The 72089-nt window shown below is 37.3% G+C and overlaps 1 protein-coding gene across 1 annotated transcript; it reads left to right on the forward strand.

Moving 5' to 3' along the window:
- The first annotated feature begins 28230 nt into the window (after positions 1-28230).
- On the forward strand, positions 28231-28797 carry LOC147608116 (uncharacterized). The gene has a single exon (XM_086789881.1). The coding sequence runs from the start codon at positions 28289-28291 to the stop codon at positions 28703-28705; it is 417 nt and encodes a 138-aa protein (XP_086646007.1). The 5' UTR covers positions 28231-28288; the 3' UTR covers positions 28706-28797.
- The last annotated feature ends 43292 nt before the right edge of the window (positions 28798-72089 follow it).

Below are 72089 nucleotides of genomic sequence, written 5' to 3' on the forward strand. Positions count from 1 at the left end.
TTATATTTTCCTGACCCAACCGGAGAGACGACAGCATAAGTGTTTTTTGCAGGGCAGTATGTCCACGCCTCTTGTGACCGACATGCAACGCTGAGGCAAAACCTCTCATTGGCCATGATTCTGATAAAGTTGAAAGTGGTGCATGGTGTCATTCTATATCATTCAACGCCTCGGAAGTTCAGACTCTCATGCCAAATCTACAGACTCCTTAGTTGCTTTATTCCTAAGGAGAAGATAATAGCTCCCTTGGTAGTAAGTGAACCTTTGTATCAAGGCATGGCTATGGCCCAGTACTGCCGTCTTATGTGTCTCCCGAGGAGATTTTGATTTCTGGAGCCGATCTGCTCTATGTACATATTGAAACTTTTATATAAATAAAGAAATGTTTTCTGGAGAAAAAATCCCTGCTGTATAAGTGATTGTTTATGGACGAACTGAGATAAAGAAATAAAGAAATGTTTTCTGGAGAAAAAATCCCTGCTGTATAAGTGATTATTTATGGACGAACTGAGATAAAGAAAAATCTATTATCAGACATATTTCATAGATCTCCAATAAGATCATTTATCTTGTTTAAGAAATTGTTTTCAGAATCCCTTAAGTCTTAGGATCTCGTGGATGATATCAACATTAAAATTTAATAATATATCATTTTTGGCAGAATCGTGAGACGAGGAGACCGTGGCCGTCAGCCAGACCCTCTTTCTAAAGATGATGAGCTTGACCCTAACGTTCACAAGGCTCTTCATTATGCTATGGAGAAGAATTGTTATAGATGTTATAACCCTACCACTCATGAGATGCGAGTAATAAGTAGAGATTTTTCCTTTGACGAGATGAGTAGCTAGTATGCACGAGTAGTGAAGGCAACAGAAGATGTAGATATAAGAAGTGTTGATGTTGCACCACATGTAGAGCAACAATCACAAGTGCTTAGTGGACCTTGAGAGTCCTCTAGAAATGGATCCAATGTTAGTCCATGGTCAGTCAGGTTGAGGATAGATATAGGTACACATGTATCATGCAAAGGAAAGGAAAAGATAGATCAACCTTTTGTGCTTGATCAATCAACAAATCACTCATATGTGGATGGTGACTCTAGCATCTCTAAGCAGAGCCTTGATGAGGACTATGGCATTCTATCTGTGGTCGCTCCTAGTGTAAGGAGAACGAGGGCTATTTTGAGGACATTGGCAGTGATCCAGGTGTACGTAGGTCTATGAGGGTTAGTTACCCTATTGACAAGTTGAGATATGATGGATATATATCCCATCATTACGCTTACATGGTTAAAGCAATCCAGGACTTGGAGCCCACTTCTTTTGAGTAGGCACTTGGAAATAAGAAATGAAAAGATGCCATGAATGAGGAGATGGTAGTATCGGATGCAAATGTTACATGGGAGTTAGTGCCTTTTCCTAAGGAAAAGAAGGCAATTAGATGTAAGTGGCTATATAAGGTCAAGCATAATGATGATGGTTCAGTAAGAAGGTATAAGGCAAGATTGGTTGCCGAGGGCTACGCACAGAATTATGGCATTGACTATGAGGAGACATTTAGCTTGGTTGCAAGAATGGAAACCATGAGAGCTATCATTATTATGGCTGTAGCAAAGTGTTGGTCTTTACATCAGATGGATGTAAAGAATGCCTTCTTGTATGGTGATTTGCAATAAGAAGTATGCATGATGTAGCCACTGGGTTATGAGAGTGATGCACACCTAGATTTTGTGTGCAAGCTACACAAAGCCTTGTATGGCTTGAAGCAGGCACCCAAAGCATGGTCAAACAAGATTGGGGAGTATCTTGTTACCTTTGGATTTTAGATATCCAATGCAAATTTTTCACTTTATAGATAGATAGTTATCCAATGCAAATTTTTCACTTTACCTTTGGATTTTAGATATCCAATGCAAATTTTTCACTTTATAGATAGAGGGATCATGGTATTAGTTATCTATGTGGATGACTTGATTGATAGTGATGCCAACATACATAATGTCAGGAGGATTTTGAAGTAGAAGTTTGAGATGAAGGATTTGGGTGAGCTCTAGTATTTCTTGGACATAGAGTGGTGAGATAACCTCATGGGATTTTGTTATTGTAGAGGCAATATGTATTGGACATGTTGTGCAAGTATGGGATGATAGGCTGTAAGCCTATTTCAGTGCCATTGGAGCATAACACAAAGCTTTCCACAGATACAAGTGATCTTTTGGAGGAGCCCACTATGTACATGCATATAGTGGGTAGGGTAGATTGATCTACATGACCATTACTAGGCTTGGACTTATGAGTCAATTTATGTAGGCCCCTAGGAATCCACACTTGGATGGAGCTAGATGGATTCTTGGGTCCATAAAGTCCATAATTAATTATGAACTTTTCTATGAGGCTAGTATAGAAATACAGCTACATGGGTACACAGATGCTGATTAGATTGGCAGTGTTGTAGAGAGGAGATCTACTGGTGGTTTAATATTCTCATTTGGGAGTGATGTTGTGAGTTGGAGTAGTAAAAACCAGCCACAACAGTTGCCTTGTCAAGTACAAAGGCAGAGTAGAGTGTTGCTACTATGGCAGCTTGTGAGGTAGATCGGATTCAGAACTTACTTGGTGATATGGGTGAGCATGTGGATAGGATAGTTGTCATTTATTGTGACAAAATGAGTAGCATACAGTTGGCTAGTAACACAATATACCATGCTAGAATAGAGCAAATTGAGATGCACTATCACTTTGTAAGGAAGAAGGTTTTAGAAGGTGATGTAGATCTGGTATATCTTAGCATAAAGGATTAGGTGGCTGATATCTTCATGAAGGCATCAGGAACAGAGAAGCTCCATAAGTTTAGGAGCTTACTTGGAGTGTAGTGTGTGGAGTTGGGCTCACGAGAGAGTGTTCAGATATCAAGCTCAACTAGTGTTACGAGATGGACATTAATGACCCCCCGCCTGGGTGATAGCTTGCGCACTTATGTCACTGGCATGGTTTGTGAGATTATGGTTGATATGCTGCCAGTGGACAATAGGTTGTGTAACAGCCACTTTGGAGTACTAGAGTTATGGTATAGTTATAGTGCCAACTCATATAGTCAGGTTCACACCATAGAATGACCATTTATATGTTATTATAGGAGAGTACTTTCCCTTTATGTATGTACTCTTAACTTTTAGTTATATGGTTATAGAGAAGAGAAAACAATAGAAGAAAATTCAACCATCCATCTCTCTTATGTCTCGCACACTCTTGTGTGTGTGTTTTCTTGCAAGGAACTCAAGCTCTCTCTCTCTCCCCTACATTCTCTTTATGAGGGCATGTGTGAGCAGGCATGCCCCTATATATGGTAGTGAGTAGTCTTATCCTCATTCTCTCTATGGCTGGGTGGTGACTTTTTGGAGCTCCTCTCCTCTGTGTAGTCATAGTAACTATAGTGCGTGGATGAGGAGTGACCATAGCGTCACATTGGTATTAGAGCCAAGGTCGTCCGTGTGAACCAGGGCCGGCGGGTCCACTCTAAGGTTTGAGAACCAATCAATTGCAACTTTAGGCTTATCTCTTATCTTCTGTAAAAATAAATTTGCTAAGTGTGGAGGAGAAGGAAACCATGAGGAAGCCATAGCCAAGATAGGGGGAAAAGCTCTCTCTTGCGCGTAGTGATTTTTGTCCTTCTCTTGTTCTCATTGTGTGCTCTTGCTCTCGTCGCCATGGCCATAGCTTTCTCTTGCTCTTGCTCTTGCTCTTGATTTTTCTCTCATTGCGTGCTCTTTCTCTTTCTCACATAGCCATTGCTTGGTAATGCTCTATCTCTCTTGTTGTAGTGCAAAAACAACAAAAAAACAGTAGCAAATAGTAAACAACAAATAGCAAAACAACACACAACAAATAACAAATAGCAACAACTTTGCTGTGCTGTGTGAATAGCAGCACGTAATAGCGCACCCATGCCACCTATGTACCCCCACAACCGCCGTGGTCGTCTCATGTTAAAACCCTAAGATCTCTCTAGATAATTGTTATGCATAAAACATGCATAAAACAGGCATAAACTCAACCACCCAACCACCCCCGAGCCCAAGGAATGCACACATGAATAATGAATGAAATACATCATACCTCTACCTTGATGTCCCATACCATCAAGAGGTATAACACAATCCAATAGCATATAGCTATAGTGTGAAATGGTAGGTGAGTAGATATGAACCTCTACAAAGAGAGCATAACATAGCCTTGGCCTCATGGAGCCCAAACCTCCCAGCCCCCAAGCTCCCTTGAGTGTGCCCCATGCCCCTATTATATAGGAGGGTCCTCAAGTGACTCTTGACTTTCCATTCCTCATGTGTGACCCTTGGATGCCTGACCCTAACCTTAAACCTTAAGGTTAGTCCTAACCCATGCTCCACTAGAGCTTGTTCCCATGCTCCCATGCTCACAAGCCTAATGTGGGTTAGCCTCCTAGTATATGCACACGTAATGTGTATATAATATAGCACACATAATGTACATATAACATACTTCCCCTCTCTCAAAACATTGCACTCTTGCAATGAAAAGAAGGAGAACTGCGCTGAACAATCTCAACCGACTCCCAAGTCGAATTCTCAATTTCCCTATCTTTCCACCTTATTTTAACCTCAGGGATTAGTCAACTACAAAGTTTCCTTTCCCTGAATTCAAGTACCTTATCAGGTTCATGTGGAACATAGGATAATTCATCGACTTCAACGAGTTCTTGAGGAGTAACTGTGTCATCCTCACCTCCCAGTTTCCCTTTCAATCTATCGATATGAAAGACTGGATGAACTCTAACAATTGGAGGTAGTTTTAGTTCATACGCAACCGTGCCAATCCGATATATAACTCGAACTGGACCACAATATCTAGGAGATAAATTCGAGCATTTTTCCATTGACAAAGTCTGAAAATCTTTAAGAACATTAAAATAAACCAACGCTCCTGGTTCAAAAGACCGAGATGAGCGTCTCCTATCAGCATAAAACCGTGCCCTATCATGAGCACTCCTGATAGAATCCCGAGCTTCGGTCAGGATTTCCTACATATCTCGCAAGAAATCCCTCGATGCATCAAGCTCGATGTCCTTAAGACTGACATCAATAGGTGCCCTAAGTTGATTCCCATACATAAGTATGCACGGACTAAAATAATAGCCGTAAATTTAGAACTGTTATAGGCAAATTCCATCATTGGAAGATATTTCCCAATATGATGATTTTCTAGAGACATATGCACAAAGCATATACACTATAATCTGATTCATACACTCTGTTTGCCCATCAGACTACTGCGGATGATCAGAACAATTCACATTCAAAGTAACTTCCTCGTTGTAAACCTTTCGGAATAAAGTATGAAAACATGGCATTATAACAGCAGAAACCAGGGATTCATCGGCGCCCCGACATACCCACATCTGCATATGGAATACTCAACGTCTCGAGTTACCCATATCAACATAGAAAGTCATCAACGTCTCGATGAGTCACATATGTCTATCCGTAAACCTATCAGGTTGATTGTGTAAATCACCTAAAGTACGGAACTAAAGAAAGAAATGCCAACAAAGGAAGAATCCAAATTTCCTTATCCGAATACAACAAGATAAACTTGTTTGAACTGTAAAGAAAGAGATTTCAACAAGTGAAAATGCCGATGAGATTACCCTCATCAAAACATGCAGGCTATAGATAAAAGAAATTTATCTAGAGAATGCCCACACTATAACTTCTAGTGAATTTAGAAAATAAGATTGTCTTTGAATGTTGAGGTCAACATGCTAAGTGATGTAAGCAAAGCAACAATCTTGAGCCCAAATTATCCCATAAGATAATATATGTGAGGGATCCCTAGCGTCCCATTCCACCATGATACCACCCATACATACCTTAACAATTTGAAACTCCCTAGTATGCCGTCTAGGAAAATATGAATAAAATCCTGTGTAAAAGGAATAAGATGGCCTTATCCAGACTTTCACATACTAAACCTGTCTCTATATACTTGAGACTACATCAAGGAATAACTCCTTCTGAGTACATCATTAGAAAAGAAATTGAATTATTGGCGCCTTTCTAATGATAACTACCCAAAACACCATAAAGTTAGGGTAGAAAAATAACTCACCTAGATATATAAGCAACTAGGTATCCGAGTTGGAATATATATAAGAGTATAAGAAATATACTCCAAAATTACGTGCAAAAAACGAAGGCAAATGCTACCTTCAAAGCACATGCAATTATTCAAAAGATCAAAAGATCCTTATAAAACCATGGATAAAAGCATAGAAGCTCCTTCAATCCAAAAATAACATAGTTGATCATAAAAATCAATGCATACCATCTAATGGACATTTAATCATGCCAAAAGAAGCATTAAAATTGGTGGCCAACTCATCAATCCGGAGTATATGAACATTGTGTTGTTCAAATAAAACTCCAAAGTAAGAAAGTGAAACACATGTGTGTAGCACTCAATAAAAAACCCCTAGACACAAGTGATCTAGGCAGAACCTGATGAGTCCATATAAAACTTGGAAAACATCCAATAAAAATCCACCACAACAAACCGATCAACTAACTCATGATAGAGGCTTCAAAAATTAAGCACAAACCACACTTAAAAAAGTACAAAATAAATTATCATGGAAAAGTGTCAAAGGTGAAACACACTTTGAACGTAAATTATAGCCATCAAAAGAAATTAAGGAACACGTCCAAAAAGAATGGCTAAACAATGGTAAAAAATCATGAATACATCGTTTAGAATTAATCCAAACATAAATATCCATTAATACGAGATATAATCGTATTAATAATATGTGAATAACACGCATCTATCTAATGTCAGTACGAGAAAACATACTTCAACATTAAATAACCCTCGAAAATATTAAATTCTCAAGAAAAAGAATTATCATGATTTTTTTCTAATTTTCCCTAATTTATAGGGTCTCAAAATATAATAATTTTGAATTCCACCAAACCTATCTCATGGCATTCCAAACCTATATTTTTCCAGAAAATTTTTAGCAATTAAATTTACCAAAATACCATTGATATTTAAAAAATATCAATTTTTAGGATTTCCAAATATAATATCTAGAATATTCCTAATTTTCCTTGAGAATCCCATCGTTCACGAAATTTCCAATTCCGCCCGACAATTCTCAAATCCAATGAAAATTTTTAATTTTAATGGATTTTTCTAATTTTCTGGGTCAAAAAATATAATTTTAAAGGAATTTGAATGGTCACGGGTGCCCGAATGGACACACCACATGCCAAACACCAACCCCACATTTTTCCAAAATTTAAAATAACCTTTGTCTAATTTTTCACTAATTTTCAGGAATTTTTTGAAATTTTTAATCAACCCCGAACGCATTTAGAATACGAACGGTCAAAAAATTTCGGAATTCCAACGGTTTTCCCGGAATACGGAAAGCCAAAAGTTTTGGGAAAATGAAAAGACAAAAAAAAATTGGAATGTGAAAGGTCAAAGGTTTCCGAAATACGGAAGGTCAAAAGTTTTTCCGGAATTCGGAAAGCCAAAAGGTTTCGGGAAAACGGAAAGCCAAAGGTTTTCCGGAAGATGAAAAGCCAAAAATTTTCAGAAAGAAACTTTCAGGAAATTTTCAGAGATTTTTATCTCAAATTTCACATTTTCTGGCTTTTTTTCCAAGCTTTTCCAAATGAAATATTTTGAAAAATATATCTTTTTCTAAAGAAAAGTTTTTTTCCTCAAAAAAAATTATAAAGCTTTTAACTTAAAGCTTTTAAAAAAAATTTATAGAGGGGGGGGGGCGACTTTTGGCCGCCGGCTGCTGCGCAGCCCCCCGCCGGCTGCTGCGTGCAAAAACCAGAGAGGAGGAGGTAGCATTATCCTCTCCTCTCTCTTCTCTTCTCTCTATCCTCTTCATACCCACTCCAACATCTCCCTCTCTTCTCTACTCCTCTGTTAATCAAAGATTAACTAAATCCATGATTAAGTTTTTAATTAAACATATCTTAATCATAATTATCATTAATTATGATTAATGTTTAAAAAAAATCATTTTAAAGAGATTTTCTCACGGAAAAGAGAAGGAAAAATCAGATTTGAGAGACGGAGAGAGTCCCACGCACACGGGAGAGCAATTCATGCATCAAGACACTGTCCCCTACTGAATTTTAAGTAGAAATTGACAGAAATTTGATCGCATTCCCGCGGAAAAAAACCCGCAAAAATGTATAAAAATACATTTTAATCATAAAAATGCTCAAAAAATTCCTAAAAAATTAGAAAAAAATTTCTAAAAATTCTAGAAATTCAGGGAATCCATCCTACAAAAATATCCACCATAAACTTTATGGTATTTTTGTAAAAAATTCCATTAATGCTCAATTTTAACCATAAAAAATATGGAAAAATAGCATTAACTCACGGTATTCCCCCGCAACGTCGATTCGTCCATTGAATTGTAGTTACACACATTCCAATCACCATATCGATGATCCACGTGTAATTCATCAACACAAATCAACAAAAGATAACATTTTATTAGTAAATATTAAAATTTACTAAAAAAAATCAACAATTAAATAGAGATTGCTCTGATACCACTGTTAAAACCCTAAGATCTCTCTAGATAATTGTTATGCATAAAACATGCATAAAACAGGCATAAACTCAACCACCCAACCACCCCCGAGCCCAAGGAATGTACACATGAATAATGAATAAAATACATCATACCTCTACCTTGATGTCCCATACCATCAAGAGGTATAACACAATCCAATAGCATATAGCTATAGTGTGAAATGGTAGGTGAGTAGATATGAACCTCTACAAAGAGAGCATAACATAGCCTTGGCCTCATGGAGCCCAAACCTCCCAGCCCCCAAGCTCCCTTGAGTGTGCCCCATGCCCCTATTATATAGGAGGGCCCTCAAGTGACTCTTGACTTTCCATTCCTCATGTGTGACCCTTGGATGCCTGACCCTAACCTTAAACCTTAAGGTTAGTCCTAACCCATGCTCCACTAGAGCTTGTTCCCATGCTCCCATGCTCACAAGCCTAATGTGGGTTAGCCTCCTAGTATATGCACACGTAATGTGTATATAATATAGCACACATAATGTACATATAACATCTCACTAGTAGAGAAGAGCATGCCTTATCACTATTGGGCCGAAGTAGTTAAGACTACAGTGTACATTACAAGACCCCCACAGTAGCAATGCATGGTATGAATCCAAAGGAGAAGTATTTTGGTAGAAAAACCAGATTTATCACACTTGAAAGTGTTTGGATGCATTGCATATGTACATGTTCCTGATGAGCTATGCACTAAATTGGATTCAAAGGCTGAAAATTATATTTTCATTGGTTATTCCCTTAAGAAAAAGGGATGTAGATGTTATTACCCTATCACATGTGAGAAAAGGGTGAGAAGGAATGTTGTGTTTGATGAGATGAGCAATTGGTATGCTGATAAAAAGACTCTATTAGGGCTGGTGCACAAGAGCATGTGGTTACAAAGAATTCAAGGTAGAAATCACATACATTGAGTGGACCAGGAGAGTCCTCTAATAGTGGGTTTGTTTATAGACCATGGATAGACCATGGACTGGCAGGCTACATCAAAATACCAGTTCTGCAATTTAGTTAGAGCATCAGATAAAGGCAAAGAGAAGGTCAATGAGCCCCTTGGTATGCCTAACATTTTAGGAGGGCATTCATTTGTTAATGGAGTCTAGTGGCTCTTAGCAAAGCCTAGATGAAGAATTTGGGATTCCAACAATTAGGACACCTAGTGTAAGGAGGGCCAAGGTAGCCGCAAAGGACACTTAGGAAAGATCCACACAAGTCAGGTAGGGTGAGAAACCCAGCTCAAAGATCGATGTGTGATGGTTATGTAGCTCACCATTATGCATAAATGGTAAAGGTTGTGTAGGATGATGAACCCATACTTTTTGAGGATGCCATTGGGAATGCACATTGGGATACAGCCATGGATCAGAAAATGGTTGTGTTAGATACAAATTAGACATGGGAATTGGTGCCTTTGCTTGAAGGTAAAAAGGCCATTGGATGTAAGTGGGTATATAAAGTGCAACACGACTCAAATGGAAGCATTAGTAGGTATAAAGCTAGATTGGTTGCCAATGGTTATACTAAGACCTATAGCATTGATTATGAGGAGACATTCAACCCCATTCCCAAAATGGAAATTGTGAGAGCTAGATACGTCAAAAGGTTGGGTTTTACATCAGGTTATGTAAATCCCTTTATGCCTTGAAGTAGGCACCAAATTCATGGCATGAAAAAATTATAGAGTATCTTTTCACCATTGGCTTTCATGTGGCAGATGTAGATCATTCACTGCCCTGCCATATGTGCATAAGAGTGATAAGGGAATGTGATCATCACTATCTATGTGGATGTCTTGATTGTTGGGGGTGACAATGAAGAGGACGTTGAGCATGTGAAGGGTCTTCTCATAAGAAGTTTGACATGAAGGATTTGGGTGAACTGACGTATTCTCTTGGCATTATTGAGGTCATGAGGATGCTTGAGGGCATATGGCTATCACAGTGATAGTATACATTGGACATGTTGTCCAAGTATGGTTTGACTAGCTGTAAGCTCCACTCGATCAGAATGGCAAGCTAAGTATAGATGCATGTGAGATTTTGGAGAATGCCACTATCTACATAAAGATAGTGTGTAGCTTAATGTACATGACGATCAACATGCTAGATTTGAACTACACAATTGGGTTGGAGAGATAGTTTATGCAAGTTCCTCGGAAGCCTCATTTGGATGGTGTGAGGTGCACACTACATTACGTGATTTCCACAGTGAATTATGGTCTCTTCTATGAGATTGATGTGGAGTTACAGGTGTATGGATACATTGATGTAGATTGGACTAGTAGCATCTTGGATAGGAGATATACTAGCGGATTCATGTTTCCTTTTGGGAGTGTTGTTGTTACATGGAGCAGCAAGAAGCAGCTGATAGTTGTAGGTGTATGGATACACTCATGCAGATTGGGCTGGTAGCGCATCTTGGATAGGAGATCTACTAGCAAATTCATGTTTCCTTTTGGGAGTGCTGTTGTTACATGGAGCAACAAGAAACAATCGATAGTTGCCATTTCAAGTACAGAGGCAGAGTACAGGGGTGCTGCGAGGATGGCAGCATGTGAGTTAGCTTGGCTACCAAGTTACTTGGAGATTTAGGGCTGCATGTGGATAGGCAGGTTGCCATCTATTGTGACAGCCTTAGTAGCATATAGTTGCTCAAAACCATAACAGTAAAAATACAATTTATTTATTTTTAAGCTTATTTGGCTATAGAGTTGGAGGAGTATAAGAACCTCCCAAGGTTTCTCTATGGGGAGTCCATGGGAGGTGTAGTTGCTCTACTCATCCATAGAAGGGAACCCATGAATTGGAACGCAGCGGTTCTTGTGGCACCCATGTGTAAGGTGTGATATTAGGCACATCATCATGCCAAACTTAATGATTGATCTATTGTTACATCAAAATTAACTGTTAACAATGGCTACAATGTTGTCCAAGGCAGATAGCTAAGGAGTCAAAAATACATCCACTTATCAAAAGTATTTTGATAAAGTTGACCTCTGCCTTCCCTACATGAAAGATAGTGCCCACCAAGAATGTGATCGAGGCCGCGACTCTCTCTCTCTCTCTCTCACACACACACACACACACACACACACACGCACGCACACGCACCCCAAACCCCACATGCCCACATACCACACCCACACACCCCCACATGAAGAGAGAATGAATATCATTGTTGATTTACTTAGTGTGAAGATCTAGCAAATGATGCAAGTGACATCACACACACACACACACACACACACAGAGCCAATGTCAGTGAGAGTCTCTCTCTCTCTCTCTCTCCCCTACAAGATAAAATTAAGTAGACAGTTTTGAATTGATCTGTTACAACAATATCTAGTTCAACTTGAATTATCTTTGACCTGAATGCCAGCCGATCTCCGCCGACTCTGCTAAAATTTCTTGTGTTGCTACACTAGCATCTTGGCAAAGGCATCGCTACTGAAGGCGATAGTCTTGGGAACAGCAGATTAAGTACTATAAATATTGGGAGAAAAATAAGCCTACCTGCAAAGCAACCAACACACAAGGGACGTTGCTAGATGACATGATTGTATGGGTTTCTCTTTGAGTATACAATTGATCTTCTTAGCATACTGTAACTTCCAGGCGTGTCCCTCCCTTGAGAATCTCAAATGCCTTTCATCAAAAACCTCAATGGACAAGGGGTCCAAGCCTCCCCCTAAATGCATACAGTAACTTCCAACCTTGAGACCTTTTTCTTTCAAGAAAAAGAGGTATAAGAGAGACTTCCTTAAAAGGGACTTCTCATATAATAAAGCTATAAATTTCTCTCCCAGCTGCTCAGTTTTTAGCCTCTCTTGGTTTCAGTCGCTCGGTGTTTTATCTGCCTCCTTATGTTGTGGATGGAGGAGCTTCTCCTCCCTATTTTAGATAAGTAGTGTTGTTATGGTTTTAAGTAGGGGGGTCATCCTCAACTTTTAGTGATAAAAAACACAATACTCTAAATATATTTCAACAACGTATTTCTAAATATATTTCCAATAGCAATCCCATAGCAAGAGATGCAATACAAGAAAGGACCACAACTACCCAAAATTAGGACAAATGGTCCAATCTTTCACATATACAAGTATATTGCTCTATATCAAGGAATCGAACTACCCAATAAAGGACTACTAGTCTAAGATAAAGCGCATAGTAGCTCCAAACCCTAGGTAAGTCAACTAAAGCAGGCACAAATAGCATACAAATGAAAATTAGGGATAAACACTACCCAATGAAGGACAAGTTATCCAATCCATGCATAGTACTTTATACGCTAAGCACAAGATGAGGTGCCCATATCAAGGATCCAAACAAGCTGAGGTGCCCATATCAAGGACCCAAACAACCCAGCAATAGGACTAATGGTCCAAATCTACAAAGAAATACCAAGATTTTCTCAAGAATAACACTTACCCAAGCTGCCTAAGTAAGGGCTGCCTATCCACAAGACTTAACACTGCTAGTTTAGCACTCTCGCTGGAATAGTGACAAAACACCTTTATATTGAAAATATTGGGGGAGGGGAGCGAGCATGAGCTCTTGTAAGAACACACACACTCACACGGCAATGGAGAAGACACCCACAGAGATGGAAGGATGAAATCTCTTCTTCTTCTTCTTCTCTACTCAAAAAAGGTCTAGAAAAAGAAAATTGAAAACCAACATAATGTGAACATGCTAAATAGGTGACCTTGCAAGATAAGTATGCTATAACTCAGTGTGGGTGGACTAGGTAGGTGTAGGAGTCTCTGCTGGCAAAGATCTATCGTGTCGGCTACCAAATGTGCCAGTGATGTAAATGTGGAATAGTCACCCAAGCACGTCATGAGTGTCAGCTCAGGTTGAGCTTGATATCTCAACACTCCCCCTTAAGCTCAACTCTCAACTCCATCTCCAAGACTCCAAGCATGTTGCAAAATCTACAAAGCTTCTAAGCTCCCAAGGCCTTGATGAAAATGTCAACAATATCGCCTGCCAAGACTTTCTCTCTGATGAAGTGATAGTGGACCTCTATGTGTTTGGTCCACATAAGAAACACAGGGTTGAGTTTTGTTCGACCATTTGTAAGTGAGTATGAAAGCCAATGCTCAAAATGTGGACCCTCATTGTTCTCTATTATCATCATTCTCTCAAGCTTCTTAGATCTATTATCACTCTCTTGTATTGAGCTAGTTCATGCTCTTAATCCTTGAGCACACACCCTTGTAAGAGCATTTGAATGAATAGATGTTCTCTTGCTTTGCCTCTTCTCTATTTCTTTTGCTGATGGTGTGCATGTATGCTTTGTGCTTGCGAGCTTGTGCATGTTAATGGAGAGCTAGATGTGTGAATGCATTTCTTCCTCATTTTGTGCATGCTTAAGCACTAAAATTGCACGATTAACAAGGACAATAGATTAAGACACCAAGCATAGAGATCAGATAGCCTTGTGGCTACTCCCTTCCGTTCATTCATTAGAGTGCGGAAGTAAGAGGGAAATAATCATTGCCCTATTCTCTTCTATTCAACATATGCTCCACCCTCACCCGTTGCTTCCATGCGTTAGCCAGGTCATCCCACTAATTCCTTATGTATACATGAGTAGGTTTTGGTGGATTTATCCCCTACACATGACTCTCTACTACCCCAACTTCTTCAGGTTAGCCATAGCAACCCCCATATCCTAGTAGGTACCTTCTTATGTCTATTATTTGGGCATAGACAATAAATCATGACAAAATGCATAAGAGTTGAGCCTTCTTATCTTTTAAAAGAAATTATGAAATGTCCTTGCTAGGTCCCATAGGTCATGTCTCACTAGTCCCTTGAAGATTCTAATATATCATCATCTCTCTCTCTCTCTCTCTCATGCAATCACATGCACGATGAAACATGGCACCCTTCTTATTGTGAGCGGTTGGTCATCTTGTAAGATTCCTCCCCCAACCCCCTTTTTGATGTCCAGTATCTTCCCCTGTATTCAATCCCTCTTCAGAAATATAAAGACCTTATTTCTAACTGTTTTAACCTAGAGAGAGAAAATATTCTAGAGAGAGAATACTCAGATTTTTAATATTTTTAGATAGAAAATTATCTCATCTTATTAAAATAAGTTCTCCTGAAACAGAAATTCAAAAAGAACTTTTCAATGTGCAATTAGAATTTATTGGAAATGGGTATAAAGGACCTTAGCCTAAGGGTCTAGATTTTCAGAAATTTTTGGATTATGGTCCAATTAAGGTTCCTATGGGCCAATAGCATCAATCCATGTGTAGGGAGGAGATAAATCCTATTTGTAAAAGAAGATACCCAAAAATGAGTAAATGCTCACATAAGATGAAGAGTTGAAAATGTACAAGGTTTATTAGTAAAAAACTATGAGTAATATCAAAAAAATGAGATAAATTGAGTATCCAAAAATGAGTAAATGCTCACATAAGATGAAGAGTTGAAAATGTACAAGGTTTATTAGTAAAAAACTATGAGTAATATCAAAAAAATGAGATAAATTGAGTATCCAAAAATGAGTAAATGCTCACATAAGATGAAGAGTTGAAAATGTACAAGGTTTATTAGTAAAAAACTATGAGTAATATCAAAAAAATGAGATAAATTGAGTATCCAAAAATGAGTAAATGCTCACATAAGATGAAGAGTTGAAAATGTACAAGGTTTATTAGTAAAAAACAATGAGCAATATTAAAAATATGAGATATTTTGGGTATAATCATTCCATTTTGACACATATGTAAGGAAGGGGAGTTCTTTAAAGGAGGTGCATATTTCACATGCTTGAATGAGTTTTAAACTCAAAAATAATGTGATATTTTTATCTCTCCTCTCTCTTGAACCAAACCAAATCAAAATGGAACCAAACCGGATCAAAAAGTAACCAAACTAGGTCCAAATCTAGTCTAAATTCAACCAAACTGACTTGGAAAATTCTAGAATCTGTTTGTTTGGTTAGGAGCTCAATTTTTCCTATAAATAGAAGCCTCCCCTTGTTGAAAAAAATATAGTGTCTTATGCTTTGTTACCCTACTCCACCTAAGCCAAGAACTATGAATTCTTTAATAATTCACTAGTTTTTGACACTTCTCTCTTTCTTCAATTCCCATTGGTGGCTCCATCAACATACTAAACCAATTGATTGGTTGGGGGCCTCTACCGTGAATAAAGAATCAAGCAAATTGTAAGGTTAGTATGGTGAATTTTGATCTTTTTTATAATTTCTCAATGTTTCTCTCTTCTCAACCCCTCTCAAGCTTGAGAAGCTTAATTGGTATGGTTTTTGAATGCTATTGAAGTTAATTGATTAATGATAGTAAAGAATTACATAAATTTCCATTTATGTTTAGTTCTAATGGTTTTTTCTCTCTCTCACTTAAGAAATAGTCATACTCTTCATGACCCATTCTTAATCCAAAGGAAGCTTTTCATAAAGCTTTTCCCTAATCCAAGATTAATCTATGCTTAAGAATAAATTAATGGTTTTTTTTATCTATGCTTTTAGTTTATGATTATTCTTGAATTAATCCATTAAGGGTTAATGATCCTATTAGGGATCATTCTAATCATTCCCTTAAAGATAAGCCTTATCTTTTAAAATAATTGAGATTTATTAGTTATAGTAGCGGAGCTATGGCAAAATTTTATAAAAATTTACACATAAAATAATTTCATTCAAAGCATGAAAAGAGGATTTCCTACCATATTCTAAGAATTATCATCTTAGATTAATTGAAAGAATTTCATAGTAATCATGGGAAAATTGATTTTTTATATTATGTAAATATTTTATTATAAAAGTGTTACTTTTAGCATAATTGAAATTCATGCATAGAGGTATGCATAAAAGATGAATATTTTATTATAAAAGTGTTACTTTTCGCATAATTGAATTTCATGCATAGAGGTATGCATAAGAGATGAATATTTTATTATAAAAGAGTTACTTTTAGCATAATTAAAATTCATGCATAGAGGTATGCATAAGAGATGAATATTTTATTATAAAAGAGTTACTTTTAGCATAATTGAATTTCATGCATAGAGGTATGCATAAGAGATGAGTTAGGATGTGATAAGATGAGTTAAGAAGTGATAGGATGTGTATGGGATGAGGTAAGAAGTGTATGTGATGGGATAAGATGTATATGGGTTGTAATAGGGTGAGAATATGGGTGTAAATGTGGATGTGTATGTATGGATGTATGCATGTAGATGTGAGTGTGAATGTGGATGTATGGATGTAAATGAGGATGTCGATGTAGATGCATGGTTGGGATGTGGATGTATGCATGTAGATGTGAATGTAAGCATATAGATGTGGATGTATGGATGTGAATGTGCATGTAGATGTGGATGTAGATGTGGATGTATGGATGTGAATGTGCATGTAGATGTGGATGTATGGATGAGGATGCATGAATGTGCATGTAGATGTGGATGTGAAAATAGATGCATGGATGTAGATGTGGATGTATGGATGTGGATATATGTATGGATGTGGATGTGGATATATGTATGGATGTTAATATATGAGATGTGATGTGAAGGAATCTGAAGTGATGAGATGGAAAATGATGTGATGGGATGAGTACACATATAACTGGAATGTGGAATAAGCAATGTGGATTGATGAGGGATAATGTGGAAAAATGAGAGTTAATATAGAAACTGTATTTTGTGACTGTTTGTAAATGCTGTTTGTAAATGACTGTTTTATGTCAAGAATGCTGGGGAAGCATTTTGACCATCTTGTGATTAAGGTCGTGGAGACCTAACTGATAAAGTTGCAACTGCTGAGACGGAGAGTCAATGGAGGACGTCTTGCGTAGCAAGGTCGGCCGAGGTCTTGACCAGCCTCGGTGCGATTAAAATGGTGAGCTTCCGGTACGGTAGATGAGGGGCCAAGGAAGCGGCCTATGAGTGAAGCGCTAGGTCACCTGCGAAGGATCCTAGAGGATGCTGACCATACGGTGCTCGGGCTCTGGGTCGCCCAGGATACCCACGCGTGCGTCGAGGAAGATATTAGAACAAGGAGTAAGAGTTGTTTTCTGAAACCGGGAATGGATCTGGTTGACTGACCTTGCTGGTCCTCAACGGATGAGTCCATGGCTCTTTATATGGATTTGTTGGTTAATCTTGCTAATCTTCAATGAGAGTCCATCTTGATAAGTGATTATATTGCCGAGTATTATGGGCTAGGAACTAGGAAACAGCCCCTGAGTGGACAGGTGGTGAGCGTCCTAGCTGCCAATGATGCCATAGATACTCTGATGAAGGAATGATGGGAAATTAAGAATCAACCGAATAACTTGGAAGATGGTGATCAGTGATACTATGGTTTTTATTAAAGGATTGTTTTTAAAACTGGTTGAATCTATGAAAAAGGCAATTTCATATTGGGTGTGTGAGTGGTGTGACTAGTTTTATTTTTGCATGAACATCCGGCTAGGGGGCCTGGGAACTGTTTTCCCTGGTACCCGGAACAAAAATCAAATTCTAAATTGTATCTCATCACTACAGTGGTTGGGCGGCTAGCTAACCCATGGGATTGGATGGGGTTAGGCTGGACTGATGGATCCGTAAATCGAGACTCAACTTTTGTTATTACGATAGATAAAGTACATCCCGGACAGTAATTGTTCTATGGATAGGAATCAATGGCTGTGCCTCTTGAATGGGGAAAAAAGCGTTGATCCCAATGATCCAAGTGCAAGTTTCTTCCTTGATCTGATCAAGTATCTTGAAGATGCAATTGGATCAGCTTGATCAAAAATGATCTTGACTACGTTAGAGTAAAAAGTTTTTTTTTCTTGGTGGAATCGCCCGTGTTTTTCGGGTAAAGAAAGTTTTTCCGGGTTCGGTTTTGAAACAACCGTCGGATTAGTCTCTTGTCCGGATATCCGTGGGCGAGGCCCCGAATGTGGGACCCCTGTCCCGCGCGAGAAGTGCTACTTCCGCTGCTAGTACCCCGAATCTGTTGCTCGATGGGAACAGGGGGATCTTACAGTTGGTATCAGAGCCAATTGGCTAATAAAGATCAACTGAGAAGACAATTATATCAAAAATTTATCAAGAAACACAAAAAAGTTATAATTGTGATATAATTCATACAATTTGATATTCAAACTGAAATTCGTAATTTGGTAATTGGGTCTTCAGATGGAAGTACCACAATTATATAGAATCCCTGACTTGCTTGAGGCCTAGACATGATGGTATTTACCTTATAATTCCAAGGGCCATGACTACCGTATATACCGAGAGTATAACTGCAGCTCTTTACTGACAGTATATACGAGTAAATCTAAGACTTGAAATTATAAGCGTTAATGCTATCCAGATGATGATTTCAAATGTGGTTGATATAATTTTTAATTCTGTTTGAGAATTAATGAATTGATTTGGATTCTGATTGAAAATACTAATTGAAAAATGATGATTTCTGAAATTTAGTTGAAATATAATGAAACCACAATGAGGAGGAATGGGACGAGTCCCTGTGATGATTTTCATAACTAGAATGATGATAATGAATTCAGTAAATCACTATGAGATTAGTGGGTTGTGCTGTCAAATTGTTACTCTTAACACTTGATCGGTAGATCAAGTTAAGGGATGACAAATTGAGAACTTGCTTGACTGAAATTCCCGTGGAGGAATGTTCAGAAGGAAATTTTTCGGTCTAATGGACCATTATCATGTTAAAGATATGAATGATAAGATCTGAATGAATTGTTATTTAATTATGAGTTCTATATAAGGGACCAGGAGTTCCACCTGTTTTAAGGATTCAGAACAATGAGTTCAGAAGTAAAAATCGGTGTTTTGGATACCAAGGTTTTGGTCTTCATTCGAGTACGGCCCAAAAGAAGTTCTTTATCTATTGGGGAGTTTAAGAAGTTATCCCCCAGATATTGTGAGCCTTATCTGAATTCAAAGAAAGTAAGTGACTTAGCTTACGAGATTCTTTTATCTCCTCATCTCAAAGTTCTTAATGCCTCCTATAGAAATATGTGCCAAAACCAAATCATAGAAAGATGGTAAAACTTCAGTGGCAAGATACCATTGGCTTCTAGGTTACGCTAGCTCCTTCCTTTATATAAGTCGTAACTTTTACTTGTCGCTCACAGTAATCTTACTTCCATCGATCTCCCTTCTTCTTAATCTCCTTCATGGCTTGGCAACAGGAATTAGTTTTATCCATGATGATTTCTCACCTTCAAGACACAAGCGAGTCTGTGAAGGAGTTTATAGAACAGTATGAGCGCTCACTTTTCCCTCACTTGGGAACTTCTGTAGCTCAGACCAAATGGCGGACCTATCAAAACATAACTAGGATAACACCCTGGGGTCAGCAGCACTTTCGTAACAATGTCCGCTTGGCCATGGTTATTGAAGATTTGGATTTAGGTCCCCGATACTACTGCGTCATGAGATCAAGACATCTTGGGTTTTCTGAGCGGGTCTTCTTACTGGCGTGTTTTCTTCCTCATCAGAAGATATGCCTTTACCGTGTTTTTGGCTTGCCTCTCAGAGGTCCTTTTGTTAGATCGCCTCATACCACTGAGATAGGTGCGGCAATAACCAACAGAATTATTCCCATAGATGAGTTACCCTATACTTGTGCAGCTTGTGAGTGCTGCTTTTGTGACCATATGAGTGATGGACGGGCTTATGAAAGTGTAAAGAGTTCTTCTATCTTTACTGTATAAGTTCCAAGAATGAATAAAGTTTAAATCTTGTTCTTGTCTTGAATCTTACTCTCTTTGAGACTTTTCTTGGTGGTTAATCTTTATTCGTGCATCTTGCGAAATTATCCCAAGTTGCGAGATGAGGACATCTCGCGTTTTTTAAGTGGGGTAGAATGTAAGATTCCTCCCCCAACCCCCTTTTTGATGTCCAGTATCTTCCCCTATATTCAATCCCTCTTTAGAAATATAAAGACCTTGTTTCTCACTGTTTTAACCTAGAGAGAGAAAATATTCTAGAGAGAGAATATTCAGATTTTTAATATTTTTAGATAGAAAATTATCTCATCTTATTAAAATAAGTTCCCCTGAAACAAAAATTCAAAAAGAACTTTCTAATGTGCAATTAGAATTTATTGGAAATGGGTATAAAGGACCTTAGCCTAAGGGTCTAGATTTTCAAAAAATTTTGGATTATGGTCCAATTAAGGTTCCTATAGGCCAATAGCATCAATCCATGTGTAGGGAGAAGATAAATCCTATTTGTAAAAGAAGATACCCAAAAATGAGTAAATGCTCACATAAGATGAAGAGTTGAAAATGTACAAGGTTTATTAGTAAAAAACTATGAGACTAACCTTCAGTAGTTTGTCAATCTCTTTCTTTACTTGTTTGGCATAATTTGGGTTCATTTTGTATCTACTCTTCTTGATTGGGGTTGCATACTCTTTCAAGTTAATCTTATGCTGGTAGAAACCTGGATCAATCCCCTTCATGTTAGAATAGTTCCGGGAAAACACATCTTTATAGGAATTTAAGAATTCCAGGAGTCCCCCCTTGAATTTTTGATTCAACTTGCTACTAATTCTGACTGTCTTGGGTTGCTGATTATCCCCTAGGTTCACCTCTTTGAGCTTATCTTCTTGAACTCTGATGATTATACCTAGCTACTACATCCATCACAAGGAATCAATGAATGGCAATGGGACCGGATCTGATATAGTGGAAACATTCAACTTGTGGTAGTCCATACAAACCCTCAGCTTCCCATTCTTTTTCAAAACAATGACTATTGGTGATAGCCATTCCGCCCTATCCACAAAATAAATGAATATAAAAAAAAATGAGATAAATTGAGTATCCAAAAATGAGTAAATGCTCACATAAGATGAAGAGTTGAAAATGTACAAGGTTTATTAGTAAAAAACTGAGTAATATCAAAAAAATGAGATAAATTGAGTATCCAAAAATGAGTAAATGCTCACATAAGATGAAGAGTTGAAAATGTACAAGGTTTATTAGTAAAAAACTATGAGTAATATCAAAAAAATGAGATAAATTGAGTATCCAAAAATGAGTAAATGCTCACATAAGATGAAGAGTTGAAAATGTACAAGGTTTATTAGTAAAAAACTATGAGCAATATTAAAAATATGAGATATTTTGGATATAATCATTCCATTTTGACACATATGTAAGGAAGGGGAGTTCTTTAAAGGAGGTGCATATTTCACATGCTTGAATGAGTTTTAAACTCAAAAATAATGTGATATTTTTATCTCTCCTCTCTCTTGAACCAAACCAAATCAAAATGGAACCAAACCGGATCAAAAAGTAACCAAACTAGGTCCAAATCTAGTCTAAATTCAACCAAACTGACTTGGAAAATTCTAGAATCAGTTTGTTTGGTTAGGAGCTCAATTTTTCCTATAAATAGAAGCCTCCCCTTGTTGAAACAAATATAGTGTCTTATGCTTTGTTACTCTACTCCACCTAAGCCAAGAACTGTGAATTCTTTAATAATTCACTAGTTTTTGACACTTCTCTCTTTCTTCAATTCCCATTGGTGGCTCCATCAACATACTAAACCAATTGATTGGTTGGGGGCCTCTACCGTGAATAAAAAATCAAGCAAATTGTAAGGTAAGTATGGTGAATTTTGATCTTTTTTATAATTTCTCAATGTTTCTCTCTTCTCAACCCCTCTCAAGCTTGAGAAGCTTAATTGGTATGGTTTTTGAATGCTATTGAAGTTAATTGATTAAAGATAATAAAGAATTACATAAATTTCCATTTATGTTTAGTTCTAATGGTTTTCTCTCTCTCACACTTAAGAAATAGTCATACTCATCATGACCCATTCTTAATCCAAAGGAAGCTTTTCATAAAGCTTTTTTCTAATCCAAGATTAATCTATGCTTAAGAATAAATTAATGGTTTTTTTTATCTATGCTTTTAGTTTATGATTATTTTTGAATTAATCCATTAAGGGTTAATGATCCTATTAGGGATCATTCTAATCATTCCCTTAAAGATAAGCCTTATCTTTTAAAATAATTGAGATTTATTAGTTATAGTAGCGGAGCTATGGCAAAATTTTATAAAAATTTACACATAAAATAATTTCATTCAAAGCATGAAAAGAGGATTTCCTACCATATTCTAAGAATTATCATCCTAGATTAATTGAAAGAATTTCATAGTAATCATGGGAAAATTGATTTTTTATATTATGTAAATATTTTATTATAAAAGTGTTACTTTTAGCATAATTGAAATTCATGCATAGAGGTATGCATAAAAGATGAATATTTTATTATAAAAGTGTTACTTTTAGCATAATTGAATTTCATGCATAGAGGTATGCATAAGAGATGAATATTTTATTATAAAAGAGTTACTTTTAACATAATCAAAATTCATGCATAGAGGTATGCATAAGAGATGAATATTTTATTATAAAAGAGTTACTTTTAGCATAATTGAATTTCATGCATAGAGGTATGCATAAGAGATGAGTTAGGATGTGATAAGATGAGTTAAGAAGTGATAGGATGTGTATGGGATGAGGTAAGAAGTGTATGTGATGGGATAAGATGTATATGGGTTGTAATAGGGTGAGAATATGGGTGTAAATGTGGATGTGTATGTATGGATGTATGCATGTAGATGTGAGTGTGAATGTGGATGTATGGATGTAAATGAGGATGTAGATGTAGATGTAGATGCATGGATGGGATGTGGATGTATGCATGTAGATATGAATGTAAGCATATAGATGTGGATGTATGGATGTGAATGTGCATGTAGATGTGGATGTAGATGTGGATGTATGGATGTGAATGTGCATGTAGATGTGGATGTATGGATGAGGATGCATGAATATGCATGTAGATGTGGATGTGAAAATAGATGCATGGATGTAGATGTGGATGTATGGATGTGGATATATGTATGGATGTGAATATATGAGATGTGATGTAAAGGAATCTGAAGTGATGAGATGGAAAATGATGTGATGGGATGAGTACACATATAACTAGAATGTGGAATAAGCAATGTGGATTGATGAGGGATAATGTGGAAAAATGAGAGTTAATATAGAAATTGTATTTTGTGATTGTTTGTAAATGCTGTTTGTAAATGACTGTTTTATGTCAAGAATGCTGGGGAAGCATTTTGACCATCTTGTGATTAAGGTCGTGGAGACCTAACTGATAAAGTTGCAACTGCTGAGACGGAGAGTCAATGGAGGACGTCTCGCGTAGCAAGGTCGGCCGAGGTCTTGACCAACCTCGGTGCGATTAAAATGGTGAGCTTCCGGTACGGTAGATGAGGGGCCAAGGAAGCGGCCTATGAGTGAAGCGCTAGGTCACCTGCGAAGGATCCTAGAGGGTGCTGACCATACGGTGCTCGGGCTCTGGGTCGCCCAGGATACCCACGCGTGCGTCGAGGAAGATATTGGAACAAGGAGTAAGAGTTGTTTTCTGAAACCGGGAATGGATCTGGTTGACTGACCTTGCTGGTCCTCAACGGATGAGTCCATGGCTCTTTATATGGATTTGTTGGTTGATCTTGCTGATCTTCAATGAGAGTCCATCTTGATAAGTGATTATATTGCCGAGTATTATGGGCTAGGAACTAGGAAACAGCCCCTGAGTGGACAGGTGGTGAGCGTCCTAGCTGCCAATGATGCCATAGATACTCTGATGAAGGAATGATGGGAAATTAAGAATCAACCGGATAACTTGGAAGATGGTGATCAGTGATACTATGGTTTTTATTAAAGGATTGTTTTTAAAACTGGTTGAATCTATGAAAAAGGCAATTTCATATTGGGTGTGTGAGTGGTGTGACTAGTTTTATTTTTACATGAACTGGTTGAATCTATGAAAAAGGCAATTTCATATTGGGTGTGTGAGTGGTGTGACTAGTTTTATTTTTACATGAACATCCGGCTAGGGGGCCTGGGAACTCTTTTCCCTGGTACCCGGAACAAAAATCAAATTCTAAATTGGATCTCATCACTACAATGGTTGGGCGGCTGGCTAACCCATGGGATTGGATGGGGTTAGGCTGCCCTAATGGATCTGTAAATCGAGACTCAACTTTTGTTATTACGATAGATAAAGTAAATCCCGGACAGTAATTGTTCTATGGATAGGAATCAACGGTTGTGCCTCTTGAATGGGGAAAAAAGCGTTGATCCCAATGATCCAAGTGCAAGTTTCTTTCTTGATCTGATCAAGTATCTTGAAGATGCAATTGGATCAGCTTGATCAAAAATGATCTTGACTACGTTAGAGTAAAAAGTTTTTTTTTCTTGGTGGAATCGCCCGTATTTTTCGGGTAAAGAAAGTTTTTCCGGGTTCGGTTTTGAAACAACCGTCGGATTAGTCTCTTGTCCGGATATCCGTGGGCGAGGCCCCGAATGTGGGATCCTTGTCCCGCACGAGAAGTGCTACTTCCGCTGCTAGTACCCCGAATCTGTTGCTCGGTGGGAACAAGGGGATCTTACACATCTTGCTATGCCATGAAGTTCATGTTGATGATGTGGGCAATGATCTTCGTGTGTAATTGTATGCATGCAAGTGCCTTGAAGGTCCTACACAAGACTAGTTCATGGGCCAATGTCACACACTAAAAAACCCCTTTCTTCATATACATACAAAAAGTTAAAAAATAAAATATACATAAGAACCCCTTTCTTCCAATATACACATATATATTTGCTCCAATCTTAAGTGCCATATACTTATGATATGTCAATAAGAGAGTTAGTCAAATGCATTTTTTCCCCCACTAGGTCTTTTCCTTTGACATATCTAGGTTTCAAACCCTAAATTACTATAGAATGTACTTTTTTTCTCTCTAATTTATTCTTTTCACTTTAATTCTTCCTTATGTATTTAACTTCCCATCTCCATCTCCAAAATGTCAAGGGACTAGCTTCTAGCTGCTAACCCTTCATCTCTACTATCCCTAATATTCATAAATTCTTCACATGTGCGATGCCTAGTGTCCCTCCCATTAACCCAACAATTCAAAGACCTGTGTCCCTTCCCTGCTGCGACCCCGTCTTAGGCTACACCTCCAATCTCTACCATTGTCGCCAATGCCCTTAAGGTATATACACGTCCGACCTTCTTGCTTTTTGTTGCTTAGTAGGAATTTGTAATATTGGTGAAGCTCTGCTCCCTACTACACCCACTTGCCAAAATTTTCCTATGGCCTCTACATCAGCTTCTACACCCTCTACTACCTCTACAGAAGGACGACCATCGAATTGGCAAGGGGGGAGTCTTAACTGCACACCCTGATTTGCCATTTAATATCATTAAAACCCCTTTTTTTTCCCCTTAAAATCTTGTCCTTTGTAATGTAATGGTTAATGGGCTCTAAACAAGTTCCAGCTTGTATCAAAAAGGCAATCTAACTAGTTGGAACTGATCTAGCCAAGAAGCAATAGGGTTTACTTATAAAAAGGTGCCCTAAAGGCCTTGGGCAGTCGGTTAATGTGAAACAAAGAGCACTTGTATAAAAGCCATTGGCTCATTCTCTAATCTATGCAATAGCAAAGCTCCCTTGAGCTCAAGCTCTTATCTCTCCTCTCTTCCATCTTCTTGCTCTCATGTATGTGTGTGTAGCTTCATAGCTTGTATGCTCTTACTTGTGAGTGTGTACGTGTGGCGATTGTGTGAGCTTGTAGTGATGGGGCTTTGGAGAAAGAGAACTTGAACCCACACACTAGCAAAGAGGAGAAGTCATGGACGTTGCTACCTCCCTACTATCTCTCATGGGATCTATGACCACTTCCTCTTAGTCATACACACACATGTGCATACACTCTCCAAACAAGAAGAAGCATGTGTGATGAAAAGTCCATTAAGAGAAATTAGTCAAATTTAAGGGTTTTTTGATGGTTTTAAGATTTTTTTAGAAATATTAAGCTACTCATAATGCTTGCTAACACTCATAATGCTTGCCCTAGTCGGGTCATGAGATTGATCTTCAATCCACAACTATTAGAGTGGCATCCCCGCTCTTTATGAGATTGGAGAGGAGAGGCTACTTCAGTATGCCACAACCTACCCCTTTTGAGCTCCTTTTACAACTCTACAAAGTGAAGATCAACAAAGAAGATTAAATGCTACCCATACAATGATCTGAATTCAGCTCTCAAATAGTTTGACACTTGGTCATAATTGGCTTTGTTGTGCAGCCTTCTAAAGACTAGTCTCATGTACGCTACAACAAGACTTAGTTCAACCATCAGCAACTCTTCAGGAAACCAACTAGCGATCATTGAACCATGATACTAGAGTTGATCTAAACCTTTAGATTGTGATCACACAAACACACTCAACCTCTTTGTTGCACGTACAAGCATGATTTTCTTCTTTTAATATTTTAGATATTCTTTTTGTAACTCTGCCTATTCACCTAAAGCTCACACATAGCGGCCTAGCCCACTCACCCCACCATCATCCACTACCAAGATTATCAAATTAATATTTTAATCTAACCCATCCACTATCATGATGAAAGTACTACTTTAATCTAGCCCATCCACACACATGATTAAAGCCTTGTTGTCATGTAAATTGGAGTATAGAGAGTAGAGACTCAGATTGTTGTCTAGTCTCTATTGATGAGTACATATTGAAGGATGTGTCTAGCTAGAACCACTAGGGCCTTAAGGGCAAGCAATAGCGATCGTCAGCTAATGTGGACATGTGGGCACCCATGGCTGTATATGGTCTATGACATGAATCCTCCCCTTTCCTCTTCTTCCTCAAATCTGGGGGCTATAGTGCATAGAACCTATGTTCCACTTGCCATAACTAACAAGTAAGCTTTTTGTAAACTTCCTTCTTTATACTTAAATATTTCTAGAGTAATGAGCGGTATTCAAGCTCATAATTACTTTGCAAGGAGGTAGATGTGTTTATATACACTCAATGCCCACTTCTCATCATGAATGTTTGTGCCATCGATGATTAGGAGATTCAATGTTTCACTATATTTTGTAATCAAGCATGATTCTAGATTTTGAAATTAGTCTTCCTTTGGTCATAAAGATCACTTGATGTCAAACAATGTCAGTATCAGAAAACAACGGTCAAAATTTACGTCAAAAAGCTCGAACATTTCTATGTCATTTGATAGTAATTCATCAAAATAAATTTAAAACTTTTAGGATTTTAAGACTCTTTATATTTTCCCAAATGGGTTTTCTCCTCGTGTTTCCTAACCGGTCAACGGACAAGTTGAGACATTTTTCTCGCACACACACAGTGCATGATTGAGGCAGAAGTTTTAGCAAGTGGCCACACCATCAAGCCAAACACTAGGTGCACGCGTGAGTATGACATGTACAAAATTTTCAATTGATAAAAGCTACATTAGAGCAGAAATGTTGAAATGGTCCATTCAAAGTAAGTGTGAAAAGCGCCTAAAGGCTTGTTCTCTCTCTCAATGAGTCTCATGGTGCACGCGTGAGTATGACATGTACAAAATTTTCAATTGATAAAAGGTACATTAGAGCAGAAATGTTGAAATGGTCCATTCAAAAGTAAGTGTGAAAAGCGCCTAAAGGCTTGTTCTCTCCCTCTCTCAATGAGTCTCTCAAAGGTCCTTCTATTTTCTCAGACTCATGGTCGTAGCAGAGGGAGTAGCGAGCTCTCAGATCTCATCAACAGGTAGGCAGTTACGAGGCAAATCAGAGAAGGACAAGGAGTTACTGCGCAAGAGGGGCCCTGGCTTTCCAATTAGTCGCGCCTTCGCGCTTGCTTGTTGCTCGCTTGGAAGAAAGTGCGGGCGCCTCTTCACATTCTGGGCGGCCGGGCTCCCTACAGAGAAGCCTGGCAAGGGCTACCGGGACAAGACTACCAAGGACACCACTAGCTATGGAAGGCTGTGCAAGGTGGCTGCACAACCCTCCTCCTCCTCCTCCTCCTGCTCCCCCGACCTCATCGCCGATTGCATTGAGTATCTCAAGAAGTCATCCGCTCCTGAAGTAGCACCCGTGCCAACGCACCGCCCTCTCCTTCCATCGCCACACGCTTCATAATGGTCTGCATCTCTTATGCAAATTGTTATATGCTTGTAAAGGGGTCATATAGTGCTCATATGTTGTGCTAAACACTTTTTTTCTTTTTGTCATACTGGCATAAATCTTTTAAAAAAGTATGTGTGTGCATGCAAGAGAGCTAGTGAGAGATTGAGTATGTGAGACAGAATGAGCGAGTGTGAGAATGAGCGAGTTCTACGAGCTTGTGCGGTTGCGGCAAAGTGCTCTTCACGCACATCCGACGAGAATCGATGGCAAATCAGTGACACACGAGGTAAGTGACATACCACGCCCTTTGTTCTTTGTTGCAAGGCAACCCTTGTTATAGTAGACACTTCGCCTCCACCCGGCTTTGTTGCGTTTTCCCCAATGACACGTTGTGATTGCAATCTATGCTTCCTGTGTGGGGTTGCAAGTCAACATAACTGTGTGAAAGGCTTGCTCTAATGCACACTGCTAATAGTCAAGCAACGCTGGTATTGGGAACATGACCCCCAACACCAAAAATGACACATGTTAGATTAGCAAGAGCATGTAGTATAGAGCCTTAAAAAAATACCATCCTAACAGTTATTTTATAGAAGAAGAAGATGGTAGCGAGTATCATCACCAGAACCATCTACCACTTCTGAAGTACCTGGTCAGCCCAATGATGTTTTAGCAAGTAATAGCAGTCGCTTATCAAAGAAAATAATAGCCCTATGCTAGAAAGCACACCAAAAGTTTAGAAGAATTTAATTCAATCATAATCAAATCCCAAGATGAGATGAGTTCAAATAGATCATTTCAACAAAATCTGTTGCTATGTGGCACTTATTTTCCTAAAAAGGAGCTAAAAGAAGTGCGTAGCATAGAAGATGAGTGCTACATGCCTAATCTTAACCCTGCTAATACTAAGGATAAAGAACCTAGGACACGTGCACTCCCAAGAGGAACCTAATTTTGCACCAAACTAGGTAATGGCATTGCTCCCATCAAGATGATGGAGGTAAGTCAAATGCAAGCACAAGAAAATAATAAGCAAGTAGTGTCATTGCATACTTTTAGTACTTCCATAAGCCCATTGGACTATGTTCAACTAGTAAGGGTTGTGTCAATCAAAAACTTATCATAATAAAAAATCTTTAAGTCATTCTCAGGTGACCAATTTGACGAGCTTAATGATGACATAGCTCCAAAAAGCGAGCTATGGTGCTCAAAGGGCAAGAAGAAGTTTTGATACAATAGAGCAAGGATCAACTAAAACTAGATATTAAAAAAATGTAAAAAAATATCGAAGCTATAGGAAGAAGTCAAGTTGCGTTCCACCTAATTTCAAGAGCTTCAATTGGGAAATTGTAAGGTATTCTTGCAAAATCCTAGGTGAGAGCACAACTTATGTGAGTCATACGATAGACCTAAATAAATAAAGAAGATTGATCTAGCAAAACTAAGCAAAAAACCACAACCAATTCGGATTGCCATGGATACAGCTCTAGAGGAAGAGAAAGAACTTGTGGAGGCACTCAAGGAATATTGGGATGTTTTTGCATGGAAGGCAGTGCTTCTAGAAATCGGCCAACACACCTTCCTATCAAGGAATGGTACTGACTTAACCAACTAGACAAAGGCCTTATGCTTATGACTAGGACTTTGTGAAAAATACCAAAGGGGGCTTGATAAGCTGATAGATGCATGTTGCATCTTTGAAATCAAACATATAGAGTGGGTCTCTCCCATTGCAGTTGTACCTTTTAAAAAAGGCAAACTTTGTGTTTGTGTGAACTTGAAAGAAGTCAGTGCAACTATAATTAGAGATCATTACCCTCTCTCTCACTGATCATGTGCTTGAAGGAGTGGCTGGTAAAGATGCATATAGCTTTTTAGATAGCCTTTTAGGCTATAACCAAGTGTTTATACACCTTGCAAATCAACACAAGAAGCATTTGCTTCCAACTAGGGGGTGTTTGCTTATAAAATCATGCCTTTTGACTTGACAAATGCTCCTTTCAAAGATTGACATGTCGTGCTTTTAAGTCGTACTTGAGAATTTTTTTGGAAATCTTCATGGAGGATGGTCTATGCATACACTCAACACAAAAGAGGTGACCATATTTCCTGCTTAAAATTGCATTGTATCAAGTTTTCCTTAATCTTGAAAAATGTAAATTTATGTTGAGGCCAAGTTGAGGCAAGGAAATATCCTAGGACGTATTATGTTGAGAAATGGCATTACAAAAAACTTTAACAACATAAAGATTGTTGTCCATTTGCTGCATCCAATCAACGCTGAAGGGGTTCAAATATTCATGGTACATTGTGGATATTACCATTGGTTCATCTACATGTATGTAAAGATTACAAAACCTCTATATGGGCTCTTGAGAATCTTTATTTGGACTCAGGATTGTGAGGAGGCATATACAAAGTTGAAAGACACATTGGTATTTGCACCCATTTTATAAGCTCTGCAATGGAAGGTAATGCGCATAAATATGCCTTAGTATTTACAATTGACTGTCTTTTGGTTCAACACGGTGAGAGGAATATGGAGTTCCCTATTTCCTATGTTAGTCACCTTAGTGACACTAAACGCAACTATACAACTAAAAGAGAAAGGGTGGTTTATGCTATCAAGAAATTTTGTCATTATCTTTTGGTGAGTCACTTTCTATTTTTTGTTGACCACCATCAATCACATCCTTACCTTATGAACAAACCTATGAAAGTAGGCATATTACTAGGTGGTTTGTACTATTTCAAGAGTTTAATTCTATGGCAGTTGTTTGTCAGGGTATGATGCATCAACAAGCTGATCATCTTTTGTGTATATCAATTAGAGAACCTCTTGACATGCCCGATGGAAAGTTATTTCAAATCGGTGTTATTCCTAAATAGATGAGCATATTATTAGATATTTTACTTTAGGAAAGCCCATTTTAAACTTTCTTGTATAAGAAACGAGAGACATTATACTAAGTGCCTCATATCAAATGATATCACGTCAATTATATACAAAAGGGATAGATGGAGTACTTTGACTCTGGCTTAATGAAGAGATGGACAGAAGTACAATGATGCTCTACAATCCGTTCATATAGGCATTGCACGTAGACACTTCTTTGCAAAAAGAAAAAGAAGAAGAGCAATGTGGCCAGGCTTTTGGTGGCCTACATTATTCACAAATGCCAACAATTATGTAGCAAAGAGCACCAAGTGTAGACACTACAAAACTACTAAGGAAGCCACATTATTTTATGTTGGTATTGCCCCAAAATGGAGTAATCCTTTAATTGAATATCTCGCCAATGGGCATACAATGCTTTGTTACTAAAAAGCAAAGCATTTTGTACTTTTTATTGTATGTGATGTATACTTTGACTTGCTCGACCGTAATGTGCCGTAGTCCATATCAAATGTGCATGTATTCTCTGTTGCTTATGTGATGCACATCATCTATTCTCTCTCTCTCTCTCTCTCTCTATATATATATATATATATATATATATATATATATATATATATATATATATATTATGCACATTGCTTATTCTAAATCTGTCTCCATTTCCTCTTTCTTGTGGTAGCACAAAAGTCTATCTAACCTCATTATATATTCTCTCTCTCTCTCTCTCTCTCTCTCTCTCTCTCTCTCTCTCTCTCTCTCTAACTCTGTAAGATCCCCACCCCCTTTGCGGTGCCCCCTCCGAGGGTGCTAGTGGTGGAAGCGACGCTAGCCTCTCACGCGGGGCAGGGATCCACACTTGGGGCCTCACCCACGGATGTCCAGACAAGAGACTAGCCTGGCGGTTCCTCCGAAACCAAACCCGAAAAAACTTCCCTCACCCGAAAGGCACGGGCGATTCCACCAAGAAAATCATCTAGCGAGAGAATTGATCTAACGAGTTAAAGTCTTAGATAACCAAACTGATTTGACTGAACCCGAAAGTCACATGGTAGGATCAAGGAAGAGACTTGCAATTGATCCATAGAATCACTACTTTTTTCCCCCTTTAGCAAGGCACAGCTGCCGGCCCGCTGATTGCCTCCTATAGAACAAGGGTCTTTCTAGGACTTAATCTAACTAACGTAACTTAATCGTAACTATTTGTATCCCAGGAATCCCCTGATCCAGCCTAATCAGTTAGCCAACCGCCTAAGCACTATATTGGTGGGATTCCTTTATAAAACTTTATTTATGTTTTGCCCGGGTACCGAGGAAAAGAGTTCCCAGGCCCCTAGCTGGCTCTTCAAGCAAAATTTAAAGTAGTCATACCACTTACACATCCAATATGAAATTTTCATTTTAACAAATTCGGCTATCTTTAAAACAATCTTTCAATGAAATCATAGTATTACTGATCATGATCCTCCAAAACATTGAGTCCATTGATTCACAGGGATTTATCATCTAGACTCTCTGTCGTTGAAGACCAGTTGGTCAACCAATGAGATCTAATATCAAAATTCAGTTCACAAAAGTAATTCCTTTCAGTTCATCCGTATCTTCCTTGACGTACGCATGGGTGTCCTAGCAACCGCGAGCCCATGCACATCACCTAGTCAGAACCCTCTAGGATCCTACTTAGGTGTCCTAGCACTTCACTCAGGGACTGCTTCGTCGGTCCTCGCCCATCGTACTGGAAGCGCACCATTTTAACTATACCGAGGCTGGTAAAGACCTTAGCAGGCTTTGCCGCGAGAGCGATGACCCTCGACGACTCCTCGCCAGTTGTTGTAAACGAGTCTCTTCTTAGTTAATCATCACAAATCAAATTCTTCCTCCAACATTCTGGTGTAAAACAATCCTTTTAAAAAACAGAGATTCTATGCAAGTAGAATTCCCGGTTTGAGTTTGATTCCACAAAACCCTTTTCTCATAATCCAGATTTTCTTAATGAGAATCATTGATCCCTCATCAAAGGATAATCTACCCATCATTTGACTGAATTTCTAACTTGATTCTTGGTGATTTTGGTTAAGGAAAAACTACGCTAATCCAACGGTAGTCTATTCTTTGTGTCAATATTTGGAATTGGTCTTGAGGTTTTTGCTTGATTCAGATTCGAGAGATTCAGATTCGAGAGATGGGCAAGTAGTTTACTGGTCGCTATTCTCACACTCGTGGTCTAACCAAAATTATTCGGTTTACTTCTAACTTTGATTCTCACACTCGTGGTCAACCAAAATTATTCGATTTACTTCTAACTTTGATTCCTAAGGATTTTCTTCAGATAAAAATCTACAGAACTTCTAAAAGTAAGAAAAATTCTAACTTTATGAATTTCATTCCTTCCTAACCACAATAGATTAAGAAATAGTTCTTTACAAGAATATCAGGATTTTATAAAAATACTCTTCTTTCACTGATCTAATTATGGGTATATAACAATTTGTTTATTTATCCACATAAAAATATCCTTCCCACCAATTTAATCATTAATATACCTTATTTTTTTAGGTGGACTTATGGTAAAAATTCCTCTTTTGTTATCAAAACTAATTTAAACCTATTTTGTACTTAAAATATCATGAAAATTTATCTTTTTAATTAAATAAAATATTCATTTTTTTAATATGCCAAAAATTCTTCTTTTTTCTTAATTAAATAATTATACATAAATACAAAAAGTATTCTTTCACGAATATGGTCAAAATCATTCATTTTACTTAAAATTTCTAAACCTACAACATGGTAGGAGTTCCTCTTTTAGTATTATGCATAAAAATAAGATATATATTTTTTTCTAAAAAAATTATTACTGATAATTTTTAGATTTTTTAAAAGAATAAAAGCTTGTAATGAAAATATGATAGCACTTCTACTTTTAAGCATAAGTTTAAATAATAAATTTAAATTATTATTTTAATTATGATTATCCCACTAGATTAAGCTAATTTCAACATTCCTCTTTTTCCAATTTCTTAGGATAATCCATTTCTCATTTAGAATGAGTTAAAGTAGTTTTTTAACTACTCATAAACAATCTAAAAGAATTAACCATTATTTTAATAGCACAAAATCATGAAAATATCATTTTCTTAATCTGTAGCTCATCAAGCCTAGAGTTTAGTTTTGAAATAAGATATTATCTTTGAGAAACATTCTTTTGTTAAATAATTAGCCATAGAGATGACTATTCTTTTTGAGAGAGAGATTTACTTAAAGAAAGCATTACAAATAAGCATAAAGATTAACTTAATTCTAATTAAATATTTAAAATCTTAGAAAAAGCTTGATTTTAATTAAAATAATAATTTTGAAAGCTTCTCAAGCTTGAGAGAGGTTGAGAAGAAGAAATTATTGAGATAATTAAAAAAAATTATAAAAATTAATCTTACCACTAAGATTGGCTTGATTCTTCCCTTAGTAGTGAAGCCCCCAACCAATCAATTGGTTAGCAAGAGGAGAAGAGAACTCCAAGAGTTGTTGAAGAGAGAGAGAAGCTCCAAGCTCCCCACCACAAGAAGAGGAAAATTAAGAGATAATAGAAAATATGATTATTTTAATATAATACTAGCATGGTGTAGCTCAAAGATGAGAATACAAAGGAATGAGGATTTATTTATAGATGTGGGAGGCCTCTAACTAAGTCCAACTAGGTTCTAGAGCTTTCCAGCTTCAGTTTGACTCAATTTGGACAAGAATTGGACTAGTTTGGCTCCATTTTTTATCTAGTTTGTTCCACGAGAGAGGAGAGAGAAAAATATCACATTTTAAGTAGTCATGAAGAAAAAGGTGCCTCATTGATGTGGCATTCTCTCCTTATACACTGAGGTGTCAAAAACGTAACATTTTCTCTAAATATCTTATTTTTTTACTATTATCTCTTATTTTATAACCAATAAATCTTGTACTCAGTCAACTTTTCATCTTATGTGAGCATTTACTCATTTTTGGATATTTTCTTTTATTCTTTGGATTTATCTCATCTCAACACTTGGACTAATCCTATTGGCCAATGGGAAACTTAATTGAACTATAATCCAAAATTTTTAAAAATCTGGACCCTTAGGCTGTGGTCTTTAATACATATTTCTAATTGATTCCTAATACACATTAGAGAATTTATTTTGAAATTTGTTTCAAGGAATTATATTTTAGACATTAGGAGAATTTTTATATCAAAAAATATCTACAGGGGATTGAGGTAAAAGCTTATTTATTATATAGGCTAATGAGGAATCTTACATCGTCTCCCACTTGAAAAATGCGAGATTGGGGGTAATCTTTTACCAACTTTTCTTCTTTCTCCCAAGTGGCGTCTTCTAGAGGGAAGAACTTTCACTTGACTAAAAACTCTCTGAGGACTCTGCTCCTGAGAACCTTCTCCCGAACGTCAAGAATTTCTTCAGGTTGGAGTACCATCTGGCCTTGAGTTGGAGAAATCCATTGTTCATCAAGCACGTGACTTGGGCTGGGTACATATTTCTTAAGCAAACTGACATGGAATACATTATGTACCTTGAGATGGGGAGATAGAAGAAGTTTATAAGCTAGATCGCCTACTTTCTTTATAAAATAGCATATGGTCCACAGTATGTGGGAGAGAGCTTCTTGTACTTCCCTAAAGATAAGGAAACTCTTTTTGGTCGTACTTGAATGAAGACCATATCTGATTCTTCAAACACTCTCTCTGATCTCTTTTTATCTGCATATTGCTTTTGCCTATCCTGGGCTGCCTTAATATCTTTATGGATTGATTGCATTTGCCGGTCCATGTTATCAAGCATCTATCTGGACACCTCGACTCTGATCAATGGGTCAGACCAAGTCAATGGTGTAGGGTAATCTTGTCCATACAAAGCTTTGAAAGGGATCATCCCAATGCTTCGATGATAAGAAGCATTGTAAGCAAATTCAACCAAGTGCAAATGGCTTAACCACTTCTTGGGTTCCCTGCCACAGCATGAGCGAAGATGAGCGAAGAATATCTTCTATTACCTAATTCACTCTTTCAGCCTAGCCATTTGTTTTGGGGTGATAGGCTGTACTGAGATCCAAGAAAGTTCCTACTGCTTTGAAGAATGCAGTCCAGAATTTCGATGTGAACTTGGGATCTTTGTCACTTACTATCCTCGTGGTGGGTAAGCAATGCAATCTTAAGATCTCTTTGAGGAAAACTCTGGCAACATCCACTGCAGTGTAGGTTTCTTTCATTGGAATCAGATGGGCAACTTTGGTTAGTCTGTCAACTACCACAAAAATGGAGTTGTAACTTGATTGCACTGAAGGTAGTCCAGTGTGACAAAATCCATACTGATACATTCCCACTTCATTTGTGGAATGTCTAGGGGCTGTAGTTTTCCTAGCATCTTGACTCTCTCTGCCTTGACTCTGACACATTAAGCATTGTTGCACATGATCAAGTACATCCTTTTTGAGTCCTAGCCAGAAGAAGCTTTTCTTCATAGACATATAGGTTTTTATAAACCCTGGATATCCAGCTATCAGGCTATCATGGACTTCTCTCAGAATCCTTCCCTTTATTCTCTCATCAAGAATGCATAGTCGATTATTATAATACATGCATCCTTCATCCAATTTGTATCCAAGAACTCGACTCATTTCATGAGAAGTCTTTCTTTCTTGTATCACAAGGGTAGCAATAGGGGCAAATAATTTATCTTGCATGATTCTCTCCCTTGCTTCACTGATCAATGGATTTAACACCACTATAATTGCAAGTAAGGAGGCTTTTCTGCAGAGCACATCTGCTACCACATTTTCTTTCCCTGGCTGATACTTAATTTCAAAATTGAATTCTTATGGGTATCAAAGTAGTAAAAACTACTAAATGGGAATAGGATGAACGGATGTGATAAGATGTAAATGGGATATGATAAGATGTAAATGGGATGTGATAAGATGTAAATGAGATGTTATAGGATGTGAATGGATGTGATAAGATGAAAATGGGATGTGATAGGATGTGAATGGATGTGATAAGATGAAAATGGAATGCGATAGGATGTGATAAGATGTAAATAGGATGTGATCTAATGAAAATGGATGTGGATGTGAATGATGAGATGAGAGGATATGTGAAAGGGTGAGATGTGAAGTACATGGATGTGGATCTATATGTGTATGTGAAAGAAGAGATGTGCATGTGTATGTGAAAGAATGGATGTGGATGTGTATGTGAAAGAATATGATGTGATGTAAAGGGATGTGGATGTTTATGTGAAAGAATGGATGTGGATGTGTATGTGAAAGAATGTGATGTGATGTAAAGAGATGTGATGTGACATGAATATATGTGGATGTTTTTTTTTTAATTTCTGCCAATTGCTTGGCCTAGATAAAGGTTCTTTTTCTCAACGACTATTTCCATATTCTTTCTCAAGTCCTCAAATGAATTATATTCAATATTCCTCTTTTGGAATAGAAGATCTCATGGGATTTATGGAAATCAATTCTACCCTTATTTCTATTTTGATAAATAATCATAAATTGAATTATACTAAAAATTTCTCTTTTTCTCATTTAATTTCTTAGACCTCAATTATCATGGGAATTCCTCTTTTTGCATTTGATTATTTGCATTCCAATATTATGGGAATTCCTCTTTTATCATCAAATATTTCTCATAAAATAAATTCATCTAATATAAAATATCCATTAATTCAATATATTAGGAATTTCTCTTTTCCCATCTAAATGATTGAATTCCAAATGTCATAGGAATTTCTCTTTTATCATTTAAATATTTCTCATAGATAAAATAAATTTATCTAAAATTCATCTTTGAATAAAATATCCATTAATTTCAATATTCATCTTTGAATAAAATATTCATTAATTCCAATATGCTAGGAATTTCTCTTTTCCCATCTAAATGTTTGAATTTCAAATGTCATAGGAATTCATCTTTTATCATTTAAATATTTCTCATAGATAAAATAAATTTATCTAAAATTCATCTTTGAATTTAAATAAAATATCCATTAATTCCAATATGCTAGGAATTTCTCTTTTCCCATCTAAATGATTGAATTCCAAATGTCATAGGAATTCCTCTTTTATCATTTAAATATTTCTCATAGATAAAAGAAATTAATCTAAAATTCATCTTTGAATTTAAATAAAATATCCATTAATTTCAATATGCTAGGAATTTCTCTTTTCCCATCTAAATGATTAAATTCCAAATGTCATAGGAATTTCTCTTTTATTATTTAAATATATCTATGCAAAAAGATAAATTTAGCTAAAATTCTTCTTTAATTTTTAAATAAAATATTCATTATTTTAGTATTCTAAATTTTTCTCTTTCCTCATTGGAATACATGGATCTCTATTGTCATAGGAATATCTCTTTTGTCCCGTAAAAATGAATTACTAGAAATTTTTCTTTTTTTTAATTAATTATTTATGCATAAATCTAAAAATCAAATTTTTCATGGTTATGATGAGAATTATTTAATTAACCTAGGATGATTAATCCTAGAATATGATAGGAAGTCCTCTTTTTATATTATGCATGAATTTGATTTATGTATTAATTTTTCACAAATTTTACCAGAGCTTCGCTCCTATTACTGAGATAATTTTCAATAATTTTGAAAGCATAAAGTTTTAGTAATACAATATGATAGAATAACTATCATTTGGATCACTATCCAATTATGGACTTGATTCCTAAGTTTTTCATAATTTAAATAGCATAAAAGCATTAAAAAGCCACTTCTTTGGCCTCTAATTTGACAAACATAGAATTTACTTTTTGATTTGAGAATTGCTTCATGAGAAGCATTATTTGAATATAGAATAGGTCATAGGAATGACCATTCTTTGGGGGAGAGAGAGATATGCTTAAAAAACATTTTAAATTAAGCATAAATGTAAACTTTATGTGTTTAGTTACTAAAATTCATTAAAGAGCCATTCAATTAAATACTTTTCAAGCTTGAGAGGGGTTGAGAAGCGAGAAACATTTAGAGATTAAGAAATAGACCATAAAATCACACTTTACCTCTTGTTTTGCTTTAGTCATTGGAGAGGCCCCAACCCAATCAATTAGTTTAGTATGTTGTTGAAGACTCCAAAGAAGGTTGAAGAGAGAGAGAAGCTCCAATCTCTCCAAATTGTAGAGGATAATAGAAAATATCATTACTTTAGTAGTATAATAATGGCATGGTTTAGTTCACATATATTTTTATAAAGGGCTAAGGATCTATTTATAGGTGAGGGAGGCCTCTAACCAAGTCCAACTAGGGTCTAGAATTTTCGACGTTCAGTTTGGCTGAACTGGGACAAGATTTGGACCTAGTTGGCTGAACTGAGACAAGATTTGGACCTAGTTGGCTCCCTTTTGATTTGGACCTAGTTGGCTCCCTTTTGATTTGGTTTGATCTAGGAGAGAGGAGAGATAAGAACATCTTTTTATTTTTGATTTTAAAACTCCTCCACACATGTGAAATAGGCGCCTCCTTGAAGTGCCCCCTTCTCCTTACCAAGGTGTCAAAAATGTATCATTATACCCAAAATATCTCATTTTTAAAAGTAATATTCATAGTTTTTTACTAATAAACCATGTACTCAGTCAACTCTTCACCTTATGTGGGCATTTACTCATTTTTGGGTATTTTTCTTTTATAAATTGGATTTATCTCCTCCCCACACTTGGATTGATCCAATTGGCCCATAGGAACCTTAATTGAACCATAATTTAATTTTTTTGAAAATCTAGACCCTTAGGCTTAGGTCCTTTATACATACTTTCAGTTAATTCCAATTGCACATTGGAAAGTTCTTTTTGAATTTCTGTTTCAGGGGAGACCATTTTAGACACTAGGAGGATTTTTATATCCAAAAATATCTCAATTTTGGATTACCTCCCTCTAGACATTTTCTCTCTGTAGGCCAAAACAGGGTAAAATAGAATCTTCCTTTTATTTTAGAGAGGGGAATAATTATAAGATCAAAAGGGGAGGTTCTTACACCTGTACACCTCAAAAGTTGGAGGGAGGAAGCTTACATCCTACCCCGCTTAAAAAACGCGAGATGTCCTCATCTCGCAAACTAGAGGACAACTCTTTCCCTTAAGATCCAACTGATTCTAGGGTTCCTTATAGTCTGGTCAACCCAATAGAATCCTAGGATAAAGATCCCTTATATAGAACACATTATCAGATAACAATTCATTCAGATCATATCCTTAACACAATAATGGGCCATCAGACCGGGAATTTTGCCTGAACATTCCTCCACAGGAATTTCAGTCATGCAGGTTCTCAATTTACCATCCCTTTACTTGATCCACTAGGTCAAGTGTTAACAGTAGCAATCTATCAGCGCAATCCACTAATCTCATAGTGATTTACTGAAGTCATAATCATCATTCTAGTTATTATCATCATCATTGGGATTCGTCCGATTTATCCTCATTGTGGTTTTGCTCAACTTATCGCTTTTCAACCAAAATTCAAGAATCATCATTTTTCAATCATAATCGAAATCAACTCATCAATTCTCAACCAGAATTTTAAAATCATATCAACCACATTTGAATTAGCATTTTTTGCTTATAATTTCAAGGTCTTAGATTCACTCGTATATACTGCCCAGTAAAGAGCTGCAACTTATAACCTCGGTATATACGGGTAGTCACGGTCCTTGGAATTATAAGGTAAATACCATCATGTCTAGGCCTCAAGCAAGTCAGGGATTCCATACAATTGCGGAACCTTCATCTGAAAATCAAATTGCGTATTTATGAATCTTCATTCTGAATATCAATTTCATCACACAATTCCAACCTTCTTGCTACATAAATTTTTGACATTTCGGGCTTCTGAGTTGATCCACTTTAGTCAATTGGCTCTAATACCAGAGCTGAAAGGTCCTTGCCCCCTCCGCACAATGAATTCTAGGGTGCTAGCAGAAGTAGCACTTCTTGTGCGGGATAGGGCCCTCACTTGGGGCCTCGCCCACAGATATCTGGACAAGAGACTAATCCCTCGGTTCTTCCAAATCCGAACCCAAAAAAATTCCCTCACCCAGAAAGCACGGGCGATTCCTCAAGGATGTTTTTACTCTAACGTAGTCAAGAGCCTTAACTAACTGAATTGATCGGACCGAACTCATAAGTCCCATGGTCAGATCAAGGAAGAGACTTGCACTTGGGTCATAAAGACCAAGGCTTTTTTCCTCATTGCGAGGCACAGCCGTTGATTCTTTTCCATAGAACAATTTCTATCTGGGATTTACTTCGTCTATCGTACCGTAACAGAATTGAGTCTCATTTTAGGGATCCATCAGTCCTCGAGCCTAACCCCATCCAGTCCCATGGGTTACCCAACCACCCAACCACTGTAGTGAGGGAATCCAATTAGGAATTTGGTTAGGTTTTGTCCCGAGCACCATGGAAAAGAGTTTCGAGGCCCCCTAGCCAGATGTTCATGCAAACTTAAAGCTAGTCACACCACTTACACACCCAATATGAAACTTTCTTTTTCACAGATTCAGCTATCTTTAAAACAATCTTTTAATGAAACCCTAGTGTCATTGATCATAATCCTCCAAAATATTCGGTTGAATCCTAATTTCCAATCATTCCTTCATCCGTGTACCTATGGCATCATTGGCAACCACAACACTCACCACCTGTCCACTCAGGGGCCTTTTCAATAGTTCCTAGCTCATAGTACCCGACAACATATTCACTTATAAAAATCCAGATGGAATCTCCATTGAAGATCAGCAAGATCAACCAACAGATCCATATAAAAGAGCCATGGAGGACCAGCAAGGTTAATCAACCAGATCCATGCCCGAATTAAGAAAACAACTCTTACTCCTTGTTCCAATATCTTCCCCGACACACGTGTGGGTATCTTTGGCAACCCAGAGCCTGAGCACCGTATGGTAAGCACCCTCTATATCCTTCGCAGCTTCACTTTTGCCGCTTCCTTGGTCCCTCATCCACCGTACCGGATCAAGGTGTCCAATTTTGTCCAGTTTATGCTAGACTGGGATGCTAGACTGCGACAATGCTTGGAGAGCAAATTTTTGGGGGCAAGGTACTTCAACTGAGATCAAGAAACTAATAGAAAATACACACGCACTCAAATTAACCCAATCTAACTTAAATTAATATAAATTAGTCTAATTGATCAAATTAATAAAAAAATATGATGAAATGATAAAAATTTGATCTTTCCATACTTAGAGTGATCCAATTTATTTTTCCATAGATGCACCATTACAATTTTACTAGTTCTTATAGGTTTTAGATGATTTACATCAAGAATGTAATTTTACTAATTAGATTATTAATATTTGCAGGCCTTCTGTAGCCTGGAAGAATTTTAGAAAAGGGATACTTAAAAATACAAACATTGGATTTGTAATTTTGACTAACCACCACATTCTACTAATGTCTCACTATCTACCACTCTTTTGATGTACAAGATTGAGTATTTTAAGTGGTAGTTATTGTGGGTGCAAAATTGGCATATATCATAACACTTTAAAGACTTTGAAATATTTAAAGAAAATAGACAAACAGCTTAGAATTTTCTCAAAAAATCATGTTGAGCTCTATATTATGTCAAGATCGAAGGTCCAAAGTGGGAATCTTATATGAGTTTATATGTAAAAGATATTAGCATTTTATGGAATCAGTCCAAATTTAGGACAGGGTGTACACATTGACTTTGTACCTAAGGAAATGAGGACTTTCGACTATCTAATGCGTAATCGGATTATGTAACTATATTCCCAACTTTACATGTGATGTTCCTAACTTGAAAAGAAATTCCTAAGTTAGCTAGGAGAGATTAGCCACTAAAGGTAAACAAATGCTTGTTTTTTTACTGTTTACAGGGTTCATGAGTGGACAAAACTGGGCACCTGATCGTGCAACCACCCATTCCTCTTTTGGAATAGAAGAATTCATGGGATTTACAGAAATCAATTTTACACATATTTTCACTTTTGATAAATGATCATAAATTGAATTATACTAAAAATTTCTCTTTTTCTCATTTAATTTCTTGGACCTCAATTATCATGGAAACTCCTCTTTTTGCATTTGATTATTTGCATTCCAATATCATGGGAATTCCTCTTTTATCATTAAATATTTCTCATAAAATAAATTAATCTAAGATAAAATATCCATTAATTCAATATGCTAGGAATTTCTCTCTTCCCATCTAAATTATTGAATTCCACGTCATAGGAATTCCTCTTTTATCATTTAAATATTTTTCATAAATAAAATAAATTTATCTAAAATTCATCTTTGAATAAAATATTCATTAATTCCAATATGCTAGGAATTTATCTTTTTCCATCTAAATGATTGAATTCCAAATGTCATAGGAATTCCTCTTTTATCAATTAAATATTTCTCATAGATAAAATAAATTTATCTAAAATTTATCTTTAAATTTAAATAAAATATCAAGGCCTATATCTTAATACCCCCCCTCAATACCAGCCATGAAAAAATGTGCTTGGAATGGGTGGTATTGGACATATGAAAAAAAAACTTGCCTTTATAACATTAGGCTTACAAGAATGTTCATGGTGGTGTGGTTATCTAGGACTTACAACTATGTTCCTAGAGGCTTAGAGGCTAATATAATGATGCCATCTAAGTCTTTATTTTATGTCGATGAAAATGTACACCTTAATGATGGTGCACCCCACTCTTTGTGTGCTTGCTTGACCTCTTGTAGTTGACATGCTTTGGACATACATGCCATTGCTTCCACATGCTTTCCACAACCATTCTCACACAATGATCAACACAAGGCTGCCACCCTTGCTTAAGTGGTTTGCACATAGATGAACCCTTCAACATACTTGATGCTTCTCTGCATACCATACCTCCTCCATGGGCAATGAGGGAATTCCTTAGAGTAATGGTTATGAGGTAGATTTTTATGGGAAAGGGAAAGGGAGGGTCTTACCACTTGCCTTATAGATTGGTCAAGGGCAGTGTCTACTTCATAATTACAACAAGAGCTTTTGTGCATGTTGGTTACATGATACCCATTAGGATTTGAAAGTACAAGCTTAATGAAAGTGAGTAAGTGGCTGAGGTAAATGCTCAAACCAATAAGGTACATCATTCATGGCTGAAGAAGGTGAGGGCATGGCTCATAATGTTGCCTATGCCTCGTACAAAGACAATGCCAAGAAATGTTTATAAAAAACATGACAATCAACAAGGTAGAGCACTTAGAAATGCTATTCTCAACCTCAAAACTCATCTTAGAAGATGAAAATGGTGAGTATGCAACGGAATAACATGCCTTGGGCTTGGAAAATGAGAGCATATGGCTTATGACATGCCTATGCCTATGCCTCTTACAAACAAGAGCCTCAAGGGTGATACACAAAAAATATTAAGATGAGCACTTAGTGTAAATGTGCCTAGCTTTAAACCACTCAAGGAACTGAGTTTGATGATGAAAAACCAGCAAACGTCAACCTCTTTGGCTTATGGGATGAAAACAATGGCTTATGGTTGCACCATTTCTCCTTAGAAGCTTGCCAAGGTAAGCATAGAAGCGGGTTGACGATGAAGACTTATAATGTGGCATTTATGGTGTGTGCCCGGCCTCTAATACTGATGAAGAAGAGCCTCCTTAGTGTTAAAGACCACCTCCTTTGATGGATGAATTGCATCATTAGTGTTTAAAAACACTATTATTAAACTTTTGAAGAAGCTTTCATGGCAGAAACACAGGAGCAGCCTGGTTTTTCCTCTATTGCACGCCCGTCAGGCCACCATTAGGGTTGAGATTTGAGAGTCTAAGCCCTTAGGTCATGGGCTTCAAAATCCCTAACTTGCCTCAGGCCTATGGTGCCCACAGGTGTGCGACGCGAATGGCTGTATGACTTTAGCGCTGTAGAAAATGGGTGCCGACTTGAACCAGCAGGTGTAATGCCGCTGCTTAGATAGGCAAAAACAGCAAATTGGTTGTACGGATCTGAGCCCCCGAAGGTCCTTCACACTTCCTTAGTTGAAAGCTCGGCAAGATTTGGCCTCCTCAAGCTGCTGGAAAGCCTCCACTGGATGGGGGTTAAGATCCACAAAAAACGGGATAGAAGATGACCTAGTCTACACCACACAAGATGAGACATAATCTACCCAAGCTCTAGATACCATGTTGAGAAAACATAGTGCTTATGCTAGATCAAGAAGATGTGGAGGAGAGAGACCCAAAATACAAGAATGACTCTTGTTTATTAAGTTGCTTATACATACAACTAGGCTTCATGCTTCATACGAATGCCTTTGGCATGTGCCTTTAAATAGGCTTGCTAGTGGCCTAGGGTTAGGTGGCTCCCTTAGGACCATTCACACACACACCTTCTACACCTTTGTTCACTAAGGCTCCAAGGCCTATATCTTAATAGTCTTTAAATAGGCTTGCTAGTGGCCTAGGTTTAGGTGGCTCCCTTAGGACCATTCACACCCACACACCTTCTACACCCTTGTTCACTAAGGCTCCAAGGCCTATATCTTAATATTTATTTCATGAATGAGAAAAGTGAGGTGTTTGCTCACTTTCAGAGATTTAAAACCTTGGTCGAGAAGGAAAAAGGCATGCAAATAAAATGCCTAAGATCAGATGGTGAGGGAGAATATTTTTCCAATGAGTCCAGCAATTTCACCCAAGATCTTTCTATCAAAAAAGTGTGGGTTCAGGGCACTCAATAAGCACTCACTTGTGTGTCTTAAGGAATCTAATCACCATTGAAACTAGTAGTGAAGAATCCATGGAAGAAGGGTTGCGATGCTTTGGTTTTGGGGAAGAGGAGAAACCACCATCCCCAACCAAATCTAGTGGTATCATTGATATCGCCCACCACGGATTTTTTGGTCTCCAAACCAGCCATGATGAAGAAGCACAATCTATGGGCATGAGTCCGTCAATCAGCGTTGGACTTGGTCCAAGGCAAGAAGTGCCCATCCAAACGTCAAATTCAAGGCTGTCAACAAGCACCGGCACCCCCCGCCGAATGACACGGGACATCGAAAGTGTAGCCAAGACGGGTCAAGTATTCTTCCCAACCTTAGAGGAAGTAGAGTTAGATCTAAAAAGGATCAAGGTGGAACGACAGCTACAAGAGTTGAGCTTAAGGAAACAAGAGCTAGATATTCGAAGGGTAAGAGATGAAAAAAAGGATACGGGAAGTTTAAACTTACTCCAATCACAGGGTAAGGAGTTGGAAATAGTCATGGGAAGAAGTGAGGGAGAAGTTCTAAATATAGAACCCATAATTGAAGAACCCAGAGCTAAAGAAGGTTTTATGATCCTAGAAGAAGAGTATAACCTAGCAAGAGCGGCGGGCGAAGTGGAGGACAATCTATACACCAAAAAGGACATCGAGCGGATGATCAATCATCCTATGTTCCTATAGGATATGGAACTCTTAATTCTTCAAAGGTATTTAGAGGCAACTAATAATGAGCCTTTCCAAGGTGTTGTGATGGTGGCAGGTCCATCCCATGGATCAAAGATACCTACGAGAGCCAACACAGGAAGAGGACGACGTCTAGGTAGGGGGGGAGAAATTCCTCAAAGACCAAGGGTGGATCCAACCCTCGATCTTAATCCAACCACAAGGTTGGATTTGTTGAATATGGCCGCAGAAATGGGCCGAGTAATGGTCAGGGAAACTAGGCATTGATCTAGAATCGCGACCCTCCCAGATGAAGCCACACATCATTTCATAGCTTGTCCATAAATTATTGTCCATAAATTCTCTAATGACGGGGATCCTATTTAACATGTCGAGATTTTGGCGAGCCTATCAGTGATGTGACAATGATTCATGCTTTCTCACTGACCCTAGAAGGGAAAGCACATGATTTATTCTGAACCCTTAAACCCAAGGATAAGGTTATCTTCACGCGACTCAAGAATGTGTTTGTACCCAGCTTTGCCAGAAGTGGTGATAGATGGAGCCATGTGGCACAGCTGCACAATATCAAACAAAAGGAAATGGAGTCGATAAGAGACTATGTGTCTCGACTAAAGCACTTAAATTCAAGGTGCAAACTACGAGAGAGTCTAACTGACGATCAGTTATTGACTTTCTTCTGGAGAGGAGTTAGAGACCACAAGATGCATAATTATTTAGTACTAGCCCGCCGACCAGCCACTCTAGGTGCATGTTACAAACTCGCAATTGAATATGAAGATAATATGCTGGCATTGCCACAACCAAAAGATGTCAGAATATCTTCACCAAAACAACGACTTCGCGTGTTTTGAGCCACCAAGAGATTGGAATTTGGAGCAAGCAAGTCAGAAACATGACTATGGACAAGCTCAGTAACACAATACTAGAGAAATTGAAGGTAAAGGAGGGAAGAGAAATATATGGGTATGGGCATAACCATCTTTACCCCCCGTAGGGAATTGGTGTGGTATTCTATGTGCAAATCGAATCACACTACCACCGAATGTCCAGAGTTAAGAGCAAGGCCAATACTCTATTGTGAACACTGTGTAAAACTAGGAAATCATGACACTTCAATGTGTAGATATCCAAGGTTCCAAATAGTTGCATACCTGCCGGTACCTAGAGCTCCATTGGCCTTATTAGCACCACTTGGACAAATCACTGGACAACCCAACTCTTCCTATTTGGCTAGGGGAATGTTTCAGGTGCAGGACACTTCATCTTTACCACCACGTGTTCTACCACCACAACCACCACAGGCTAAAATCAATCAAGTATTGATTGAAGAGCCATCTGAAGATATTGATATGGTACGTGAAGTAGAACTTAGTGGAGATTACTATGAGGAAGCTGCTGCGGAGGTCACACCTAAATTCTATGTCCTACAGAATAACATGCTAGTACCTGTGTTTCAAACCACAGTACAATGGAAAGGTAAGGAAATGAACTTAAACATGAGGAGAGGACCACTACAATGTTTTGGTTGTGGTGGGCTGCATCGAATCGTTGAGTCCCTAAACAAAAATGTGGTTCATGTTGAGATATCGAGCTCAACTAGTACTACGGCGGACATTGGCAGGTCACCTAGCGCTTCACTCATAGGCCGCTTCCTTGGTCCCTCATCCACCGTACCGGAAGCTTACCATTTAAATCGAACCAAGGCTGGTCAAGACCTCGGTTGACCTTGCTACGCGAGACGTCCTCCGTTGACTCTCCGTCAGCTGTTGCAACTTTATCAGTTAGGTCTCCACGACCTTATTCACAAGACGGTCAAAAATGCTTCCCTAGCATTCTTGACATAAAACAATCATTTACAAACAGGTCACAAATACAGTTTTTATAATGAACTCTCGTCTTTCCACATTATCCCTCATCAGTCCACATTACTTATTCCACATTCAATTCATATGTGTACCCATTCTCATTCAATCACATCATTTTTCATCTCATCACATTAGATTCATTCACACATCACATATCATTCATTCATGTCCTGATTCACATGCCATCACATCTCATCCATTCACTCTCATATCAACGTCACATCCTTTCACATACACATTCGCATTCATTATTCCACCTACACCTCCACATTCGTATATCCACATCCATATCCACATCTATACACCTATATCCACATCCACATTCACATCCATACATCCACATCCATACATATACATCCACATCCACATTCATACATCCATATCCACATCCACATTCACATCCATACATCCACATCTATACTTCCACATCCACATCCGTACATCCATATCCACATCCACATTCACATCTATACATCCACATCCACATCCACATTCATACATCCATATCCACATCCACATCCATATCCACATCCACATTCACATTCATACATCCACATCCATACTTCCACATCCACATCCACATTCATACATCCACATCCACATCCTCATTCGCCCATCCACATCCACATTCACATTCATACATCCACATCCACATCTCATTTGCACATCCACATCCACATTCACATTCATACATCCACATTCACATCCTCATTCGCACATCCACATCCACATCCACATTCATATATCCAAATGCACATCCACATCCACATCCACATCCATACATCCACATCCACATCCACATCCACATCCACATCCATATTCATACATCCACATCCACATCCACATTCATATATCCACATCTCATTCGCACATCCACATCCGCATTCACATTCATACATTCACATACACCTTCACATCTATTCTTTTATAACACATCTATTCTCATCTTATCACAGCCCATACACATCTTATCACATCAGATACACTTCTTACCTTATCCCATACACATCTTATCACATCCTATACGCATCTTATCACATCTTATCACATCCCATACGCATCTTATCACATCCTATCACATCCCATACGCATCTTATCACATCCTATCACATCTCATACACATCTTATCGCATCATCTCATCTAATCACATCCCGTACACATCTTATCACATCAGATACACATCTTATCACATCCGTTACACATCTTATCACATCCGATACACATCTTATCACATCAGATACACATCTTATCACATCAGATACACATCTTATCACATCACTATTACATGTAATTACTATTTAATAGCGTTTTTCTAGATTGATACTGATAATAGGACTTTTTTCTGAACTTCACTCACTTGCTTGGTTTAACTTAAAGATTCTTTTCTGACGACTATTTCCATATTGCTTCTCAATTCCTCAATTGAATTTTATTTCATATTCTTCTTTTGAATAAAAGATTCTGGGAATTCCTCTTTTCCCATCAAGTATTTCTCATATAATAAATTCATCTAAATTAAAATATCCATTATTTCAGTATGTTAGAAATTTCTCTTTGCCCAACTAAATGAGGGAATTCCAATTGTCGTAAGAATTCCTCTTTTGTCATTTAAATATTTCTCATAGATAAATAAATTTATCTAAACATTTCATCTTTGAAATTAAATTAATTATCCCATAATTTCAATACGATAAGAAATTGTCTTTTTTCATCTAATCATGGAATTCCAAATGTAATGAGAATTTCTCTTTTAACATTTAATTTATTTCTCATAAATAAATAAATTTATAAAAAAATTCATCATTGAAATTAAATGAATTATCATACGCATCTTATCACATCCTATCACATCTCATACACATCTTATCGTATCATCGCATCTAATCACATCCCGTACACATCTTATCACATCAGGTACACATCTTATCACATCCGTTACACATCTTATCACATCCGATACACATCTTATCACATCAGATACACATCTTATCACATCACTATTACATGTTATTACTATTTAATAGCTTTTTTCTAGATTGATACTGATAATAGGACTTTTTTCTAAACTTCAGTCACTTGCTTGGTTTAAATTAAAGATTCTACTCTGACGATTATTTTCATATTGCTTCTCAATTCCTCATTTGAATTTTATTTCATGTTCTTCTTTTGAATAAAAGAATTCATGGGATTTATAGAAATCAATTCTACCCATATATCTTCATTTGGTAAAAAAAACCATAAATTGAGTTTATACTAAAATTTCCTCTTCTTCCCATTTAATTTCTAGGAGTCCAATTACCATGGGAATTCTCTTTATGCATTTAATTAATTACATTCCAATGTTCTGGGAATTCCTCTTTTCCCATCAAGTATTTCTCATATAATAAATTCATCTAAATTAAAATATCCATTATTTCAATATGTTAGAAATTTCTCTTTGCCCAACTAAATGAGGGAATTCCAATTGTCGTAAGAATTCCTCTTTTGTCATTTAAATATTTCTCATAGATAAATAAATTTATCTAAAAATTTTATCTTTGAAATTAAATTAATTATCTCATAATTCCAATATGATAAGAAATTCTCGTTTTTCATCCAATCATGGGATTAAAATGTAATGAAAATTACTCTTTTAACATTTAATTATTTCTCATAGATAAATAAATTTATCTAAAAAAATTTATCATTGAAATTAAATGAATTATCATACGCATCTTATCACATCCTATCACATCTCATACACATCTTATCGCATCATCTCATCCAATCACATCCCATACACATCTTATCACATCAGATACACATCTTATCACATCCGATACACATCTTATCACATCAGATACACATCTTATCACATCACTATTACATGTTATTACTATTTAATAGTTTTTTTCTAGATTGATACCGATAATAGGACTTTTTTCTAAACTTCAGTCACTTGCTTGGTTTAAACAACAAGGATACTCTGATGGTAATCCCATCATATGGTTGCCAAAATCGAACAAAGTGAACACAACCTCGCTATCGACTTAACCCCAATAGTTTCACCTAAAGTTTGACAAGAATGGAGGCCCAAGCAATGGAGGCCCAAGCAACACCACGCAAGTCACTCAACCACTCTCGTGCATTTAGTTCCTACATGTAAGATTCCTCCTTAGCCTGAATAATAAATAAGCCCTTACCTCAATACCCTGTAATCATTCCCTATTTCTTAATACAAGAAAATATTATTTTTTCTTGTTTCTGCCTAGTGAGATAAAAATTTCTAGAGAGTGGTAATTCAATATTGAGATATTTTTGTATATATAAATTCTAAAAATATCAAAAAAATGTTTTTCTAAAATAAAAAATTAAAATAAATTTTCCAAGGTGCAATTAGAATTAATAAAAAATGATTTAAAAGACCTTAGCCTAAGGGTCAAGATTTTTAAAAAAATTTAGATTATGGTCCAATTAAGGTTCCTATGGACCAATAGGATTAATCCAAGTGTTGGGATGAGATAAATCCAATGAATAAAAGAAAATACCCGAAAATGAGTAAGTGCCCACATAAGATGAAGAGTTGACTGAGTACAAGATTTATTAGTTAAAAATTATGAAATATTACTAAAAAAATAAGATATTTTGGAGTAATCATTCATTTTTGACACCTTGGTAAGGAAAGGGGGAGCCTATTTCACACATGTGAAGGATTTTTAAACTCAAAAATATTAAGATATTTCTATCTCTTCTCTCTCCTCGATCAAACCAAATAAAAAAGGGAGCCAAACTGGTCCAAATCTTGTTCAGCCAAACTAAAGCTGAAAAATTCTAGAACTTAGTTGGACTCAGTAAGTGGCCTCCCTCAAATATAAATAGACCCTTATTCTTTTGTATTCCCATTTGTGAACTAGACTATGCCAATATTACTCTAAAATGAGCATATTATCTATTATCCTTTACAATTTGGAGAGATTGGAGCTTCTCTCTCTCTTCAACCTTCTTTGGAGTCTTCATCAACATACTAAACCAATTGATTGGTTGGGGGCCTCTCCTAAGACTAAAGAATCAAGCAAAATAGGAGGTAAAGTGTGACTTTATGGTCTTTTTATTAATCTTCTAAATGTTTTTCACTTCTGAACCCCTCTCAAGCTTGAGAAGTATTCAATTTAATGGTTCTTCAATGTAAATGAAGCTTTCTAATGAATTTTAGTGATTAAACACGTAAAGTTTACATTTATGCTTAAATTAAAATATTTTTTTTATAAGCATATCTCTCTCTCCCCCAAAGAATGGTCATTCCTATAACCAATTCTATATTCAAATGATGCTTCTCATAGATCAATTCTTAATTCTAAAATAAACTCTATGCTTGTCAATTAAGAGGCCAAAGAAATGGCTTTTTAATGCTTTTATGCTACTTAAATTATGAAAAACTTAGGAATCAAGTCCATAATTGGATATTGATCCAAATGATAGTTACTCTATCATATTGTACTTCTAAACTTTATTCTTTTCAAAATTATTAAAAATTATTAGTAGTAATAGTAGCGAAACTATGGTAAAATCTTTGAAAAATTACATAAATCATTCTCATGCATAATACAAAAAGAGGACTTCCTACCATATTCTAGGATTAGTCATCCTAGGTTAATTGAATAATTCTCATCATAACCATGGAAAATTTTATTTTTAATGTTTATGCAAAAAAGAGAAATTTCTAGTAATTCATTTTTTATGATAAAATAGAAATTCCCATGACAAGGGAAATCCATGTATTCCAATCAAGAAAGAGAAAATTTAGAATACTAAATTAATGGATATTTTATTTAAAAAATTAAAGAAGAACTTTAGTTAAATTCATTTTTATGCATAAATAAATTTAAATGATGAAAGAGGAATTCCCACCATATTTGGAATTCAATCATTTAAATGAGAAAAGTGGAATTTCTAGTATAATGGAAATGATGGAGAATTTTATTTAATTTTTAAGATAAAATTTAGTTAAATTTATTTTTTATGCATAGATAAATTCAAATGATGAAAGAGGAATTCCCACCATATTTGGAATTCAATCATTTGAATGAGAAAAGTAGAATTTCTAGCATAATGGATATTTTTATGTAATTTTTAAGAAGAATTTTAGATAGATTTAATTTATTTGATAAAAGAGGAATTCCCATGATAATTGGATTGCATTCATTAAATAAGAAAAAGAGGGATTTCAAGTTTATTTACAAAAAAAGATATTGATATTTAGTCAAAAGAATAATTTTTATGATATTTAAGAAAAGAAGGATTTGAATCAATTTTTAGTGTCAAAAGATGAATTTCCACCATAATTCTACCTAAGGAATTAAGGTCGAGAAATTATGTGGCGGCAGAAAGAATATCTTTACATATTTTAATTGGTAAAATCACTAAATTGGTATTTACCCAAAATTAGATGTTTATCTCTAAGGAGAATCCTTGTTAGAACTAAAGCGAATGAATTTGGTTAGATTACGAGTGGGACGGACAGTAAACCTACTTGTCCATCTCTCAATCTGAATCAAGCAAAAACTTTGTGACCAATTCCAGTTCCTAAATACACAGAATAGACTACCCTTGAACTAAACTAGTTTTCCTTTAATCAAACTCACCAAGAATCTAGTTGGACAATCAGTCAAATGATGGGTAGATTACCCTGATGAGAGATTAAGGACTCTCATTATGAAATTGGGAATTATGCAAAAAGGGGTTTTGTGGAACCAATCTTAAATTGGGAATTTTACCTGCATTGGAACCTTTGTTTTTCATTTAAAGGACTGTTTTAAGCCAGAATACTGGAGGAAGCATTTGGCATGTGTTTTACTAAGAGGAGGTTCCTTGCAACAGCTGGCGGGGAGTTATCGCCGGGGACGTCGCTCGCGGCCAAGCCTGTCGAGATCTTGACCAGCCTCAGTACAGTTAAAATGGTGTGCTTCCAGTACGATGGGAGAGGACCGACGAAGCGGTCCCTGAGTGAAGTGCTAGGACACCCAAGGAGGGTTTTGACTAGGTCTGATACACGGGCTCGCAGTCGGTTGCTAGGACACCCATGCATGCGTCGAGGAAGATTCGGATGGACTAAAAGGAAAGATTTTTGTGAATCAAATTTTGATACTGGATCTCGTTGGTTGGCCAATTGGTCTTCAACAGAGAGTCTAGAGGACACATTTTGTAATGCAATGGACTCAGAATTTTGGAGGATGATGATGAGTAATATTCTGATTTCTATTGAAGGATTGTTTTAAAGCCAGCCAAATCTGTTATAAATGGCAATTTCATATCGGGTGTGTACGTGGTATGTCTACCTTAATTTTTGCATGAATCGCCGGCTAGGGGGCTTGGGAACTCTTTTCCTCGGTACCCAGGCAAAACACAACCAAGTCTTTATAAAGGAATTCCACCAATACAGTGGTCCGGTGGTTGGCTAACCCATGGGGGGCTGGTTGGATTAGTAATTAAGATGTGATTAGTAACATTAGTTAGATTAAGTCCTTCAAAGACCCTATTCTGTGGGAGGGGATCAACGGATGTGCCTCATTTTTAAAGGAGGAAAAAAGCGGTGATTCCATGGACCAAGTGCAAACTCTCTTCTTGATCTGACCATGTGACTTCAAATAAGTTTAACTAGTTAAGACTTTGACTCGTTAGAGTAGTTCTCTTAACTAGTTTAACTAGTTAAGACTTTGACTCATTAGAGTAGTTCCCCCATTAGAAGATTTTCCCATGGCGGAATCGCCCGTGCCTTTCGGGCGAGGGGAGTTTTTTCGGGCTCGATTTTGGAGGAACCGTCGGGCTAGCCTCTCGTCTAGACACACACACACACAGACACACACATACATACATACATACATACATACATACATACATATATATATTTCGGTGGGCGAGGCCCCGAGTGTGGTTCCCCACCCTGCGCGGGAGGTCGAGGCCGCTTTCGCCCCACTAAGGAACCGCGGAGGGGGTAGGGGTCTCACAGCTAGTATCAGAGCTTTGTTAAAAGCTAATAATTAAGAAAAAAATAATTCTTATCAAAAATTGATAATAAAAACTCAGAAAGAGCATTTACATATTGTATTTTCATTCCTTAAGCTTTAGTAAATGAAGATTTTTAATCAAAGAAATTGTTTATATAGATGGAAGTTCCACACTTGTCTGGTGTTCTTGACCTCACCCAGTCTCACAAGACATGGCTGTGTTCACCTTCGAGCATCTCATCTCTTCCACTACAAGTTGAACGAGCCGAGCGAGACTCGTAGGCCATTTCGAGGATCTATATTTTCCTAACCCAGTAGAGAGACGAGAGCACAAGTGATTCTTTTATTTCCCCAGGATGTCTGCATAAATTAGTCCTAAATCAGAAATCAGGGAAACCTATGCAAGTGGAATTGGCCAGTGCAAAGATTCTTTTCACACACAGCTCCTTTTCGTGTTAATGGTCTTAGGGTGAAACATTATTTTGTTTAAGTTGGTAGCTCTCTCCCAAATACTATGGGGCATATGCTGTTATAAAGAAAGTGGGTGATCTAGCTTACAAACTTCTTCTGCCTCCCCATCTCAAGGTACATAATGTATTCCATGTCAGTTTACTTAAGAAATATGTATCCAGCCCGAGGCACGTGCTTGATGATGAGCAATTGATCTCTCTGACACTCAAGGCTAGATGGTACTCTAACTTGAGGAAATCCTTGACGTTCGGGAGAAGATTCTCAGGAGCAGAGTCCTCAGAGAATTTTTAGTAAAGTGGAAGTTCTTTCCTCTAGAAAAGATGCCACCTGGGAGAAAGAAGAAGAGTTGGCGAAGGATTACTCCCACTTTGCGAGATGAGGACATCTCGCATTTTTTAAGTGGGAGAGGATGTAAGATTCCTCCTAATCCTGAATAATAAATAAGCCCTTACCTCAATACCCTATAATCATTCCCTGTTTCTGAATATAAGAAAATATTATTTTTGCTTGTTTTTGCTTAGTGAGATAAAAATTTCTAGAGAGTGGTAATTCAATATTGAGATATTTTTTCGATATATAAATTCTACAAATATCAAAAATATGTTCCCTAAAATAAAAAATCAAAACAAATTTTCCAAGGTGCAATTAGAATTAATTAAAAATGATTTAAAAGACCTTAGCCTAAGGGTCAATCAAGATTTTCTAAAAAATTTAGATTATGGTCCAATTAATGTTCCTATGGACCAATAAGATTAATCCAAGTATTGGGATGAGATAAATCCAATGAATAAAAGAAAATACCCAAAAATGAGTAAGTGCCTACATAAGATGAAGAGTTGACTGAGTACAAGATTTATTAGTTAAAAATTATGAAATATTACTAAAAGAATGAGATATTTTGGAGTAATCATTCATTTTGACACCTTGGTAAGGAAAGGGAGAGCCTTCAAGGAGGCACCTATTTCACACATGTGAAGGAGTTTTACACTCAACTTTTATCTCCCCTCTTCCTCGATCAAAGCAAATAAAAAAGGGAGCCAAACTGGTCCAAATCTTGTCCAAATTCAGCCAAACTGAAGCTCGAAAATTCTAGAACTTAGTAGAACTCAGTTAGTGGCCTCCCTCACCTATAATGAGACGCTCATTATTTTGTATTCTCATCTGTGAACTAGACTATGCCAATATTACTAAAAAATAAGCATATTTTCTATTATCCTCTACAATTTGGAGAGATTGGAGCTTCTCTCTCTCTTCAACCTTCTTTGGAGTCTTCATCAGCATACTAAACCAATTGATTGGTTGGGGCCTCTCCTAAGACTAAAGAATCAAGCAAATCAGGAGGTAAAGTGTGACTTTATGGTCTTTTTATTAATCTTCTAAATGTTTTTCACTTCTGAACCCCTCTCAAGCTTGAGAAGTATTCAATTGAATGATTCTTCAATGTAAATGAAGCTTTTTAATGAGTTTTAGTGATTAAAAACATAAAGTTTACATTTATGATTAAATTAAAATGTTTTTTTAAGCATATCTCTCTCTCCCCCAAAGAATGGTCATTCCTATGACCAATTCTATATTCAAATGATGCTTCTCATGGAGTAATTCTTAATTCTAAAAATAAACTCTATGCTTGTCAATTAAACGGCCAAAGAAATGGCTTTTTAATGCTTTATGCTACTCAAATTATCAAAAACTTAGGAATCAAGTCCATAATAAGATATTGATCCAAATGATAGTTATTCTATCATATTGTATTACTAAACTTTATGCTTTTCAAAATTATTAAAAATTATCAGTAATAGTAGTGGAGCTATGGCAAAATTTTTGAAAAATTAACACATAAATCATTTTCATGCATTATATGAAAAGAGGACTTCCTACCATATTCTAGGATTGGGCATCCTAGGTTAATTGAATAATTCTCATCATAACCATGGAAAATTTGATTTTTAATGTTTATGCATAAATAGTTAATTAAAAAAAAGAGGCATTTCTAGTAATTCATTTTTTATGATAAAAGAGAAATTCCCATGACAAGGGAAATCCATGTATTCCAATGAAGAAAGAGAAAATTTAGAATACTAAATTAATGGATATTTTATTTAAAATTAAAGAAGAATTTTAGTTAAACTCATTTTTATACATAAATAAATTTAAATTATGAAAGAGGAATTCCCACCATATTTGGAATTCAATCATTTAAATGAGAAAAGTGAAATTTCTAGTATAATGGAATTAATGGAGATTTTCATTTAATGTTTAAGAGAAAATTTAGTTAAATTTATTTTTTATGCATAGATAAATTTAAATGATGAAGGAGGAATTCCCACCATATTAGGAATTCAATCATTTGAATGAGAAAAGTGGAATTTCTAGCATGATGGAATTAATGGATATTTTTATATGTAATTTTTAAGAAGAATTTTAGATAGATTTATATTATGATAAAAGAGGAATTCCCATGATAATTGGATTGCACTCATTAAATAAGAAAAAGAGGGATTTCAAGTTTATTTAAAAAAATAGATATTGGTATTTAGTCAAAAGAAGAACTTTTATGATATTTAAGAAAAGAAGGATTTGAATTAATTTTTAGTGTCAAAAGATGAATTTTCACCATAATTCTACCTAAGGAATTAAGGTCGAGAAATTATGTGGGAGAAAGAATATCTTTAGATATTTTAATTGGTAAAATCACTAAATTGGTATTTACCCAAAATTAGATGTTTATCTGACGGGAATCCTTGTTTTAGAACTTAACTGAATGAATTTGGTTAGATTACGAGAGGGACGGACAGTAAACCTACTTGTCCATCTCTCAATCTAAATCAAGCAAAAACTTCGTGATGACCAATTCCAGTTCCTAAATACAAAGAATAGACTATCCTTGAAATAAACTAGTTTTCCTTTGACCGAACTCACCAAGAATCTAGTTGGACAATCGATCAAATGATGGGTAGATTACCTTGATGAGAGATCAAGGATTCTCATTATGAAACTTGGAATTATGCAAAAAGAGGTTTTGTGGAACCAATCTCAAACTGGGAATTTTACCTGCATTAGAACCTCTGTTTTTTATTTAAAAGACTGTTTTACGCCACAATGTTGGAGGAAGCATTTGGCATGTGTTTTACTAAGCAATAGGTGGCAGGGAGTCGTCTCGCGAGGGACGTCACTCGCAGCAGCAAAGCCTGATGAGGTCTTGACCAGCCTCGGTAGTATGGTTAAAATGGTGCACTTCCGGTACGATGGGCGAGGATCAACAAAGCGGTCCCTAAGTGAAGTGATAGGACACCTAAGGAGGATCCTAGAGGGTTTTGTCCAGGCGATGCTGCACGGGCTTACGGTTGCTAGGACACCCATGCGTGCGTCGAGGAAGATTCGGATGGACTAAAAGGAAAGATTTTTGTGAATCAAATTTTGATACTAGATCTCGTTGGTTGGCTAGCTGCTCTTCAACGGAGAGTCCAGAGGACACATTTTGTAATGCAATGGACTCAGAATTTTGGAGGATGATGAGATCAGTAATATTATGATTTCTATTGAAGGATTGTTTTAAGGCCAACTGAATCTATTATAAATGGTAATTTCATATTGGGTGTGTATGTGGTATGCCTGCTTTAATTTTTGCATGAATCGTCGGCTAGGGGGCCTGGGAACTCTTTTCCTTGGTACCCGGGCAAAACACAACCAAATCTTTATAAAGGAATCCCACCAATACAGTGGTCGGTAGGTCGTTGGCTAACCCATGGGCTGCTGGATTGGAGGATTCCTATGGAACAATTAAGATGTGATTAGTTACGTTAGTTAGATTAAGTCCTGAGAAGACCTTGTTCTGTGGGAGGGGATCAACGGTTTTGCTTCGTTAAAGGGGAAAAAAATCAGTGATTCCGTGGACCAAGTGCAAGTCTCTTCTTGATTTGACCATGTGACTTTAGGTTTGGTCAGATCAGTTTAACTAGTTAAGACTTTGACTCGTTAGAGTAGTTCCCCCATTAGAAGATTTTCCCATGGTGGAATCGCACGTGCCTTTCGGGTGAGGGGAGTTTTTTTGAGCTCCGTTTTGGAGGAACCATCGGGCTAGCCTCTCGTCCGAACATCCACGGCGGGCGAGGCCCCGAGTGTGGATCCCCACCTTGCGCGGGAGGTCGATGCCGCTTCTGCCACCGGGGAACCATGGAGGGGGAGGGGTCTCACACTACACAAGAGCTTATGTGTTCAAGCAACCCCAATAGTAACCAACTAGCAGTCTTACCTATCACCTCGACAACATTTGAGCTAAAAATTCAAGAGTCAACTCCCACAGGTGCAAAGAGAGACTTATAAGCGCATCGAAGACAAACTCAAAAATCTCTTTTCACACCTCTAGATATGTGAAGTTTAAGTGTAAAAGATATGTAGAAGATATAAGAACCTATTCTCTAAAAAGGAGAGTAGCCACAAGAACCTATTGCTTGCAAAGTGGTAACCAAAAAAAAAAAGAGGAAGTCACACATATGGCCTACCTAAAAGTGGTACAATATCACAAACAACTCCCAAGCATCTTAAATAGCCATTCCATTTTTGTTAAGCTTATAGCTTACTATTCTTTTATCATACAAGACAAGCATATATGTGGTAGTTGTTAGAGCTTTGGTAAACCAAGAACGAACAGCTAGGAAGAAGTTTTCTATAAAGTAGAAACACGTACATGACCAAAGCATGAATGCCACAAAGATGTCTCATCAACAGAGACTAAAGAAGAAATGGGCATAGCATGAATGCCAAAAAGAAGTCTCATCAACAGAGACTAAGCCATGAGAAGGAAAGAAGAGATGATGGATATGAGAGTTAGATGAGGAAATCTATGAGTGTGAGGTCCCCCGCCCGCTCCTTGGCTCCTCCCGGCAGCGAAAGCAATGTCGGCCTCCCACGCGGGGTGGGGTCCACACACTCAGGGCCTTGCCCGCAGATGTTCGGGGGACGAGAGGCTAGCCCGGGTGGCCCCTCCGAGATCGGGCCCGAAAGACTCCCCTTGCCCGGAAGGCACCGGTGATTCTGCTAATTGGGAAAAATCTTCTAACGGGGAAATTACTCTAACGAGTCAAGTCTTAACTAGATAAACTGAATTGACCAAACCTGAAGTCACATGGTCAGATCAAGAAGAGACTTACACTTGGTCCATGGAATCACTGCCACTTTTTTCCTCATTTACGAGGCACAGCCAATGATCCCCTCCCACAAGACAAGGTCTTCTCAGTATTCAAAACTAAATAACGTAACTAATCGTATGTAGTTGTTTCTCAGGAATCCTCCAATCCGGCCCATGGGTTAGCCACCCGACCACTGAATTGGTGGGATTTCTTTATAAAGATTTGGTTGGGTTTTTGCCTAGGAATCGAGGAAAAGAGTTCCCAGGCTCCCTAGCCAGCGATTCATGCAAAAATCAAGGTAGGCATACCACGTACACACCCAGTATGAAATTGCCATTTATAACAGATTCGACTAGCTTTAAAAACAATCCTGCAATAGAAATCATAATATTTCTGATCATCATTCTCCAAAATTTCGAGTCCATTGTATTACAAAAATGTATCCTCTGAACTCTCCATTGAAGACCAGCTGGCCAACCAACCTTCTCTCTGACAAAATGGTAGTGGACCTCTATATGCTTCGTGTGAGCATGAAAACCTGGGTTCCTGGCCAACTGTATACTGCTAATGTTGTCACAGAAAATGACAACTTGTCGCTGCTTCTTGCTGCTCCAAGTCACATCAGCACTCCCCAAAGAAAACATGAAGCCACTAGTAGATCTCCTATCTGAGATACTACCAGCCCAATCAGCATTTGTGTACCCATGTACACATATCTCTATCGTCCTAGTTTCATAAAATCTTCCACAATGCAAAGTATACCTCACATACCTCAGTATGCATCTCAATGCATCCAAATGCGGCTTCTGTGGAACCTGCATAAACTGACTCACCAACTCAACAGCATAGCTCAAATCCAGCCTGGTGATCGTCATGTAGATCAAGCTTCCTACTATGCACCTATACATAGTAGGATCCTCCACTTGAATCTATACTCAACTTGCCATTCTGATCCAATGGCACTAAGATAGGCTTACAACCTGTCATACCATACTTGGACAACATGTCCAAGCCATACTGTCTCTGCACAGTAATCCAATACCATGTGGTGACCTAATCATCTCAATGCCCAAGAAATATCTGAGCTCCCCCAGATCCTTCATCTCAAACTTCTATCTAAGCAAGATCTTTACATCAAAGATCTCTGCAACATGGTTCCCCGTAATGATCAGGTCATCTACATAGATGACAACAAGCACAACCTCTCTATCATTGTGTCTCACATACAGCGAGAAATCTGCATTGGCTACATGAAAGCCAATAGTGACAAGATATTCAAAAATCTTGTCAGACCATACTCTAGGTGCTTGTTTTAAGCCATACAAGGCTTTCTTCAACCTGCAAACATGCTCGGGATGACTCACATCCTCATAACCAGGTGGTTGCAACATATACACCTCTTCCTGCATCCTCATAACCAGGTGGCTGCAACATATACACCTCTTCCTGCAAATCCCCATGCAAGAACGCATTCTTGCATCTATCTGATGTAAAGACCATTGCTTTGACGTAACCACTGCTATCACAAGTCTCATTGTTGCCATCTTGGCAACTAGGCTGAAAGTTTCCTCATAATCAATGCCTTATGTCTGCGCATATCCTTTGGCTACCAATCTAGTCTTGTACCTGCTTATACTTCCATCACTATTATGTTTTACTTTGTACACCCACTTGCATCTAATGGCTTTCTTGCCTTTAGGTAATTGCACCAAATCCCAAGTCTCATTTCCATATAGTGCATCCATCTCCTCATCCATAGCTTTCTCCCAACACACATTTCCAATAGCCTCATCAATGCATGTGGGCTCTACAACCTGCACAACTTTTGCCATGTATGCATAGTGATGTGCCACATAACCATCATAGGTAAACCTTTGCACAGGATTCTTCACTCTCCTAGATATTCGTAGCTTTGCATTCATGGCTTCCATAGCCTTCTTTACACCAAGTGTTCTCATAGCTGGTATCCCAAGCTCCTCATCAAGGATCATCTCCGAGCCACTAGACTATCCATCAACATGAGAATGCCCTGCAAAAATTTTAAGCATACTAAGGGGCTCAACCACTTTCTCTTTGCCTTTATGTGATGTACTAATCACATTTGCAGGACGACTGGTATTATGACGCAACCTGCCACTCCATGGTCTATCAACAACTGAACCACTAGATGAGGACTCTCTTGGTCCACTCAAAGACTGTGATTGCAACCAAATTTCCACTCACATCAGCCCCAACAGCTTTGTTTTCAGCAGCATACCAGCTGCTCATCTCATAAAAAACAACATCCCTGCTTAGCCTCAACTCACGTGTAGCAGGGTTATAACACTTGTATCCCTTTTTTCTCAAGGGAATATCCAATAAACACACATTTTCTAGCTTTTGGATCCAGCTTAGTTCTCAGATCATCTGGCACATGCATATATGCAATGCATCCAAAGACTTTCAGATGAGACAAATCAGCTTTTGTACCAGTAAACCTCTCCTCTGGAGTTACATCATGTATGGCTGCAGTTGGAGTCTTGTTCATGATGTAAACAGCATCAGCCCAATAGCTATGCGGAATATTCTTCTCCTCCATCAATGCTCACGCAATCTCAGCAATGTGCTAGTTTTTTCGCTCAGCAACTCCATTTGCTGTGGAGTGTATCTGCATATGTAAACTGTCTCTGAATACCATTCTTCTTCAAAAATTCAGAGAACTCATTGGATAAGTACTCTCCCCCTCCATCTGATCTGAGGCTTTACATATTTCCCTGTTTGCTTTTCAACCATCACTCTAAAATTCTGAAAGTGAGTTAACATCTCACCCTTCTCCTTCATGGAGTATACCCACACTTTCCTTGTGTGGTCATCAATAAATGTCACATAATACCTACAGCCTCCCATAGACATGGTCTTCGTAGGACCCCATACATCTGAATGCACATCTAGTGCATTTCTGCTCACATTTCTGTTACGTGGAAATACATGCTTTGTTTGCTTTCCAAATCGGCATGCTTCACATATTCTCTGCATACCTTCAACTTTAAACTTTGGCAGCCCTGTCACAATTCCTTTAGTCTGCATAGACTTTATTCTCTGCATATTAACATGTCTAATTCTTTTATGCCAAATGTCTGTGTTTGCACCAATTCCTGAACCATTTGCAAACATCGCAGCACTCACTTCAGGCATGTTTACAGTCAATGTAAACATTCTGCCCACTCTGTTGCCTTTTGTAACCAACCTGTACTTGTCTTTAAAAAGTCTTCAACATAACAACCATCAAGATTAAACTGAACCTGCAAACCCTGCTCAATCATTTGGCCAGCTGAAACTAGATTCTTTGTTATGTTCAGAACATGAAGTACATCTGCAAGGTACTTCACTTTGCCATCCTGCATAGACAATGGCACATCTCCAACATGGGCGATTGGATGAGCACTGTCATCCCCTGTTCCTACAAAACCTGGTCTTTCAAGATTTTTCATCTCCTTGAACCACTCCCCATGATTTGTCATGTGGTTCAAAGCACCTGAATCAACGTACCATACATCATCTTTATGTGCCGATTCAACATTTTTAGACATGGCATTAACAACATGCTGCATAACAAACAACCTTTCATTATCCTCATTGTTTCTGCTCAAGGATGGATAGTTGTTTTGCTGCAATATCCCATTTAGCATGTCAGCGAGCTTCTTATAACAATCTACTTGCACATGTCCAAGCAGCTTACCACGATAAAAGCATCCACGTGTATCATTATACTACCTTTGCCAATTTCCACGACCTCTTAGACTCCCCCTACCTCTAAATTAGCCTCTTCCACCTCCATGTTGTTGTTGTTGTGAATTCTGGGACTGTTGTTGTTGCTGCTTCTGCTGGCCATAATTCTGATTACCTATTCGGCCACCTCCTTGGCCGCGTCCACGGCCTCCTCTACCTCATCCTCTTCCTGAACTTGTGTAGAAGGCCTGTTGCTCTGAACTATTTTTGTTTTGTGAAGGTTGTTGGTCTTCACCCAAGCTTTTATCTTCTATAATCAACATAGATACCAAATCTGTGAAATTGGGAATGTTTTCCCGAGTCTGAATAGACGTCTTGAACGCCTTGTATTGTGGCTCGAGACCACGTAGCATTAGGAACTCAATGGAGTCTTCTTAGGCCCTTTTATTTGGCAGTTTAAGGAAGTCAAACCTTTTCTCTTAAGAAGAAACATTTTCTAATTTGAAGCTTCAAAACGGCTACTTTATTCGAATTTGAATTTTGGGGGAAAAATGGAATTTAAAATCTAGCGAATAAAACCATATCATGTAACATATCTATGGAAAGCTCTTGATGCGTAGATCACGGATCTGTAATCTCCGCTCAAATCGGAGCTTGTATGTAGAAGTTATGGAGGTCCGAAAATTGTAAAATTGCCCCTCCCCCTTTTTGGGGGGAAAAGTGCACCCTTTGACCACTCTTACACCTCTCTTACAAACCCATGGTTTTTGCTTACATGGCGGGCTCCTATTTGTCAAAAAGTTAAACGTTTCCATAACCTCATGGCAAATTAAAGGGCCCAAAAAGACTCCATTGAGTTCCTAATGCCAGACTTCCACCTTATCATCATCATCTACTGAAACGCCAATAGATGCAAGGGATTCCACAATACCCTTGATCTTCAATGCATATTCATTCACAGACATACTCTTTTTCTCCACAGTATGAAGTTCATTCTTCAACTGTATCTTTCGTGCCTTGGTATTCGTTTCATAGAGTTTTACCAAGGTGTCCCAGGCCTCCTTGGGGGACTTGGCATCCTGTATATGCCCAATCATGGTGTCCATTATACTGATAGAGAGCCAATACATAACTTTTCTGGCTGCTTGTTTCCAATCCTTGAACTCTTTCACATCTACAGAGCAGTCCGATTTATCTCCGGTATCTCCGGTGCCTCTTTATGCTCACCTTCTATATAGTCCTAGTAACCCTTCTATATAGTCCTAGTAACCCTTTCCCATCAGGAAATTTGTCAGCCTGAACCTCCAAGCATGGAAGTTGTTCTTATCAAGCTTCTCAGCAACAATCTGGTTTATGCCATCATTTGACATCTTGCCAGACACACAAATTTACCAGAAACAGCACTCTGGTTTGTCTTGCACAAACTATTGTATTTTCTACAGCGGTACTCTAGTACACTCAAATGTCACAACCAGTGACCTCAATGTGCATACATACACCCAATGGCAACTGTTGACCTCATTGTAGCACACACAATGTCTGCACAACCAATCTGTCTACCTGCAATTCTTAAAACAGAGTTATGCAGAGAATCGATGACTTACCCGCAGTGCTTGAAATCGCTTGCTTTCTGAAAAACGAAGGTCGTAACGCGCCCGAAACGCGTTTTCGGCCCAAAAAATTGGGTCCGATAGAACAATGTAGTTTTCCTATAGCTTTACTCCTGTGAAGAAGAAAGCTCCTCAATCAGAGATCGTTGCTGGTGCCTCCCGTAGAGCTCCCGAGAAGGGTGTAGTCGCCAACACAAATAGGGAAGAGTAGATGAAGCTCTTACCCTCATACCGCTTCCTGTGCTTCTCTTGCTTGCAGCTCAGCTTAGCCCTTAGCATGAACCAAGCTCTGATACCATGAAAAATGCAGGGGAGAAGAGAGCTTGAGCTCTTGCAAGCACACACACACTCACAAAACCCTAAAAGAGAACACACAAGGTGAGAGGCTAAAAATCTTCTTCTTCAACAAACCATGTACAAAGATAAGAGTACACACCATATGAAAAGGTATCCAACCAAATACATACTAGGGTTCTCTATAGTGTGAACCCAACTAAATGAGCTGTCACTATAACTATGCCAGTCTACTGAATGGCTCTCACATAACCTGTCATCCCACTGGTCGCATATCACCCATGATCTCACCAACCATGCCAGTGGTGTAAGTGTGGGGCCTATCCCCTAGGCGGGTCATCAGTGTCCACCGCCTCACTAGATGAGCTCGATATCTCAACGCTCGTCAGGCTTTGCCGCGAGCAACGTCCCTTGACGCCTCCCCGCCAGCTATTCTCCAAAACGAACCTCCTCTTAGAAAAACATAAGCCAAACGCTTCCTCCAGCATTCTGGCATGAAACAATCCTTTGAATGAAAAATAGAGATTCCAATGTAGGTAAAATTCTAGTTTGAGATTGGTTCCAAAAATCCTTTTTCCATAATTTCCAGTTTCATAATGAGGATCCTTGATCTCTCATGAGGGTAATCTACCCATCATTTTGTCCATTTGTCCAACTAGATTCTTGGTGAGTTTGGTCAAGGAAAAACTAGATTAGTTTCGGTAGTCTATTCTTTGGATTTAGTAACTAGAATTGGTCATGAAGTTTTTGTCTGATTCCGATCGAGAGAAGGACAATTAGGTTTACTGTCCGTCCCTCACGTAGTCTAACCAATTTTATTCGGTTTAGTTCCACAAGGATTCCCTTCAGATAAACATCTAGTTTTAGGTAGTTATCAATTTAGTGATTTTACCAATTAAAGTATCCAAAGATATTCCTTCTATCACATAATTTCTCAACCTTAATTCATTAGGTATAATTATAGTGGAAATTCATCTTTTGACACTAAAATTTAATTCAAATCCATCTTTTCTTAAATATCATAAAAATTCTTCTTTTAACTAAAATATCAATATCTTTTTTTTAAATAAACTTGAAATCCTTCTTTTTCTCATTTCAATGAGTGTAATCCAACTGTTTAGGGAATTCCTCTTTTACCATAAATTAAATTTCTCTAAAATTCTTCTTTAAAATAATTACACAAAAATATCCATTAATTCCATTAAGCTATAAATCCCACTTTTCTCATTTAAATATTTGAATTCCAATATGGTGGAAATTTCTCTTTCATCATTTAAATTTATCTATACAAAAAGATAATTTTAGCTAAATTTTCTCTTAAAATTTTAAAAAAATCTTCATTAGTTCCTTTACACTAGGAATTACCCTTTCCTCATTTAAATATTTGGATTCCAATATAGTGGAAATTCCTCTTTTTTAAAATTTATCTATGCAAAAAGATAAATTTAACTAAATTTTCTTTTAAAAATTGAATAAAAGAATTCATTAATTCCTTTACACTAGGAATTACACTTTCCTCATTTAAATACTTGGATTCCAATATAGTGGAAATTCCTCTTTCATCATTTAAAATTTATCTTTGCAAAAAGATAAATTTAAATAAAATCCTTTCTTAATTTTTAAATAAAATATACATTATTTTAGCATTCCAAATTTTTTCTCTTAATTCATTGAAATATATGGATTTCCATTGTCATGGGGATTACTCTTTTAACATAAAATGCATTACTAGAATTTCTTTTTTTTTCTAATTTTTTATTTATGCATAAACATAAAAATCAATTTTTATTTTCATGATTACAATGAGAATCATTTAATTAATCTAGGATGATTAATCCTAGAATATGGTAGGAAGTTCTCTTTTCATAATATAGATGAAAATGATTTATGTGTGTATTTTTTAGAAATTTTGCCATAACTCTGATGCTATTACTGATAATTCTCAATAAATTTAAAAGAATAATTTTTAGTATTATTCATGTGATTAGAATAACCACTAATTTGATCATTATCCAATTATGGATTGATTCTTAATTTTACCATAAATTAAATAGCATAAAAGTATTAAAAAGCTATTATTTTGGCCTCCAATTAGACAAGCATAGAAATTACTTTTAGATTAGAGAAATGCTTCATGAGAAGCTCCATTTGAATGGAGAATAGGTCATAGGAATGACCATTCTTTGGGGGAGAGAGAGAAATGCTTAAAAACCATTATAAATTAAGCATAAATGGAAATTTATGTGTTTCTTCATTACAATACATTAAAGAACTTCAATAGTATTCAAAAGCCATTCAAATTAATGCTTTGCAAGCTTGAGAGGGGTTGAGAAGAGAAACATTTGGAGATTTAAGAAAAAGAAGATAATAATCCACACTTTACCTCCTAAATTACTTGATTCTTTGATCAGAGTAGAGGATCCCAACCAATCAATTGGTTGGGTATGTTGTAGGAGTCTCCAAGGAAGATTGAAGAGAGACAGAAGCTCCAATCTCTTCAATTTGTAGAGGGTTTTTAGAGGATAATAAAAACAAGCTTAACTTAGAGTAATACCGGCATAGTTTAGTTCACAGATGAGAATACAAAGGAATGAGGGTCTATTTATAGGTGAGGGAGGCCACTAACTGAGTCCAACTAAGTTCTAAAAATTTTACAGTTTTAGTCTGGCTGTATTTGGACAAGATTTGGACCAGTTTGGCCCCCTTTTTTATTTGGTTTAATCTAGGAGAAAGGAGAGATAAAAATATCCTATTATTTTTGAGTTTAAAACTCATCCACACATGTGAAATAGGCACCTCCTTGAAGGGCCCCCTTTTCCTTACCCAGGTGTCAAAAATGAATGATTATTCTAAAATATCTCATTTTTTAATTAATACTTCATAATTTCTAACAAATAAACCTAGTACTTAGTCAACTCTTCATCTTATGTGGGCATTTATTCATTTTTGGGTATTTTCTTTTATTCTTTGGATTTATGTTGTCCCAACACTTGGATTAATCTTATTGGTCCATATAGGGACCTTAATTGGACCATAATCTAAAAAATTTCAAAAATCTTGACCCTTAGCCTAAGGTCTTCTAAATCAATTTTTATTAATTCCAATTGCACCTTGGAAAAAATTATTTTGATTTTTTGTTTCAAGGAAATATTTTTTGATTTTTGTAGAATTTATTTATCCAAAAATAACCCAATATTGATTTACCACTCTCTAGAAATTTTTATCTCACTAGGCAAAACAAGGAAAAAAAATATTTTCTTGTATTCAAGAACATAGAATGATTACAAGGGATTAAAGTAGAGGCTTATTTATTATTCAGGCTGAGGAGGAATCTTACATCCTATCCCACTTTTTGAAAAACGCGAGATGTCCTCATCTCGCAAAGTGGGGGTAATCCTTCGCCAACTCTTCTTCTTTCTCCTAGGTGGCGTCTTATAGAGGGAAGAACTTCTACTTTACTAAGAATTCTCTGAGGACTCTACTCCTAAGAATCGTCTCCCGAATGTCAAGGATTTCCTCAGGTTTGGAGTACCATCTAGCCTTGAGTTGGAGAGATCAATTGTTCATCAAGCATGTGACTCGGGCTAGGTACATACTTCTTAAGCAAACTGACATGGAATACATCATGTACCTTGAGATGGGGAGGCAGAAGAATTTTGGAGGCTAGATCACCCACTTTCTTTATGACAACATATGGCCCACAGTATCTGGGAGAGAGCTTCTTGTACTTCCCTAAGGATAAGGAACTTCTTTTTGGTCGTACTCGAATGAAAACCATATCGTCTCTTCAAACTCTCTCTCTAACCTCTTTTTATCTGCATATTGCTTTTGCCTGTCTTGGGCTGCCTTTATATCTTTACGGATTGATTGCATCTGCTGGTCCATGTCGTCAAGCATTTGTCTGGACATTTCGACTCTGATCAATGGATCAGACCAAGTCAATGGTGTAAGGCAATCTTGTCCATACAAAGCTTTGAAAGGACTCATCCCAATGCTCCGATATGATAAGAAGCATTGTAAGCAAATTCGACCAAATACAGATGACTTAACCACTTCTTGGGTTCCCTGCTGCTGCAGCATGACCGAAGGATATGTTCAATTACTTGATTCACTCTTTCCGTCTGGCCATCTATTTCGGGGTGATAGGTTATGCTGAGATCCAAGAAAGTTCCTACTGCTTCAAAGAACGCACTCGAAAATTTTGATGTGAATTTGGGATCTGTGTCACTTACTATCCTCCTGGGTAAATCATGCAATCTGAAGATTTCCTTAAGGAAAACTCTGGCAACATCCACTGCAGAGTATGTTTCTTTCACTGGAATCAGATGGGCACTTTGGTTAGCCTGTCAACTACCACAAAAATGGAGTTGTAACCTGATTGCACTGAAGGTAATCCAGTGATGGATACTGATGCATTCCCACTTCGTCTGTGGAATGTCTAGAGGGTGCAGTTTCCGTGACATCTTGACTCTCTCTGCCTTGACTCTTTGGCACATTAAGCATTTTTGCACATGATCAAGTACATCCTTTTTGTTGGTAGAAGAAGCTTTTCTTCACAGACATATAGGTTTTTATAAATCCTAGATATCAAGCTATCATGCTATCATGGGCTTCTCTTAGAATTTTTTCCTTTATTCCCTCATCATTGGGGATACATAGTCGATTATTATAATACATGCATCCTTTATCCAATTTGTACCCAAGAACTCGACTCATTTCTTGAGGAGTCTTGCTTTCTTGCATCAAAAGGGTAGAAATAGGGGCAAATACTTTGGCCTGCATGATTTTCTCCTTTGCTTCATTGATCAATGGATTTGACACCACTGTAATTGCAAGCAAGGAGGCTTTTCTACTGAGCGCATCTGCAACTAGATTTTCTTTCCTTGGTCGATACTTTATTTCAAAATCAAATTCCTGTAGGGTTTGCATCCATCTCCTTTGACGCAT

The sequence above is a fragment of the Cibotium barometz genome, chromosome 54 (genome assembly GCF_041138505.1).
Source record: "Cibotium barometz isolate CiBa-2024 chromosome 54, ASM4113850v1, whole genome shotgun sequence".
NCBI classification, from domain to species: domain Eukaryota; kingdom Viridiplantae; phylum Streptophyta; class Polypodiopsida; order Cyatheales; family Cibotiaceae; genus Cibotium; species Cibotium barometz.

Coding starts and splice junctions, on each gene's coding strand:
- LOC147608116 (XM_086789881.1), top strand. CDS start 28,289: ATGGTCGTAGCAGAGGGAGTAGCGAGCTCTCAGATCTCATCAACAGGT.